This window comes from Megascapheus bottae, chromosome 6 (assembly GCF_031878675.1).
Source record: "Megascapheus bottae isolate mThoBot1 chromosome 6, mThoBot2.hap1, whole genome shotgun sequence".
Taxonomy (NCBI): domain Eukaryota; kingdom Metazoa; phylum Chordata; class Mammalia; order Rodentia; family Geomyidae; genus Megascapheus; species Megascapheus bottae.
This window is the reverse complement of record NC_143514.1, coordinates 25,846,123-25,906,404: the sequence shown is the minus strand read 5'-3', so window position 1 is coordinate 25,906,404 and position 60,282 is coordinate 25,846,123. Positions and strand designations below refer to the sequence as shown.

At 39.2% G+C, this 60,282-nt stretch overlaps 2 protein-coding genes and 1 pseudogene across 2 annotated transcripts; 2 read left to right on the top strand and 1 right to left on the bottom strand.

Moving 5' to 3' along the window:
• Window positions 1–8,436: 8,436 nt before the first annotated feature.
• Window positions 8,437–45,567, bottom strand: LOC150061582 (uricase). Its single transcript, XM_090333709.1, has 8 exons — window positions 45,507–45,567; window positions 32,520–32,738; window positions 29,298–29,414; window positions 29,125–29,203; window positions 13,625–13,811; window positions 12,099–12,222; window positions 9,724–9,807; window positions 8,437–8,618 (listed from the first exon to the last, which is right to left on the bottom strand). The coding sequence occupies exons 1-8, from the start codon at window positions 45,534–45,536 to the stop codon at window positions 8,544–8,546; spliced, it is 915 nt and encodes a 304-aa protein (XP_090189835.1). The 5' UTR covers window positions 45,537–45,567; the 3' UTR covers window positions 8,437–8,543.
• On the top strand, window positions 42,271–42,409 carry LOC150061583 (small nucleolar RNA SNORA51; annotated as a pseudogene).
• Window positions 45,568–46,520: 953 nt separating the features above from the next.
• Window positions 46,521–58,681, top strand: Dnase2b (deoxyribonuclease 2 beta). Its single transcript, XM_090333708.1, has 6 exons — window positions 46,521–46,633; window positions 50,042–50,210; window positions 52,181–52,262; window positions 55,286–55,447; window positions 57,013–57,210; window positions 58,003–58,681. Exons 1-6 carry the CDS (start codon window positions 46,521–46,523, stop codon window positions 58,341–58,343), a joined length of 1,065 nt encoding a protein of 354 aa, XP_090189834.1. The 3' UTR covers window positions 58,344–58,681.
• The last annotated feature ends 1,601 nt before the right edge of the window (window positions 58,682–60,282 follow it).

Genomic DNA, 60,282 nt, shown 5'->3' with positions numbered 1-60,282 from the left:
ATGGAGCCAGCTAACCACTGACTCAACCCTCTGAAATGGTGAGCCAAAATAAATCTAGGTTTTTTTTAACAGTTGTTTTCTTGGATATTTTGGTCACAGCTATGGAAAAACTAAAACAATAATGTGCCTCACAAACTATTTTTTAAAATGTATCTTTGAAAACCAACATGTATGTGTTGTATTTTATGTTTACTTTCAGCAAATTTGAGTTAGGAAATTGTAGCTCAGTTGTCTTTTTTAAGATTTGATTACAGTTGACAAGGAAAGTAACAGTAATTTACACAGATATAGTTTCCTGATTTAAGAAAGCACACCGAATGCAAGCAATCTCACACTGGTACCATTGCTACATAATACTTAGGTCCTAGTCATTACCTCACAAGTTGCTCCATTATCCTTAACACATATCTTCCAAGATGTGGCCCAAGAAGACTGCTTGGGCTTGAATCATCACCATTTTATTGCAGAAAAGAAGAGGAGGTAAAGAAAAGCACTTGTTATCAGAGTATAGTACCTCCATTGACATCTAACAGGACTTAGTCAGTGGGAAATACCTACCTGCAAGGATGATTGAGAACTGTTACCTGCCTGAAGGCAGTCAGGTATCCAGATAAAAACAGAAGGATGGGTACTATGGGAAATGCCAGTCTCCTGAGGTTGATGAGGAGTGGGAGGAAAGTGCATGGAATGGCTCACTGAAACACAAAATAGTAATAAACTATGCTTAGTGTAGTCATTGAATTAACAAATATAGGTGTGGCCCAGATATTGCATTTATTTTGATACTGCTTAAAGTAAAAGTATTACTTGTTGCTGGGCACTGGTGGCTCACACCTGTAATCCTAGCTACTCAGGAGGCTGAGATCTGAGGATCACAGTTCAAAGCCAGTCTGGATATGAAAGTCCGTGAGACACTTATCTCTGATTAACCACCAGAAAACCAGAAGTGGCACTGTATAGCAGTGGTCTTGAACTGAAGAGCTCAGGGACAGCACCCAGGACCAGAGTTCAAGCCCCACAACCAACCCACCCCCCCAAAAAAAACCCCAAACAACCAAAAAAAGCTATTACTTGCCTATATCCTTGGCTATTGGATAGTTTTAGATAGTTTAATTTCATAAGGCATGTAAACAAATAAGAAAACTTGTATTATCTAAGCTACTTGAAAACATTCATCATACTAAGTAAAGATGACATGCTGAGAAAAATACTTATGATTGTATTGGTCCCCAAAGACCTGGAGAAATTCATTTTAGGCATTAATTCTGTATGCATCCTGTCCATATTCAAAAATGAGCATTCAGTGGCATTTGAAATAGTTACGGGAGGCTAATGAAAGAGAAACTTGTGACGTTTTCCTGGTTTAATGAAGAAGAGTGTGGGTCAATAACAGCAAATAACAGTAGAAAGCAAAGTAAAATAAAAATCAGAGTGAGGCATTCATTAATTCAATCCAATTAGGTTGGCACCAGTCTGCTTAATTATCTATTTGGGTGAATTTCTATAATGAATTTTTGTGCTAAGGTGACCTTCTCCAGCCTCCAGAATGTGTGGAGGTTTTTCATCTGTATTTTATAAGGTTTGGGTGCAGAATGCAGAGTAAATTAACACAAGCTTATGCAACACAGTTACAAAGGACAGCTTTGGAGTTATGAACCTACTGTGGATGAGGAAGGAATACAGGTGTGGAAGAGATGAGAAGACCTGGATTCGGAAAGACTTGTGCAAATGTCTTACTGTCTCCTGCTTCCACTGATGCCCACCTACTGCAAGTAGAAATTTATTTCAGCCAGCAATTTCTATGATTTCCTAAGAATGCAATAATTTGAGCTATTGGTTGAATGATTTGAGCTATTCAGTTATCCACAACATCATTTCCCCCTCATGAATGTTCTAAGATTTTGCTCTGATTATAGTTCTCACTGTGCTGCAGTAGGAGCAGGTGTTTTTCTTGAGACTTCTCAAATTGGAAGATTATGTAAGCCTGCAGCTCTAAGTTTAAAGTACTCCCACTATGTCCCTCATGGAAGTGTCTTCTAGGGACAGGACCTTAGACTTGATGGGAATTGAGAAGCATACAGTTGCCAGGTCACTGAGAATGAGACCATTCCTGTTTCTTCCCTTTAGTTACCACACTCCTGTGTCTGTCCACTTGTGACATAGCCTCATAGAGTCAAGTAGGTAGAGAGAACATTGCTCCTGAGATGTCCCAGCACTCCATTCAGTTAGCAGCCTCGAGATGACTCAGTAGTGATAGGACAGATGGATGACATGTGTGCTTCCTCAGTTTGCCACGTCTTTTCTTTAAAGAAGGTTTGCGTTGTCTGAGTTATATTATATGGAATGCTGTTTGCGGTGCTGGCTGAGTCCCTGTGGGCAAGAATGGCAAACTCATACTCAGAATTTGCAGTCATTTTAGTCAAGATGAATCATTGTCCCTTTCAGAGAAAAAGGAATGCAAACCCTGTAGGAAGAGGTGACTCAAGTGACAGAAAACTTGCCTAGAAAGTGTGATGCCCTAAGTTCCGTCTCCTGGACTGAAAAAGTAGTAGGTGGGTTGGAGAGTGGAAGTGGCACTGTGGCTCAAAGTGGGTGTTAAAGCTAGGCTAGCCTTGAGCTCAGGGATAGTGCCTAAGCCCCTAATTCAAGTCCCACAATCAACAACAACAACAACAACAACAAACTGTAGTGAGGAGAGGCAAGACTTTCAGGTGAAAGCCATCTTTGTCACAAAATAAATACATTATAATAATATTCCCATGTATGGAACATGATTCTTCTACAACCTGAGTAATACTGCAAGGAATTGCATTTGAGAGACAATATTGTGTTCTTTATTTTGAAGGAGGTAACTGTAATGTTCTAGACCAGCAGTCAGAAAAGCTTTTTTTCCATTAAGAGCAGGAACATACATAGTTTACACTTTGTGAACCAAATAATCTCTGTTATAACTACTCAACTCTGACAACAGCAACCATAGACAGTATTTAAGGAGATAAACTAGAATGCATTTCCAAAACACCTTCTTTACAAAAACAGAAAAGATTTTGTCAACCCCTTTCTTAGATTATTGTTTTCCTAAAAGCTTCATTAATTGGGTGAATCATCTGTGGGTACAAGTGTCACTTCTTAGTCACCCAGGCCAATTCACACATTATTATGAATGTAACAGATCAATGTGATGGGATGTCAAGATGATGCCAGTCCTATACACAAAGGCCAAAAGGGTTGATGCATTTCTGGAACAAGACCATAAATGTATGCAATGGCCTCTCCCATGTGAACAGAAGAAATTGACTTCAAGAGCATCAATCAGGAGTCGGGCCTTAGTGTGAAATGCCTTTCTGGGTTGAGAATTTAACTTTCCTTGGTGCTCTGTTCTTCTGATAATTAAAGTCTGGTTCCAATCCTAAACCTTTTCTGACATGTAGACATAAGACCACTTTATATGCTTCCAAAGAGGCCCTCTTGCTTTCATGGTTTGCTTTAAAATGGTAATTAATCATCCTTAGCTTTTCATTGTCCTTTTACAAAAAAAGTACATTAGTAGTTCCCAGCAACATGCATCCAAATGTCATGGTCCTAAAATAGCTAATTCTCTTAGATCTCTCAAGTATTTGAGATATTGCCCTGCTAGCCTGTTTTATTTTTTTCTTTTCTGTTTCACATCCCAATTCTCCTCTAAAGAACATATTAACGATTAATTTCTATAGCATTCCAGGGGCTCATTTGTAAGCTTGCCAGGGATGATCTGGTTCTGAGAACCCATTTTAAAATCTCCTTTCTAGAACCAATTGTGGTATCACCAGTCAGCTTCTCAAAGAAAACTACAGTGAGCTTCTAAGATCTTTCACACAAGAAAGTTACCAAGAAACATTTTGTGAAGCACTGTGGGGAGTGAGAGAATGAGATTTGGCCAAGGGAGTAGCTGAACCATTGTGATAGGGCCCTTGATGAATCAGAAGTTCTTTAACTGGATTAGCCCTTCAGAGTCGTTCCAATGAAGGGAAGGAGGGCAAAACTGTTCGTCTCCCGCATTGATGAGACACTGTGAGCTTTTCTGGTGAGCAGCTATTAACTTGGGAGAGACAATTTTCTTCAGTTAAAGATAATTCCTGTACAGGGACTCAGGGGTTTCACTTGGAGGCCAACCCTTCAGTACAGGAGGGACTAAGTGCTCTGGGTCCCAAGAGTCAACAGAAATGTCCATGTCTTTTCTGCCAGAACCTGCAAATGTGACTTTGTGAGAAAAAAAGGCTACTTTTTTATTGCTTGCAGATGTCATTAAGTATCGAGATAAAAGATTCTGAGTATCCAAATGGACCCTCAAACTAATGGCAAGTGATCTTGTGACAGTCATATGAGAAGAGAAGGAAGAAATGTGGGCAAGGAAACAGAGATAAGGATGTTGCAGCCATGAGCCATACAGGACACCAGAACAAAATCTGCTCCATAGATCTTTGTAGGAAGCATGACCTACTGGCCTCCAGAACACATATTTCTATTGTTTTATGCCACCAAGTTTCTAATAATTGGTTACGGACGCCGACTAATACACCCAGGATTCTTCAGTTTTTGGTAGAAAGGAATTAAGTTTATTCAGGGGCTATGCTTTTATTATCTTTAAGTAGTTGTATAGTTATATAAAGGAGTTACCATTCTACAGATCCATTTATATAAGATTCTTCTTTTGTGTTTTAAAAATAATCATTTCTCTTTGTCATCACAGGTAAGCAGTGTACCTATAGTTGAAGCTTTACTGCATTTTTGCTGTGGTACATTTCCACTAAACTCCTGTAGACTTTAAGGATGAAGGATAAACGTGTTCTTCAGTAGAAGGTACAGGACCTGGACAGTCACAAATGTATACTTTCTGGGAAGAAGGTTCATAGCCATCTATTCTCAACAAAACCTTAATAGGCTTCAGAATCCTCCAAGAATTTTGAGCATAGGTTTGGACAAATGAGAGGCACAGGAGATCTGAGAGAAAAAGAGAACAAAGATGGAAACATACAAAGGGTTCGTTTCTAAGCTTTGGAAGCAAGAGTGTGTCAATTTAAGCCTGAAATATATGTTCTTGGAATGGAGGTTGGCATTCTCCCAAGTGCAGGTGAGGAGACAGAGACACACAAGGCTGCACAAAGGCTCCCACTAAGGCAGGCTCCACCCAGCACAATATGAAAACAGGAAATGCCTACCCAACCATCCAGAATCTAGGGCATACTAAATCCACTAGCACAACAATGTTCATTGCAGCATTATTCACCATAGCAAAGATATGGAACCAACCCAGATGTCCCTCAGTTGATGAGTGGATCAACAAGTTGTGGTATTTGTACACAATGGAATTCTATGCTGCTGTCAGAAAAAACGACATCGACCCATTTGTTAGGAAATGGAAAGACTTAGAAAAAATCCTATTAAGTGAAGTAAGCCAGACTCAAAGGAACTTAAGCTCAATGGTTCCCCTCATTCGTCGTCATCAGTAGAAACCTTGGGCTCTACTAGCAGAGATCTGCAATAGAGCAAAACCTTGATACGAAAGGCCATATAGTATGAAGCTAATTGAAAGGACCTCCAGGATATTGAAACAAAAGCCATATAATGAATGACTGTTGTCCTTAATGTACTATGTTATCTCTCATCTCCTTTGCTGTCCCTTGGGTATCTCATATTGGTATAGTATCTCACTTTGTTATCTGATATATTAAATTTATTTGTATTTGGTTATTTGAAATTTGATAGGGAAAGGGGAGTGGGGGGAGGGTAATGGGTACTAAGACATGTGAAAGGGTATCAAATATCACGTAACCCTTTTATTAATTACAATAAAAAATATTTTAAAAAAACACAAAAAAGAAAACAGGAAATGCTTTCTGGACAATGCATATTTTTTTCAAAAAAATTTAAAAAGTTAAAATTTCTGCAGGTGAAACACGAAGGTGAAGCAAGGCACCAATGGCCCATGCCTGTAATCCTAACTACACAGGAGGCTGAAATTGCAGGATTGCAGTTCAAAGCAAACCCAGGCAGAAAAACCCAACAGACTCTTATCGCTAACCAACTGTTAAAAAAAATAAGAAGAAAATTCAGCCAGCACTGGTGGCTCAGGCCTGTAATCCTCACTATTCAGGAGGCTGAGATTTGAGGATTGGGGTTCGAACCAGCAGAAAAGTCAGAGAAGTCCATGTAAGACTCATCTCCAAATTACTATCTAAAATCTGGAAGAGGCACTGGGGTTCAAGTAGTAGAGCACTACTCTTGAGCACAAAGAGGCTAGGAGACAGTGCCCAGGCCCTGAGTTCAAGCCCCACAACCACAAAATAATTAATAATAATAATAATAATAATAATAATAACCCAGAAGTGGAGCCATGGCTCCAGTAGTAGCTTAAGTGAAAAAGCTAAGGGACAGAATCCAGGTCCTGAGTTCAAGTCCTGGTACTAGAGTGTGTGTGTGTGTGTGTGTGTGCGTGTGTGGTGTGCGCGCACACACAGATAAATTCTCTCTGAAGTGACAAATACTGTCTCAGAATATTTATTTCTTTCATAAGGGGGAAGAAAAAAGTGCATAAAGTCAGTTTACAAAGACCAGAATGCAGCTGGGCACTGGTGGCTCATGCCTGTAATCCTAGCTACTCAGGAGGCTGAAATCTGAGGAAGTGAAGTTCAAAGCCAACCCAGGAAGGAAAGTTGGTGGGATTCTTATCTCCAATAAACTACTCAGAAAAAGCCAGAAGTGGTGTTGTGCCTCAAGTGGTAGAGTGATAGCCTTCAGTAAAAAGAAGTTCAGGGACAGAGCCCAGACTTTGAGTTCAGCTCCCAGAATACTGGCAGAGAAGAAGAAGAAGAAGAAGAAGAAGAAGAAGAAGAAGAAGAAAGAAGAAGAAGAAGAAGAAGAGAAGAAGAAGAAGAAGAAGAAGAAGAAGAGGAAGAGGAGGAGGAGGAGGAAGGAGGAGGAGTGAGGAGGAGGAGGAGGAGGAGGAGGAGGGAGGAGGAGGAGGAGGAGGAGGAGGAGGACGAGGAAGAAAGAGAAGGAGGAAGAAGAGGAAGAAGAAAGAGGGAGGAGGAGGAAATGGTATAGATACAAGTATGATATAGCTAAAGGAGCAAGGTATGTTTTCAGAATATATCTCTTGTTCTGCATGTGTGAGATGACAGATGGGGAGGGAAAGAGGGAGAGAAAATAATCATAGTAATTCTGCTTCCCCAGAAATTGGGAAAGAACAACCCCAATAGCCATCTAAAGCAAAGTTTCCAAGTGTCGGATACTAACAACTCACAGATGTTTATAGTTCAGGTGAGCCAGGATGTCAGAACCAAAAGAGAGGGTAAAACTCTAAGCCGGTCTTCAGTAGTTTATAATTCTAACTTAAGAGAGCTTCTCTTAAAGAACAGGAGTCTGGGGCTGGGAGTTTGGCCTAGTGGTAAAGTGCTTGCCAAGCATGCACGAATACCTGGTTGGATTCCTCTCAATACCACATACATAGAAAAAAGACAGAAGTGATTCTGTGGCTCAAGTGGTAAAGGTCTAACCTTGAGAAAGTCCAGAATCGATTAGCACAATGATGTTCACTGCAGGCACTATTTACCATAGCAAAGATATGGAACCAACCCAGATGCCCCTCAGTTGATGAGTGGATCAACTGATTATGAAAGCATTAAATGTTCAATATTTGAAAGATTCAGGAAAGTACATGGTAAAAAATAAAAATCAGTCATACTTCCCATCATCCAGAAGTTATTATTGCTGAAGTTTACATATATGTATGTGTATATTTGTCTATTCATTTAACATTGGTTCTGGGCACTGAAGAAATGCAGCATTTAAACAAAGACAATTTATACACATTTTAAATCCCAACATATACTGAATACTTTCAAAGGACTATGAAATTAATAAATCAATTCATAAGGATCATAGAAGGATATATATGCTATAGAATTTTTAAAAATTACAAATATCCACTCAATTGTGGCCAGAAATGATTTTACCATACTTTCCACATTTTTAGAAGCATCAGTAAAGGGAATAAAAACTTGATTCTGAAAACTGTGCTCCAAATTATGTGATATCTTCAGTAATCCATGATATTTTTTCTTAATGGATTGATTCTAAATCTCCTTTAAGACTGGAAGTCACAGGGCCACTGCTGAGAAATATTTATGATTGATTGATTTACTGTTGGAGGAATTTTGATAATATTTCCTCTCTGCTTGAAGATGACAATCCTGCAGCAGTATAGTGATGAAATACTTTAACGTTTTACCATGTGTCAGTAAAGAAATATCAACTTAAAATTGTTCATCATTCTTACTGTAAATTACGTCCACAAAAGCTGTTGTGGGGACCAATAAGGAAACCTCACATATGGTTTGCTGAACTAGGTGCAGAGAAATCAACTAGCTACTAAAGGTGGAATACGAACACTGCAGATCAGTACTCTAGGTTGAAATCCTCAAGGCTAACATATTCTGTCCTACACATCCCCAGTGCCAAGGAATTCTTCAGCTGAAGATACACTCCTGTTGGTGGCCACAATTTCACAGCCTTGAATTCATCTTCCTCTTGACTGTTCCAGTAATTTTGCCATATGGATTGTCTAATGGCAGCAAGACCTATAGCAAAATCACAGACATTAAAACAGCCTTCTTCTTTCTCTGAAACAATGAAGATAAAACTTGTTACACAGGAAAATGTGCAAAATTACTTCAAGCATGGGGAATGCCTTCTTTCCCTGTGATCATTGAAAGGGGAGTTGGTTTTTCAGAAAATTAGTCATTTAAAAACCTTTAATCATTGGGATATCAATGCTTTAGGAAGAATGCATTACATATCCCTGATTTTGAATAGTGCAGTGAATACAACTGAACCTTTTCTTGATGACTTGCTTTGTACATCAATCAGTGTCCAATGCTATAATCCAGCCATGCCTCAACAGGTTCACAGAGCCATTAAGACTATGCTAATGGCTCGGGACAGCTGTGCTTTAAGAATGTATCTACTTTCCCACCTCATTATTGTCACTTCCTACTTCTCATGCTGCCTTTACTTTGTCCATTCCCAAGTGATGGTCTCAATGTAGCTTGGGCCATCCTCAAGGTATTGGGACAATTAGATCACTCAGTCACCTTCATACAGTGCCTCTCTGACACCAGGCCTCCAGGTGAGATTTAGGAGTAGCCTGACTCTATTGAAGGGAGGACAACTGTGGCTTCAACTCATGGTTAAGCCCTGGAAGTGATCAGTGCAGGTCTGAGGCTCAGGGAGGCCCAAAGAGACCCTCCTGTCTGCCTGAGCCTTGAACTAAACTAAGCGCTACTCTAGTCATGACTCCTGACTCTTTCTCTGTTTGGGGACCACTTGCTTTGTCTGTGGTGGAGATCCCCCCGCCCTGCCCCCAATAAGAGAATAATAAATCTGATGCTTTGTGTGGCATTTTTCCAAGATCTCAAAGCTATTTTCTGGGCACACTCCTTCTTTGTCCTTCTCTGTTCTGCAACTTCCAACCTCCTCTATAATTGTTCATCTACTTCTGCAGGACTCCAGACTCAGGCATTGAAAGACCCTGAGTCTATGAGGGTCTTCAACCACTGACAACTATAAATTTTCCTCAACACAGTCATTATCAAGTTTGGGCAGTGATATTATCATTGCAAATTTACACGGAAGTAGAGGGAATAGGGCAGAAATATGCTTGGAATGTCTTTAAGGTTATCTTACCTCTTCCTTGTTAATCAGTCCCATTTTGGACAAGTCTACGGTAAAGTAGTGAATGTTTGGCAGGCTGATTTCCATATCTTCTATCTGAAATTCAAAATACTGTATATCATGGAAGGCACATGCGCAACTGTTTCTCTCACTCCACCCACTCTTCACCCCTTCTACCCACTTACCAAGCACTCCAGGTCCAGCTCTGTCTTTGGGACACCCTCTCATCTACCCCTAGTATTCAATACTGTGTTCTCTTGCAAATCCTGTTATTACATAGTAGCTCCCCCACCCTCCAACCCCCAATTTCCTCAGCATACAAAAGGCTCCTCCAGTCAAAACCCTGAAAGACTTCTGAGGCATTTCAACTGGGCTCCAAGAACTAAACACACTAAATTCCTCCTCATTCTGTTCCCTCCAAGCCTGAACTAGAAACATACATAACAGATGTGTGAAGATTGAAAAATTACAACAAAGCTAAACATTTTTATAGTAATAGAAATGCCATTCTTCCAACTTGACAGAATAGCTTTATAATAAGCTGTATGGTTTGCATTAAAAATTATCTGACTCAGCTGAGCATAGTAGCCCACACCTATAATCCTAGCTACTCAAGTGGAGGCTGAGATCTGAGGATCATATTTCAAAGCCAACTTGGGCAGGAAAGTCTGTGATACTTGTTTCTCCACGAACCACTCAGAAAAAAGCCAGAAGTGACATTGTAACTCAAGTGGTAGAGTTCTACCATTGAGCACAAAGAAGCTCAGGGACAGTGCCTAGGTCCTTAGTTCAAGTTCCAGGATCAACGATAAATAAATAAATAAATAAATAAATAAATAAATAAATAAATAAATAAATAAATAAATAAATGTCATCTCTTTGGAGTGCTGTGCCAAGCCATGTCATATGGGAGGAGCTGTCCCCAGCCCATGGTCCATCCCATCTCCTATCTTGGGCTCACATGAGTAGATACTCCAGCTTGCATGTCAATTCTCATCCACACCACACTGTCTGCAAAACCTTCTGCTATTCTGAGGCCAATGCTGTGCATACCAATTCAGATGACATTCCTTTTGGAGAATGTGTCGCCAGAAGCAGTTTGCCCAGTTTCTGGAAGTAGTTGTGGGCTATTTGGGCAGAAAATGCTGGAAAATTAGCCAACTTTTTTTTTTTTTTTGCTTTTTGCTGGCACTAGAGTTTGAACTGAGTGTCTCATGTTTTCTAGGCAGTTGCTCTTTTTTGAATCATACCTCCAACCCTTTTCCCTTTAGTTATTTTTCAAAGGGTCTCATGGATTTCTCAGGCCAACCTGGACCATGATCCTCCCATCTATTGCTCTCATGTACCGAAAACCACAGTCGAGTACCATCATGCTGACTCCTTATTTGAACTGGAGTGTCACTAATTTTTCCCAGGCTGGCCTAAAATTCTGATCTTCAATCTCTCTGCTTAAAGTACCTGGGATTTTTTAGATAAGAGCTACTGAAAAATAACTCTTCCACAAACTATGGGGTAGAGGGAGGCATGGCCAGAGAAGACCTGAAGAGGAGCTCCACAGTATGATGTGTAGGTAGAAGTCCCTTCTGTGTGCAGGGGCTTCTCTCCTTCCCCTGGATAGTCATGGCCAGATTTCTGCAGTCATGTCCCACAGATCTCCCTTTTTGCTCATCACACTACTTCCTAGGGAACAAATATGGCCATGCTGCCACCTGCCTAAGTCTCCCCATGGCTCCTAGCTCCTAATAGCTCTTAAGATAAAAATGCAAACACTAAGCTCCAAAGCAACTCTTGCCTGGTTGCTATCTCATGTGTAAGCCTCTAAACCTACCCAAAGTAGGTCTGTATTTTCTATAATAATGTATAATCTAGTGTATTGTCTACTTATTTATTTTCTTTCTTTGATTGACTCATGAGCCCTTTGAGAGCAAGGACCATGGCTAATTTATCTTTGTATCCCTTGGGCATTGCCAGAAAAATAAGAACCAATCACATCAAATAAATGATGGGGATATAAACAGATAAATGGAATAAATATGTATACATTTATCTTTCATTCTTTGGATCCCTTGAAATGTAGACCTTCCACCTAATTATAAATTGAGGCATTGAAGTGCCCAGAGACTGAGGCTTGAATCAGTGACAGGTTGAAGGGACTCAAAGAATTTTCAAGAAAGCTAAAAATTATAGCAGTGGCCTGTGATTTTAGGTTGAACAGATTTTTCCATTTTTTTTCTCTCTTCTCACTTGCTATAACAAGCTTTTGAACAACAACAGATGTCATTTCTCATGTGTCTTCCACTTTCTTATTTTAACTCTCAACTCCTTCTCGGAGCTGACAGAAGACACAAGTTTTCTTAGTCCTCACAATGGTAAGTGCCAAAACCTACCTCAGGCATCTGGCTCAGGGAGAGCACCTGTATGTCATAGAGAGTCTTCTGCACAGAAGGAGAGTATTCACCTTTGTCATAGGGGCCAGCAAATTTCTCTAGCACAATGTTCCGCACAATGTTCCTTTAACACACAGAAGGAAAGTGAACCCTTTCATGGAATGCCATTTTAGGAATACATTATAGAGCTAAGAAGTAGTGACATTTCTGTCCCCCAGAAAACAATTCTATGGTTGTAGAAATGATTATTATCTCATAATCCCAACCACCTCCTGTTTCCCCCTTACCCATAAACAAACAAAATTAGCTTCCCATTTCTTCCTCTTGACACACACACACACACACACACACACACACACACACACACACACACAAACATTGAATGGCACTAGGCTATTCTCTTAGACTGGTTCTAGGGCCAAATGCAATTCATTTCAGGGTAAACTTCCTACCATGAAGAGACATCCAACCCTGAATTCTGTCACAACTCATTGGCTGCTTCCTCACACTATTGCCAACCTCTGTGCTCTGCATTTTATGTGATTATGTCATTGAACTCGCAATGTAACTAGAACAGGTACTATTGTTATCTTCAGATTCAAGAGAATGAACCTGAGTTCAAAGGTTAAATCATCAACTCTAGTCCCTTTCTTTCCAGGAGAGGCACAGAGACTCTCCTGATGCTGTCATGTTAATCTCCTGCCGCCCAGAAAAACACCTAAAATAAAGGAATAGAGGACTGAGGAGAGGTTCTCTTTAAGCATTTAAAAGCCTATCACATAATAAAAAGAGCAGAGAAAAAAGTGGGAGGAAGCAATGTGAGAGAGGGGAGGAGAAGGGGGAACAGATTCCAGCTCATCACAGGGAAGAAATTTCTGGCAATTAAAGCTTCAGCAAAGAAATAAGATAACCTAGTCACAAAGCAAACTCTGGGAGTTCAGAAGCCTAATTATCCCTTGTCAAAAAGAGAATAAGCATCATACCTTTTGCATTTGTTGTTTACAAAGTATTTCTGTGAACACCATATCACTTTGAATTTAGCCTGGGGTGACAGATTTTCCCACTTTGCCAGGGACCAGGGGGTTTTCTGGGCCATGGGAATGTCCTTGGTAAAAACCACAGGTTGGCTACCCATTCAGCAATCTCCACATCACAATGAGGTTCAAAGGCTAGTTCGTCTTCGTTTGATACAGTGCTGCTTCAAGGATGCCCCCGAGTCCAGTGGCCTGAGCATCACCTGGAATTCATTATAACTGCAAATTCTCAGGGCTCTGGAGGTGGGTTCAGTGATCTTTAACAAGTCCTCAGGGACTTCCAATCTATATGAATTCTACACATTCTACCATTTGAGAACCACTGAAAAACAGTGGAACCACAAAGGAAAAACAGAGGGGATTTCTGACTGACAAAAGTGAGTCAACTGGCCTCTAGGATTCTCTTTTAGATTGAAGACTCCATAACTGTGGGCCCCTGGGAAAATGGCCACACTACCTGCCCAGGGGTCAGGTCCTAACACTCCTTCCTACCAAGTAGCTTCAAAGTCCACGTCTTTGTTCTGGTGATAGCGCCATTTGCAGTACACTTGCGTGGCAAAGCACCGGTCCTTCACTTCAGGGAGGGTAGTGAACTGGTCCTTGATGAATCCTTCAAATCCAGACTGGGTTGTTTTCAAGACCTTGAGGTCTTTGATTCCAGAATGAATGACTGGAGGTCCTGTTTCAAATAGAAGAGGGAGAGGCTCTATATAACAAAGCACTGAAATTCTGGTCATTTAAACAGGGCAGCTGGGTGCCAGAGGCTTACACCAGTAATCCTAGCTGCTTAGGAGGCTAAGATCCAAGGATCTCAATTCGAAGCCAGACTGTGCTAAAAAGTCCATGAGACTTGTCTCCGATAAACTACAAACACACACACACACAGAGAGAGAGAGAGAGAGAGAGAGAGAGAGAGAGAGAGAGAGAGAGAGAGAGAGAGAGAGAGGGGCAGAAGTGGAGCTATGGCTCAAGTAGTGGTGCTTGTCTTGAGTAAAAGAAGCTCAGGACAAGGACTAGCCCAACCCACCACCACCTCCCTTATCACACACATAGATGCATAGTACACTATGCTTTCACAGAAAATTATGCATCTGTATTTCCTGACCTCCTGTGTACTCTGAACTCAGTGATGGGGATGCTGTGCCTTCCTACCTAAAGTCCATGACTCCCTCCTCTCTCCAGACTTAAGGAAACTGAAAGTCTAAGAATAAATTCCCATAGGATGCTGAGAGATACAGAAATTAGTTAAGTTTCTCTCAGTCAAACGCACCATGTCTTCTCAGTTAGCTACCTTACATATTTTCATATTTTTCACATTCAAGCTGTAATCATGCTGAAATGTGTACGTCAGCTCTTCATGAGTAATTCTCCTCTCTCCTGTGAGTCTTCTGCTGGGGGTAGGCGCAGTCACCACCAGACGCCAATGACAGCTCAGTGTCCTTGAGGTTCTGAGCTCAGACAACCTCATGAATGATTAGCAGCATGGGCCTGGCAGAGCCTAAAAAAGACTTTGGAGATGAAACCATTGACTCAGAGGCCCGCATATACCACCACTAATTTCCATCAAGGCTTGTGTTACAGCTGAAGAAGACTTTGCATTGGGGGTGAAGTTGCTTTGGACTAAAACAAAATGGGGAGTTCAAAGGCATGAAGAGATGATATGGCTCTGGTTCTTCTTAAGGTGTCTTCTCATAAAGTAACAGTACTACATGGCAGGCAGTAGGTGGAATAATCTAAAGAAGCTGCTTATTATCAGGTGCTGGTAGCTCACATTTGGAATCTTAGCTACTCAGGAGACTGATATTTGAGAATCCTGGTTCAAAGCCAGCTCAGGCAAGAAAATCTATGAGACCGTTATTTCTAATTAACCATCTGAAAACTGGAAATGGAGCTGTGGCTCAAAGTGGTAGAATATTACTCTTGAAGAAGTAAAAGCTCAGGAACAGCAACCCAGGCTCTGAGTTAAAACCCTATAATAGGAAAGAGAAAGAGGAGGAGGAGGAGGAGGAGGAGCAGGAGGAGCAGGAGGAGCAGGAGGAGGAAGTAGAGGAGGAAGAGGAGGAGACTACTGCTTATTTGTGTGCAAAATGGTGCCTACTCAGGGTACAACTAACAGATGAATTTAGGGAGAGAGAATCCTTCCCTCCCTAACTTTACTTCTCTGTGAAGTAGACTATTCTGTAGCTCTGGCAGTTTAGTAGAACCTGAAGCAAACTTGGCACCTGATAGTACACCAGGAAACCCCAGGTATTCTGCAGGTAGGCAGATACTACAGGTAGGCAGAGCCATGGCACAGCGGTTGTTCTCAGTGGGTGCACACTCTTTCCTGAGTATGTGAAAGTCAGCCCCTTAAGGCTGTCCGAGTTTGGTTAGGCAAGTCAGAAGTTTCATAATAAGAAAATCACAGACCCCAGAAACTGGAAAATGAACACCACTTGAACTGAGTTTTATGCCCAAGTTAGTGGGGACAGGGAACATTCAGAGAACACTTGGCAAGGCCCAATAGTGAAAGTCATGGCAGGATTATCAAGGCCATCTAGCTGTAGTTTCTAAGTTGGTTCTGACAAATTCCTATCCTTCTTGGCCTGCTTAGCCTAAAAGTTAAGGATAAGGAACATTAGGCATCACTACATCCATGTTTTACAGAATAAGAATGCAACACATAACCCTCAACTAAAACCCAAGGGAGATCTTTAAAATTCAATGGTTAACACCACCTATGCGGTTTCAATTGCTGAGGTTAATTTAGGAGCTATAGAGCTCCAGCAAGGTAAATAATGACTATATGTTGGTATTTTCAATGCTACATGCAGGTACCCTCCAGAGAAAGCAAGAGCCAGGGGTTAGTGGTAGATCTTCCGATAAAATATGCACTGATTAAATCAAGTGTTCTGTGCGGAGTATTCCAGGGCAATGTGGTAAAACAGAAAATTGGAATCGTTTAAGTTTCTGAAATTCTCCTGGGAAGCTACATCTGAAGAACAATCAAAAGAAGGGTACTAGCAACGACTTCAGTAAGACATGCTTATCAGATTCTAAATATCTAAATAATAAAATAAAACAAGGGGCCGGGAGTTTGGCCTAGTGGTTAAAGTGCTTGCCTAGCATGCATGAAGACCCGGGTTCGATTCCTCGGTACCACATACATAGAAAAAAGCTGGAAGTGGTGCTGAGGCTCAAGTGGTAGAGCTCTGGCCTTGAGAAAGTCCAAGGACAGTGCTCAGGCCCTGAGCTCAAGCCCAGGACTGGCAAAAAAATAAAAAATAAATAAAAAAATAAATCCATATTTTAATTTAAGAAGTCCAAGTCTTAAACTCAAGAGAAGTACAGGAGCCATCAAGAGGTATTTGTGAAATGAATAATTGAGCAAGATTGACTCATGCCAACCATGAAGAACCTCACCACTAAGTCTCCTTGCCATCTCAACAGTCCATCTCCATCACTTTCTACAGTCTCTATCGGATCGCTCTTCTACACACACAATGTAACCAACCAAGGGAAAGAGCACCGAACATTGGTTGAGAGCCTTCTCTCTGAAGGCAGGCCTTTGGTTGTTGCTTTGTGCAGTGTTTACATTATTCAGTCCTCAGAAGTCTGTAGAGTAGGCATTATTCATCCACTCATAATCATAGGGCTGGAAGCTAACAGAGGTAGAGTTGAAACTCATCACCACATTACTGGATTCCTGACTTTTCTTTTTTTTCATATATTTTTTATTGTAATTAATAGAAGGGTTACATTATATTTGCCAGACAGAAGGTGCATTCATTCACATACATTGATACCCTTTCTCATGTCTTGGTCCCCATTTTCCTCCCCCCACCCCCACCCCTCATCTTGTTTTCCCCCCTTCCCTACCCAATTTCAAATAACCAAATACAAATATATCCAATATATCAGATATCTCATATTGTAACAATATGAGATAACCAAGGGACAGCAAAAGAGATGAGAGATAATATAGTATATTAAGAACAACAATCACTCATTATATGGCTTTTGTTTCTATATCCTAGAGGTCCTTTCATTTAGTGTCATACTATATGGCCTTATGTATATGGTTCTGCTCTATTGCAAATCTCTGCTAGGAGACCCCAAAGTTTCTACTGATTATGACAAATGAGGAAAACCATTGAGCCTATCTTCCTTTGAGTCTGGCTTACTTCACTTAATATGATTTTTTCCTAAGTCTTTCCATTTCCTAACAAATTGGGCGATGTCATTCTTTTGACAGCCGCATAGAATTCCATTATGTACAAATACCACATCTTTTTGAGCCACTCATCAACCGAGGGACATCTGGGTTGGTTCCATATCTTTGCTATGGTAAATAGTGCTGCAATGAACTGCACTGAACTGCAGAGCTTTTGTATGGCAAAGGACATAGCTAGTAAATTAATTAGGAAGCCTACAGAGTGGGAGAAGATCTTCACCAACCATACAATGGACAAAGGCCTCATATCTAAAATATATCAACAGCTCAAAAAATTGAATCATTCCAAAACTAATCTCCAAAGTAACAACCATCCCATTAAAAGATGGGCCAAAAACTTAAAGAGAGTCTTCTCTAAAGAAGAAACAAAAATGGCCTATAGAGACATGAAGAAATGCTCAACATCTCTGGTCATAAAAGAAATGCAAATCAAAATGACTCTAAGATTCCACCTTACTCCAGTTAGAATGGCCAGGATCAAGAAAACTAATAACAACAGATGCTGGAGGGGATGTGGCCAGGAGGGATCACTACTACACTGTTGGTGGGAGTGCAAACTCGTTCAACCACTATGGAAAGTAGTATGGCAGTTCCTCAAAAGACTAAACATAGAGCTCCCCTATGAGCCAACAATTCCACTACTAGGCATTAACCCAGTGGTCCAGAAACAAGGACATACTAAATCCACTAGCACAACGATGTTCATTGCAGCACTATTTACCATAGCAAAGATATGGAACAAACCCAGATGTCCTTCAGTTGATGAGTGGATCAACAACATGTGGTATAGATTCCTGACTTTTCTACCCCCTTTTAGATCTCCAAATAGGCAGTTCTTTCTCCTTCCTTTGACTCCCTTTCCTCATTTCTGTGCCATAAGAGGCTTTTGAAATGAGGTTGCCACTTCCAATACCACAGTATGTTTTGAGGGCCTCAGAGAGAGGCCTTCCTTGGGCTGAAGTAGATATGGAGGCATCATTCCTATCTATCTTGGAAACTTTTTGTTCTTTAAGTTTTTCATATTAAAAGAAGTGTCCCCAGTCTTTGTGAGCTAAAAACCTCTACCAATACCCCATCTAGAAAAAGAATGCTGTTGAAGTGAAGCATGAATTTGCAAGTAATATTGGACTCAAAACAAGGAGTGAAAAGATGAAAGAGAATGTAAATAAAAACAAAAACTAAAGCAAAAAGGGCTGGTAGCATGCTCTATTGGTAGAATACCTGCCTGACAAGTGCAAAGGAAGGAAGAAAGGAAGGAAGGGAGGGAGGGAAGAAGGGAGGGGGGAGGGAGGAAGGAAGGAAGGAAGGAAGGAAGGAAGGAAGGAAGGAAGGAAGGAAGGAAGGGAGGGAAGAGGGGAAGGAAGTTCCAGAATACAAACCTAAATGATGGCTTCATTTGGACACTTAAATTCCCCTAAATTTAAACCCCAGTCTTTCCTTTTATGAGCACTATACACTAAAGAAAATTACCTGGTTTTTCCTCCTTTGATGTTCTCATTTATAAAACAGAAACAGTAATCATACTTGTTTTCTGGAGTTTGATGCCTGTCTAATATAACACAAATGACGGATAACAAGGCTGCCATATCAGAAATGCAATATGAAAGTCATAATGAAGATTTTGGTCACATTTGGCTTTTTGTCATCAGCTTCAACCACCTAGAAATTTCCCTCCTGTTTTTCAAAGGCTCATTGGGATTTTAAAAAATGAAAAACCACTCTGTGCTATCCTAATGACCATTGGCCCTAGGATGAGGCTTATTGACCTCAGGGCAGTGTTAGTTCTGCTAGACCATATGGAAATAATTTACTTCCTCTCTAAAATCTACAAATGGAGAAAGTGCAAAACACATTTTCAATGTGTTTTGGCATCAGTTTCCCACAGAATAAAGGTCCCATGTTCCCAAAGACAGTTAACTACTGTCACAATGTTGGAAGAGCACACACGCCATCTATGCAAGTGCCTTCACCATGTCTATGAACAGCAGCCGCAAAAACTATTCTCTTTAAATGTTAAGCATAATTTTTCCCTTGGCACATAATAGACACACTGGATAAAAATAAGAGAGTTTTTCTGTCTCTCTATATTGGCAGTGTTCCAACTTTCTGATCACTAGTAAGGACCCCAAGCTTTCAAATTCATAGGACTATAAACTAAAACTGATGCTAACCACACTCTAAAAAAAAAAACAAAACAAAAACTAATCTTGTTTAAAAACAAGAAGTAGGGGCCGGGAGTTTGGCCTAGTGGTTAAAGTGCTTGCCTAGCATGCATGAAGACCCGGGTTCGATTCCTCGGTACCACATACATAGAAAAAAAAAAGCCGGAAGTGGTGCTGAGGCTCAAGTGGTAGAGCTCTAGCCTTGAGAAAGTCCAAGGACAGTGCTCAGGCCCTGAGCTCAAGCCCAGGACTGGCAAAAAAAAAAAAAAAAAAAAAAAAAAAACAAGAAGTAATTCAAGAGGGGCACTGGTAGCTCACATCTGTAATCCTGTCTACTGAGAAGGCTGAGAACTGAGGATCACCGTTTGCAGCCAGCCTGGAAAGATCAATCTATGAGACTTTTATTTCAATTAACCAGCAAAAAGCTGCAAATGGAGCTTTGTCTCAAGTGATAGAGCACCACCATTGAGAGAAAAAGCCAAAAGAAACTAGAAGGCTCTAGATTCAAGACCCAATACTGGTATACACACAAACACACACACACACACACACACACACACGCGCGCGCGCGCGCATGCATGCACACGTCAGTCAATATGAAAGTTTGTCCTTTCATAGGTTACTTCCCATGAAACCATTTCATCAGCTTTTTCTCCCATGCCATAGCTATTGAGTTATGCAAAAGGAAGATTTTTCACATTTTACTTTGCTAGAACATAATCCTTTCTGGCTGTTAGTGTCCTCCTACACACTTAACAGATTGTGGTTTATCTCACTGAGAAGCATACATCTACCCTTGAGCTCTTTAAAGGAAAGAAACTCACTGTGAATTAATAGAAAATAAGCCCAGATCCTTACCTACGCATCAGGTGTCACAAAGCACAAAGCTTTAGTAAGCCAAGAAAAAAAAATTTGTCATGAAGAGGATAATTGCTTCCACATTTAACACCTCCAAAAAGGACACAAATAGCTAAAAGGAAGATATTTTAAAACTATATTAAATCATTCTACTAGAAAATCTCAAACTTGTGAAGTGCTAGAAAAAAAGTGAAATCAATTAACTATCACTTGTCTCTGTGGAGTCCATTTAGCTTACACAGTGAGCAGCACAGCCACCTCTGTGCAGTTCTGGATGGGGAAAGATGACATCACCCAAACAGCAGGTGCTTATTGGCCTTTGGTTCAACTAGAGGATGATCCAGAAGACTTTCCAAAGCCTCACGTCTGTCCAGATCTTTCCTCATGGAGGACCCTGACAGCTTTAGCCTCCATATCAAAGAACATGAACAGTCTTTTCCCTTGCACCCATCTCTGCCTGCGGTCTCCCACTCACTTTTCACAATCTTCCTAGTGTGTCACTTCTTAAATCTAGTCTCTTGGACTAGATTTAGATTTGGTTTTTTGAAGGGAGGGGGGTACCCATCCTGGAGCGTGAACTCAAGGCCTGGGGCCTGTCCCTGAGCTTTTTCTTTTGCTTAAGGCTAGCACTCTACCATTTGAGCCTACAGCTCCACTTCTGGCTCATTTCATAGTTAACTAGAGATAAGAGTAGCACTGACTTTCCTGCTCCCGCTACCTTCCAAAGATGATCCTCCCATCTCGGCATTCTGACTAGGATTACAGATGTGAGCCAGCAATCAACTTCTCTGGAACTTTGAATTTTATCCATCCCTTTCCGCTGTTTACCACCCTCCTCCCCCCACACACTAGGTTTCAACGTCAATAAATGTGTGGGTGTTGTTTTTCACAACCATAAGGAAGCTTCTCTTTTTAAAGATCTTTCCTTCATCTCCCATTTCTCTATTTAGCTCTGCTTTAGCTGGGTTTCTATAATTAGTGTCAGAACGCAAGAAATTTGATGCTTAAAGGGTTGCAGTTTTTAATTCAAATACTGCAGAGGTTTAGGAGCATATTTAATTTGAATTAGTGACTCAACTATTCCAGTGACATAAAGACTTTCTGCAGCTTGTAGTTTGACAGGGACATTGGGAAAGAGTTCAAGAGATACAGGTCGTATATGACACCTAAACCAGCGACCTGAACCTGCATCATATATGCAGAACCTAGCTCTGCTCAGGGTGTGGAAATGCACACATGTCACAGCCACTCAGTCCTTCAGGTGAATACATTACTTTCTTTTTTCCACATTCACTCAAAGAACCAGTCAACTTTGAAAAGCTGTACATCCTTGTGGGTGCAAAGATGTATAGCTCAAAAATGTAGCTTTAAAGGCAGAAACAGCAGAGTAAGTTCTAGAGTAATTTCTAGCCCTAAAAGAGTATGTGAGATTTAGCTAGTTTACCATAATTGTTCAGTTCAAAAATAGAAGTGAATCCAGTTCACAAGAAATCTGGTTACATATCCTGCTGGGGAGAGCTTTGATAGTAGCTGTGAATGTGTGATTAAGTACCCGTGTATAGGGAGGGGCAGAAATGTCACCATTATAATGAAACCCAACAAAGGCACTACTCAGGAATTTGTAGCAACAGCCTTGAATATGTGCCTTTGTGTGTGTGTGTGTGTGTGTGTGTGTGTGTGTGTGTGTGTGTGGTTATTTTCATTATCTATATCCATATAAGGACACTTCCTATGATAATGATTGTTAACAGTGACTCATGTCACAATCCTCCATTTTAACCTCTTAATAAGCAAATTAAGAATTTAACATTGCTACCAAAGCAGCAGCAGGTAGTCTTACTCTCCAAAGAGGAAGAGAATGCAAATACCGCTTTTGTATACACTGCCCTGGCAGATGCACATATTCATAATGCACACAGACACCTGCATGCACTTAAGGAAACAGATGTCTCTGTTCCTGCCCTGATGCTTGCCAGCCTGCCTCGCATGCTGTCGGAGTGGGGCTGAGCCCTATATGAGTCAACCTGGCGCTTCTGGGATCACCGCCGCAATGATACCAGTACCCTTGAAGCTTTCTGGCTTACTGCAGAAAGGAAAGAGAAAAAAAAAGTTTTAATCTGATTATGCTGGCTAGGCTTTCCTCTCTCCAGCAGCCAGGTGATTAGAATTGAAGCTGCTACCAACTTCTGGCAATTCTTGGAAAGATCAGCAGAGCTTTGAACTTGGCCACCTTACTTCCACCTTTGTGGCTCTGCTGAAAGTCACCAATCATGCCTGCTAGCTATGCAGTTTCTCTCGTCTTCATTTAACTCAAAGTTCCTAATATGCCTGTGGCAGAAACTAAATCTATCCCCCTCTTCTCATGTAACCAGGTAAGACTACACTGAGCTACCACACCTGCAGTCAGGAGCCGCTGATTTTCTCTAGAGGGGCAACATGCCATTTTCAGCACTGACACTCATGAGTGAGGATTTTCCTTTTATCTTTTTGTCCTCCAATCCCTTCACTTCTCCTTAGTTGGCTGTCTTGGAAATCGTGCAAGATGATCACCAAAAGTACAGGTGAGAAATATATAGTTGAAGCTGGGCGCCAGTGGCTCACACCTGTAATCCTAGCTACTTGAGAGGATCATGGATCTAAGCCAGCCAGGACAGGATAGTTTGTGAGACTCTTAATGCCAATCAAGCACCAAAAAGCTGGAAGTAGAGCTGTGACTCAAGTAGTAGAACACTAGCCTTGAGCAGAAAGTATTCAAGGACCATGCCTAAGCCCTGAATTCAAGTCCTAGGACCAGCAGATATGTATGTGTCTGTGTATACCCTTTTTACTTTTTGTCCTAGTACATATTACCTTCTAAATTCACATGGAGATTTTCATAAAATATATGATTGCTGGGTATGCATAACTTTATAGAGCAGAAGAATAACCCTCATTCCTGTTATCCTCAACACACACAAAAACATTTCACTGGACTTTTATAAAAAGAACAAACTTCAAGGCAGGTGGCAGTGGCTCACACCTATAATCCTACCTATTTAGCAGGCTGAGATCTGAGAATCATACTTTGAAGCAAGCGTGGACAGGAAAGTTATGTGAAGGTCTTGTCTCTAATAAATGACCCTCATAAAAAGCCAGAAGTAGAGCTGTGGTTCAAGTAGTAGGTAGTAGAGTACTAGCCTTTAGGAAAAATAAATACATTTCAGGAGAGCATCCAGGCTCTGGAACAAAAAGAAAAGAAAAGAAAAAATGAGAGGAGGAAGCAAGGAAGGAAAGAAGGGAGGGGGGAGAGAGGGAGGGAGGGAGGGAGGGAAGGAATGAACATCTGGTATAGCCTTTACATATGAACCCTTTTGTTATGGCTCCTGTTGCTTCAGTAACTAACCCTGAGTTTTCAAAACATGTTTTCCTTCTGTTTCCATGACACCACTGTCTCCAGCCCTCCTTCTATGTTTCTGACCAGTCTGTGTTATTCTTTAAATAGCCCAACCAAAGAGTTAGAAATGAGATTCTTATTGTGTCCTGCATTCTTTCTATTTTTTTCTTTCTGTTTACGTTTTCTGAATCCTTTACCTTGTATATAAATTTGTTTGATCCATGGAAGGAAAGGGAATCAGAAACAGAAGGACGAAGGATGAATGAATGCAACAACCATACTCACTAGCTACTAAGTTGGAAGTGAACTTTACAACTTGGGAGTGGTAATTGGGCAAAAACTAGGGAGGAGGTAACAGTGTCTACAAAGAAATGTACTTGTTTCCCTACTTATATAATGGTAACCCCCTCCCTCATTCATCACTTTTACAATTAAAGAAAGAAAGAAAAAAAAGAAAATACAAAAGCCCAACCCACAGAGAAGGAATTTTCCCAGGGCCATTCTCCGTTTTATGTGTTCTCCTGGAATCACCTTCCCTATGATTTCCTTTACTGTAAGCCTGTTTGTGGTTCCCAAATCCATCTCTATCCATATTCCAAAGCTCACTAGCCTCCCCCCACTTTTATGTATACATTCTCTCCAGTAAGCTCCCCACTCCTCTCACTTCAGAGCCAACTTTAACCTCTCCTTTCTTCTGAACTTCTATCCCTACTCAGCCTCTATAACCTCCAGATCACAATTCCCAAATGCCCTCCGTGGATGAAGATCTACCACTGTCTCTCTCTGGCAAGTCTTCAGCTGGCTCAATGCTACTTGCTGCTCAAGCTTGTTTGCCCCGGTTGGATCTGAATTGCTGAACAAAAGCAAATACACACCCTCACTCACCTGAGCACTGAGGACTTGCTCTGTTGTCATACTAAACAATAATCACAGCCTCTTTCATGGAGTCCTTCCTGTTTATAGACCAAGCACTGAGCTCAATGCTTTAATAAAATGAACATGTAGCCCCTATATTTCTCTGGACACCTGTAGCAGTGAGCCTTGGCATCCTCACAAAACCCAAATTTAGCAGTGTGCAATTCACAGGTGACCCATTCCGTTATTAGGAGTAGAATTCATATCCAAATACCATGCTTTCTTACCCCCAGGCCTTTAGGTTTAACCTGTGCAAAACTTCCTTTAAATTTCACAAAACGTTTTTGGGCAACATATGAAACCCTTCAGAGGACTAAGAGGAATTGGACTCACTGAGCGTGTCCCCATTCAGCAAATGTTTCGCCTTTTCAACAATTAGCCAAAACTTGCCTTTAATAGGATTGAGTATAAGGCAGGTGCTAAAATATTTTCTTTCACTTCTCCGACTCCTTTATGTGTCCTCCATCTTCTTCCAGAAGTCCCCCTTCCACTTCCATGTACAGACTATTTTGAATCCTTTATCAAGATCCAATTAGAAGGTCAGATACCTGTGGCTCTTGCCTTTATTCCTAGCTACTTAGGAGGCTGAGGACCTCGGAGTTCAAAATTTGAAGCTAGCATGAGCATGAAACTCATCTCCCAATTAACTAAAACTTGTTCTTAAGCTATGGCGCAAATGGAGTGTCGGCCGAGCAATACTCTTGTGTGCAAGGCCCTTGGTTCAAACCACCAAAAAGAAAGTTGGAACATTTCCTCCTCCCTAGTAAAGTATTCCAGATGGCCTTGGGAAGTTAGACTTTGATACTACTTTGTTCCCTTTGCATGTCTTTACTCTCTTCATTGTGACTTGAACCTCTCATATTGCAATAAGTCTCCTTAGAGGCCTGTCTCCTACAATTTGTCTACAGTGAATTCATTATAGTCCTAGAAAGTTTATATATAAGTTCTCAAAATCAAATGGTTAAATGAGTAGCATATGAATGAATGACATGTTATTTCCATAAGCGCTTTTCCTTGTAATCAGCTTTCACAAAGTCTAATTCTAGCCCTTGCTGCTACTTGACATAATTAAAAGAGATGTGAAGGATGTGCTAAGTGACCTTCAAAATAGTTGATTACACAGTAGCCACTAGCCATATGTGACTATTAGACACCTGAAATATGACTAGATGGTCTTAGCATGGGACTTAGGATTTCAAAGGCTTAAATTTTTAAAGACTGTGGTGTAGTCAATTAATGTTGGTATTTTATAACTGAATTTTAGATACATTAGATTAAATTAAATATGTTATTAAACTTAGTTTTCCTAAGTTCCTTATTTTTTCAATGTAACTAGTAGAAAAATATTGGAAAATATGTGTAGCTTGCATTGTATAGCTTTGTATATGTGTAGCTTGCACAGTGCTAATGTGATTTAAGAAAACATTGTCCACCAAAGAATTAAGGATTTAATTTCCTTTTCCTCCAAAGTTACATGCTGGAAGAGGGAAATAAAAAAAGAAAAGGAGAGAGGGAAGGAGAAAAGAAGTGTGGGAGGAAGGCAGGAAATAAGGAGGGAGGAGGAAAAGGAGGACAGTGAGAACAAGGAGGAGATAAAGAGAACAGATGGAAGTGAAAGAGAATGATTAAAGAGGTGACGTTGATCAACATTAAGTTGAAACCTCTTTTTACAACAATTTGAAGATATAATAAAAGAAAAAATAGTTCTTAAAAGATGAAAGGCAGGGAAGGAAAAGGGAAAACATGAAAAAAGTGTAATTTTAACTAACATCTCAACCAAAGAGTTTCATGACTGAGGATTGGAAAACCATCTCCAATCTGAGGGCATGGCTCACACCTGTAGTCCTCAGGAGACTGAGGTCTGAGGATTGCTGTTCCAAGTCAGCCCACACAGGACAATCCATGAGACTGTTATCTCCAATGAACCACCAAAAAGTGGAGCCGTGGCTCAAGTGATAGAGCCTAAGCCCTAAGCACAAAATCTCAAAGACAGTGCCCAGGCTACTGGCACACATATGAATACACACGCACATATGTGAGTACACACACACACACACACACACACACACACACAATCTTTTCTAACTGAAAACATCCACAGTCCATTCTCTTTTATACAGCAATAATTTGATAACTGTTAATCAAGCACTGATGAGGTCCTGCCTATCTCTAGACTCAATACAGAGAGTTCAAAACATTAATGGATGACTTGTATACTGGTACTTTCTAGGGAGGGGTTTATCAAATGAACCTTGGAATGAAAAGTGACCATTTATCTTATTGAACTGTAGCATTACTGATGGCTTCTGCCACCTCAAAGTCTTCCTGAACAGGGCTAAAGAAAAAGGTGAAAGGAAGAGCAATAAAGGCAAAATAAAAAGGGGATGGAAAGGAAAATAGATAAAGGAAAAAGCAAAGATCTGAGTTAATATTCTCAGAGTCAACATTAAAGCTTATTTTGAAACAAAAGCCATATAACGAATGATTGTTGTCCTTAATGTACTATGTTGCCTCTCATCTCCTTTGCTGTCCCTTGGGTATCTCATATTGTTACAGTATCTCACTTTGTTATCTGATATATTGAATTTATTTGTATTTGGTTATTTGAAATTTGATAGGGAAGGGGGGAAAACCAAGACGGGTGAGGGGGTAGAGGGGAGGGTGATGGGTACCAAGACATGTGAAAGGGTATCAATGTATGTGAATTAATGCACCTTCTATCTGGCAAATATCATGTAACCCTTTTATTAATTACAATAAAAAAATTAAAAGAAAAAATAATAAAGCTTATTTTGTTTTTGTTGAATTTAAAAGATTTCTTCCAAAGCCAGATGCAGTGGCTCATGCCTGCACTCAGGAGGCTGAGATTTGAGGATCAAAGTTTAAAGCCAGCCTGCGCACCAAAGGACCTGAGACTCTTATCTCCAATTAACCTCCAGAAAATGGGAAGTGAGGCTTGATTCAGGTGTAGGGCGATAGCCTTGAGCTGAAGAACTCAGGGACAACATTCAGGCCTAGAGTTAGGGCTGTAGCATTAAGCTGAAGAGCTCAGGGACAGTGCCCAGGCTGAGTTCAAGACCCAAGATCCCCCCACCCCCTACACAAAAAGATTTTTCTATCTTTGACTCCAAGGTTTTTAAAAGGCACTGGTCTGAGTGATGTATAAAACTGTGCTCTGACAATCTCAATGAATTAGTACAATACAAGCTTTGGAATTTTAATATTTGCTCACTTTAATTATCAGTACTGATAAAATCTATAATATAGTGATGTTACATGGTTAATTTTTAAATGGCTTGCTAAATAAAATCATATAATTACCATTTCCATTTAAAATGAGTTTTGTTTTCTTGAAGTTATATTACTATTATGATTTATTTATCATACAAACAAAATGTTAGAAAAAACTTGTTATTTAGTAAATATTTCCTATAAAATATTATAATTATAGCATGATACAGTTTTAAAAAACCTGATATTGGTCAGAAATTTGTGTTCTTTTTATCTGTTCACTAAGGCCCTCACTTCTGCTTCACCCTTACCTAACATCTATATTTTGCTCCAAGATGAGTTTTTACTTTGTGGGAACAGGCAATCCTTTAATGTAATCCACAATCAAATGATTCATTCCTATCACAGATTTAAAAGTCTTTAAGTAATCTTTAGTTTCTAGCATACCCACTCTGGAAAGCAGTTTGGAGGTTCCTCAAAAAACTAAAAACAGAAAAAAAACAACTAAAAACAGACCTTCCCTACTACCCAGCCATAGCACTGCTGGGCATCTACCCTGAGCATCAGAACCCAGGACATGATAAGGACACCTGCACAGTCATGTTCATCTCTGCACTATTCACAATAGCCAAATGATGGAAACCCAGATGTCCCACTACTGATGAATGGATACAAAAATGTGGTACAAATATAAAGTGGAATTCTACATAGCCACCAGACAAGATAAAATAAGGGCATTTACTGGGAAGCAGATGAAACTAGAGCAAATCATATTGGGTGGGATAAGTGAAGACCAAAGGAACAAAAGGCTCATGGTCTCCTTGATATGTGGATATTAGATCCAGACAGTACAAGAGTGATGACTCAATACTCAGGTACTCAAGGTCATTGACATGATCTTGGAGCTATAACTACATAGACACAAAAAGCTTTGATGGGATATATACCCTATAGACATACGTTATATAGATCAATATGTATCTATGACATACAAACTCTCAGCTTAATTTTAATTTTGTTCTTAAATTTATCTGCCAGTGATTGCATATAGAGATCCCATTCTTGAATACTTCTTAAACTTGACATTTGAAATATGATGTAAAAAAAATCAATGTTAATAAAATCTTTTTTAAAAACGTGTTTCTTTTTTTTCCCATGGCAGTATTTAGGAGAGATGTTGGAGGGAGGGTTCCTCTGAAATCCCAATTGCAAATTCAAAACATGAAAAATAGTTTCTTACTGTTCCTCATTTGTTCAACCTCACAGAAGTGGCTTCCGGTGGGTGTGTGAATAAACGCGTGGACGTGCTTGACACCATTCTGAAAGCCAAGGGGGACATTATTTCCAGTAAAATGTCAACATCATCACAGCACCCATTTCTTTCATTCAACTGGGAACATAAAGAGAAACAACCTTCTTGAAACGCCTCCATGGGACTTCTTCCACATAGACATGAGCTCGAGTGACATGGTTGAAAGAAGAAAGAAAATGCTCACAGATGTTCACAGCAAAGTCTTCTATGCATTTTATCTGTAACAATTAGAAACAAAATGTTAGTGGTCAGAGATACTTGCTCACCCCATTTGAAGTGTTTTGTTGGTTGGTTGGTTGTTATTTTTGTTTGTTTTGACACAGTTCTTTCTATGTAGCCTAGGCTGGTTTCAAATCTGTGAGCTTCCTTCAGAGAACTGGGATTACTGGCATGTGCCACCACTGCCAGTTCAAAGTTAAGTTTTAAGACTAAGAGAATTCCCTTTCCTGATCAGTAGCTCTTTAGACTGAGAGGAGATCTGAATCTCAGGCACGCTATCAGTCTTCATCCCAATTTTGCACTTGATGAGACTCTACCAAGTGAAACTCTACCCTGTTTTGAAAAGGTTCCTGTGATATGGTAGAAAATTTACCAAAAAGAAGTGGTGCTGTGGCTCAGTGGCAGAGTGCTAGCTTTGAGCTGAAAAGCTCAAGGACAGCACCCAGGCCCAGAGTTCAAGCCCCACAACAACAACAACAAAAACCCTTACCAGAAGCAAAAAATGAACAACCTTCAGACTCTTCTCTAGATGAGCTTAGTTGGCCACAGATTACTGCAAAACATCCTAGGCTCTGCGGGATTTGTGAGTGGTTCCCAAGTTTCCAAGAGAAATATATCCACAAGGGGTAGTCTCATATTCCTTGCTTTCCACGTGAGCCTTCTATGGATTCCTTCCAGGTCTTCTCACAAATTCTCCATGTTAATTTCTAGGCAGTATTTTGTGGTCCTAGCCCAGTTTGTGAATTATCAATGACTTTACCTAAAACTTTTGGTGTCTTATTAGTTCAGGTTTCCTAGTCTAATTCTGGTATACCTATTATTCTAGAATGGATAAATCCTATTTCCTCAGAAGTGGCCTGGCACCATTTCAGATAGCGCTTTGTTTTTTTGACAAAAGTAATTAGGAGTACATTGTTAAGATCTGTCTTCCCATTCTGACCTGCTCATGGGGTGAATGTCGAGTTTGAATGCTTGCATACCCACTTTTGGGGGAAAGTTAGCTGTTGAGAACCAGGTGTCCATTCTGATGATTAAATTTAATTTTAAAAATTCCAAAATTGTATCTACCATGTAGTAATCTTAAAATGTTATAATTTTTACTTTTTAAACCACTAAGTCTCTGATTTTTAACATAACACTATTTTTTGCTAGAGCCAAACATACATGAATGTTTCAATTTTATATAATTTGTTCACGTTTATATATATAATAAAAACTCAATAATCCACCAAACAATAGCGCTGGCCAGGATAAGGAAATATGTGGTCATTCTATTAGAAATTAATTTAAGTTGGTTTTAACATACATTATTTCACTTTTATTCAACCTCTCACACAGGAAAAAAAAAAAACGTGAGAAATTTTGATACCTTTATCCTCTTTCCTATCATAGTACAGGCCTATTTGAAACTGTGTTTTTCAGAGTAAGGGAAGGGAAATGGGGACAAAAACATGAGAAGAGATATCAGTGTTTAGGAAGTAATGCTCCTATCACCTGACAAATATAACTATAACCCCTCTATACATTATCCCAACAATAAAAAAAGAAAAAAAGGAAAAGTGTTTTTATTTTGTTTTCTTTTTTTATAGGTAACTTATTTTTTTAATTTTTTGTTGTAATTAATAAAAGGGTTACATGATATTTGCCAGATAGAAGGTGCATTAATTCACATACATTGATACCCTTTCACATGTCTTGGTACCCATTACCCTCCTCCCCACCTCCCCACCCATCTTGGTTTTCCCCCCTTCCCTATCCAATTTCAAATAATCGAATACAAATAAATTCAATATATCAGTTAACAAAGTGAGATACTGTAACAATATGAGATACCCAAGGGACAGCAAAGGAGATGAGAGACAACATAGTACATTAAGGACAACAATCATTCTTTATATGACTTTTGTTTCAATATCCTGAAGGTCCTTTCAATTAGCTTCTTATTTTATTTTGTTTTCTTTAAGACAGCTATTTTTCCATAGATATAGTTACTGGGTCATTCTGATGAACAAGAGAAAAGTTCAGAGCAGAAACAGGCCTTGCAGAAATTACCCTGCAATTAGTTTATTTATTGGTGTGTAATGAATATGGATTTCATGCAAAGATACAAAAGTATAACCTTTCCAGTCTGTATTTCTTGTCAGTTGAGACTTCTTAGAAAATAAGAAGTTACTTTGAATTGCCCAGAAACATGCAAGTGGCCCTGTGTAGATTCATGCATACTAGAAGACCCTATAGCTAAAGTATTTGGTGACTTCAGGTCTAGGTCACTCTTAGAGACCACGGTTAACCACCATGTTACAGGTAATAATTGGTAATGGAACTGGGAAGAATAGGAGGGCATTCCAGTTTGGACAAATAGATTTTGGTAATAAAAAGCACATGTCTTACACTCAAGATTTACTTCTGTAGTAATAAAAAGAAGAGAAATGGTTTTTTTTCTACTATAAATGCCCACTACTCTCACAGAAAAAAAGACCTGATAAGACTCAAAGAAATACAGGACAGTGGTGAGTGCTAGTGGTTCATGCTTATAATCCTAGCTACTCAGGAGGCTGAGATCTGAGAATTACAGTTTGAAGCCAGCCTGGGTTAAAAAAAAAAAGTCCATGGGAATCTTATCTCTAACAATCAAAAAGCCAGGAGTGGAGGTATAGATCAAGTGGTAAAGCTCTTGTGCTTGAAAGCTAAAGGATAGTGTGTAGGCCCTGAGTTCAAGTCCCAATACTGGTACAAATAAGCAGAAAACAAAATCAATCAATAAATAATAGACATGTTAAAGTTTATTCTGAACTCCTCCTAAGACACTACTTTCCTATGGTCCTAATTTGAAATGACATGCTAAATTGTCTAGTAACATTCTCTCCTAAAATATTAAAGAAAAAATAAAGATACAAAGATGTTTTTAAAGGCAAAAACAAACTTTTCAGCATGGCTAAGAATTTTAATAGAGAATTTTAGAGTAGAAAGGAGATTTTTAAAGTAGTATAAATGTAAAAATACGCTAAACGGAAGTGAGAACGTAAAGATAGGTAGTACCACCCCCATGTTATCTTGTAGCGAATTCTACACTAAGATAGGCCTTATCTAAGAATGGTACATACTCCCTTGAATTTTGCCAAGACATGAACTGTGTTCTTGATGGTATCTGTAGGGATGATATCTGAGTTATCACCATGCACATAATCTTTCTTGGACCGCAGAGTCAGTTGCACTGAAGTTGTCACCTCTTTAATGCTGTGATATTTTCCATCTCGTTGAATATGGAGAACTTTTACGTTATCTTTCCCATAACCAGTTCGGACAAACTCCACTTCATCATTCTATAAGGAAAACATACTTATTTTACTGCAGAACATTAGATGAAGGAAGAAGGCCAACTGAAATTTCCTTAAGCATTAAAGATCAAGAACATTTGTGAAAACAATACCATGGGAATTTGCAAGTCAGGCATGGTGGCACACACCTGTAATGCTAGTTACAAGTTACTCTGAGGGGATTTTTAAAAACTAGCCAACATCAGGTACAGATGAGAAGACAGAAGAGGTTCAAGGCCAACTCAGAGCAAAGTAAGCAAGACCCTATCTCAAGAAAGTAAGCGAAATGGTTCATGGATAATCTCAGCCAAGTGGAAGGGTAATGCTAATTCAAGTATAGTTAGGGGTGGGAGAGGTGGAGGAAGTGCTTTATTTTATATGAAAAACAAACTACAGCAAACAAAATTGAGGGTGTGGCTGAAGTAGACTGCTTGCCTAGTAGACACAGATCTTGAGTTCAAAACCTCAGTAACATACACAAAGAATGGTATTGGAAAGAAAGGAAAGTGAAAATATGATTTCCCTAAAGACAGACAGGTGCTACAATGAACATCATTGTGCTAGTGGATTTAGTATGTCCTTGTTTCTGGACAATTGGGTAAATGCCAAGTAGTGGAATTGCTGGGTCATAGGGGAGCTCTATGTTTAGTCTTTTGAGGAACTGCCATACTGCTTTCCATAGTGGTCGAATGAGTTTGTACTCCCACCAACAGTGTAGTAGTGATCCCTCCTGACAACAACATCCCAGATAGCGAATTTAAAAAATAGTAACAAAAGAACTTCTAGGTAAAAACTATGTTAATTTGCTGTGCTTTATTTAATCTCTGCCAATCTCATCCTTATAACAGCTCTGAAACTGCCATCCTCATTTATCCAAAAGGATAAATCAAGGTGCCCAGAGGTGAAGTCAACTTGTTCTAGTTCCCACAGCTGGTCAAGGGCTCTCATGGCTGTCCAAATTGTAGAATGACCACTATGTAAGTTACTTTTCTTCTATAAAATTTCCTGACTCTATTAACTGGAAGTAATTACATGCTCTTTTCTTGTTCCTCTAGAGAGTGATATTGTGGAGAAAATTTTCTGAGATGAACTCAAAGTCTGGACATTGCCTTGTCTATTTACTGCTGGAAAGGGAAAACGTAATCAGTGACAAGGCCTAAATGACCTTTGGAATTGCAGAGCCAAAGCCATCTGGCTAACAGGAGACCTATGCATTTCTCCAGGAGCTACCTAATTGGGCCTGATGAGTTATTCACTAGAATCTTTGTCTGAGGCCAGAGCCTTAGCTAGTAAGCTTGTCTGTGAGCGGAGAGGCAGGAAAGGAGAGGGTCAAAAGATCTATCCCATGTGATATGGAAATTGGACATCAAAATAGCAATTAAAGAAGGTGTCAAAGTGAAAATGAATTCCAACCAGAATACAGTAAAAGTCTAAGCAGAGAGACAGGGGACCTCACCTGCATATAGTAGCTATCATGAGGGAAGAGATGACATTGTTCAAAACGACATGTACTCTTTATCTGACTTATAAAACTGTATCCCCTTTGTACATCACCTATACAATAAGAATTACAAATGCATTAAAAATAACATACTCTGGGCTTTGAAGTGTCTAAAATCCTCAGTAGGATGTTGAGGGAAAAGTTGGAAAGCTACCTCAGAAGCCTCTCATCCAACTTCTGGGAAGGTCATCTTTAAGAAAAGGGTGACCTCTTAGGTAATTTATCCAAAAGATTACGAGTGAGGTTACAGTAAAGATACTTGTACACCCCTTCACTAGTTACCATAACCAAGATGGATATAGAAACAGCCCAGATGCCCTTCAGTGAACAAATTAATTTTATGTAGTGGATTTTATTCATTTGGCAGAAAGAATGATATCACATCATTTTCAGGGAAATAGATGAACCTGGAAAATTTTATGTTAAGTGAAGTAAAGCCTGGCTCAGAGAGATAAAGGACCCATGTTTTTCTTCATATGTGAAAGTTAGATCTAAATTGTACATAACAATCTAAATTTGCATATATCCACAAATATGTTAGCTAAACTATGCAGGAGAGGATTCCAGTAGTATAACTCTATTGAATAACAGACTTGCAGTGTAGCAAAGTAAATGCCAGAAAATTGGACCATGTGTTGTGAGGGGTGAGGCCAAGAAGGGGTTAAGATTCAATGTACATGTGTGAACATGGAACTGGAAAACTGAGGGGATGGTTGGGGTTGGAAGAGATGGAAGAGAGAGAGATGGAGAGGGAGATGGAGGAAGTGATATCAACCAACATGCACTGTATTCTCAAACTTCCTTGTTGAATTGAAACCCCTTTGTACGACTACTTAAAGAATTCGAAGAAAAGAAAAGGGTAAATAAGAAACTGGGCAGAGTAGATCTGAGAAATCCTTAGTAAGAAATGCAGCATTGATGGGGAGAGGGGCACTGTTGTGTGGTCGTAGTGGTTTTGGAATCAGTCCATGCCCACATTCTGCCTTGCTACTCACAGTTTTGTGACTTGAGACAAGTGATTTAACATCTCTGAGCCTCAGTCTCTCCATCTGTACCAGTGGAAATATCACCTTTAGTTTGTAAGGGTGCTGGTGAGTTGGAAAGGCCTGGTTTCACACCAAGTAGCAACAGTAACTAATTCAGGCCTGGCTGTGGAATGGCAGCAACAGAGGTATCAAAGGAAAAATGATTAAGGACATCAGTCTGGGGAAAAGAGCACTAGGGAGGCAGCAGGAAGAAGTCTTGACATGTCTGGGACACAAGGGATTCTACCCAGGACTATGGCCCCTGAATGGCATGGACTAGGATGCAGAACCAGAGGTCCTGACATCATTTTCTATCATCTCCAGCTGACAACTGGATTCACTACAGCACTCTCATACTCCTCATGTTCCTCAGCTCCATTCTCTGTCGCTAAGCATCCATGCTGCAATTGTTCGGCTTCTGAAAGCAAATGGCATCAGCCTGGCACAGAGGAGCTGACATGAGAGCCGGCCTTCACATCTTCAACCCTCTCACCTCCTCAGCTTCATGTCTGGTCAGCTTTGCTTTAAAATCCGCTTCAAGTCTCTTGAGCTAATGGTGGCTGCTCAGGCTCTGCATGCTTTCTCGGCCTGTAGGCCTTTGAGTTTTCCATAATTTTCTTTTCCACCCTTTCTTCTCTTTGTCATCCAACCACCAACCTCTTCTAGTCATCCTTCCACTCTGCAATATCAGTTCCTCCAGGTCCTCTGCCCCAGCCCTTCAGGAATAGAGCAGATGCCCTTATATGTGCTGTCAACCTGCTTCTTACTGCCATAGGATCTTTATCAAATTGTACTGTCCCTGCAGCCTCATGTGCCTGGTTAATTCGGAAGCAGTCAACTGAAAGCAGGAACAAGTTCTGTCTTGGTCACCATGGCAACCCCAGCACTCAGCACAGTGCCTGGAACATAAATAGACCCTAAGCAATGTGTCATGAATGAGCGGATGGTGTACAGACCACCCCCAGTGCTGTGTGATGACACAGAATAGTCAATGAAAACATACAAAAGACTTCAATACAGGAAGAGCCAATTTAGCTTGGACTCCAAACAGGAACTTCTACTTCCTGGGAAAGTGAGGAATAAGAACTTGTACATTTTGATCACCACAGCACACAATAGTCTCTCTCTCATTCTCTCTCCCTCTATTTATATATATATATGTATATATCATAATAGTCAATATATGTCTGTATGTGTGTGTCATATTGGAACTAGGTACATTGAGAGGATGGGTGGAAAATGGAGAGATGAGGAAGAATGATAACTTTGACTAAGATGCATTGTTCTCACAAACTGACAAGATGAATCAGAACCCGTTTGTATAGCTACTTAAGGATTAAAATAAACAAATGAAAGATAATAGGCACAGCTAACTGAAGAACAGAAACCGGGAAGAACAAAATTGAATATAGAATCTGTTAGGCAGTGTTTGCAATGCTCATCAGACAGCTCTCCAGTACAGTATAACCATCTAAACCAGAGATTATTTAAGACACCCAAGAGAGAGGTCAGCCTTCCGCAGCAAACTTCTGGTACACTTAAACAAAACTAGTCAGACACCTAAACCAGACATGCTGGTTAAGACATATAATCCCAGCACTTGAGTGGTTAATGTGAAAGGATTGAAAGGTCAAGGCTAGCCTAGTATATATTGTGAGACTTTCTAAAAAAACAAAAAACAAAAAACAAATCCCATGTACCCCTGAACAAATCTTGAGCAAAAATTTACTGAAAAATAAGCCAGAATATAATGGATTTAGCTATCTGAGCCTGGAGCAAGGTACAGCAAAATCAGATGACCTGAGAGTCTCTTGGCAGAATATGGCCCAGCAGATAATGGCCCAACAAGAAATGGTCTTGTTATCCCCAAATTTTGTAGTCAGACAAAGCAGAAGTGTTAGAACCCCACTGTGTATAATGCAGACAACGGTGGCAGATCTATGGCACAAGCACCTGCACACTGGCTTGTCTCAGCCCTAGGTTGTGTGGGCAGGTGCTGAGACCATGGTCTTTGACTCTAATGTCAGGCAGCCCAGGTAGAATCTTTTACACCCATTAGCTAAGAATAAAGGTACATTTCTCCTGGTATAAAATGAGAGCAAATTTTGTGTCAGTCTCTCAGGATTTAAAAACACAAAGCATTAAAATAGTACCTGCTCAATAAATGCTACTTACAATGATCACTGGTAAATAATTTTTATATATCAAATGTTGTAGTAAATGATCAGTTCAGTTACTGATATGGACAAGTATTGACAGTATACTACAAATAAGAGATTAGATAGGTAAAATCAAGAGGCTGCTGCTCTAGTAGGGCCCAATTTTGTTTTGTTTTGTTTTGTTTTCTTGGTACTAGAGTTTGAACTTGTTGAGGTACTGAGTCTGGCACTTGCTAGGCAGGCAGGCACTCTCTCACTAGCCCAATGCCTTTCTGCTTTTACTTTTTTCAGTAGGATCTCACCTTCATGCCTAAGCCACCACTGTTTATAACTCCTAAACAGGCTTATACCATTATGCCCAGTTTATACTGCTTGCTAATAGTTTGTCTAAGATAACTTCAAACTGCTATCCTTCTGTTCTTTGCCTCTTGAATAACTAAAATTACAGGCAGGAGGCACTGTGCTTGGTTGATATAGACTACTTCTGCTTATCTACTCTCATTGGTCTTGTTTTAAATTGCCTGATTTATACATACCTTTGGTTGTTGCTCCTCAAGCTTGTATGGCCTGAGGAAACAAACTTATAAAAGCAGTCTCAATTTCCTCAAATATGTCTCTGAGCATAATATCAGTGGTAATAAATATTTTCCTAGCTCTATGCACAAGAAAAAAACTCCCCTCTACTACATGCAATTTGAAATGTAACAGGATAGAAAGTGACGGAATATTGATGGAAAGAACTCAGAGCTCAATACTTACAAGAGCAGACACCTTTTCCCACTTTCTAGATAAGAACTAAGGCAAAAAAAAATTTGACTTCTACCATGTCTGGGATCTTAACTTCTAATCCAAACCTTTTCCCTCTGCCTAGAATACCTTATCTCCCTATGCCTAACCTCCTCATAAAGCTCAGCTCTTGCCTTCGAATTTTCATTGCAGGAAATAGCCTCCAATAGACAAGAGGGTATTTTCTTCTTTCTTTATGTTTATTTGTGGACATGTCTTTTATTTTATTTGTGTGGGGGGGCGGAGTCATGAGGCTTGATCTTGGCCTGGGTACTCTCCCTGAGCTCTTCAGTACAAGGCTACCACCCTACTCTTGAGCCAAGTTCCACTTCCCATTTTCTAGAGGCTAGAGATAAGAGTCTCAGGTTCGTTTGTGCGGGGCTGGCTTTGAACCTTGATCCTCAGATCTCAGCCTCCTGAGTAGCTAGGATTACAGGCGTGAGCCACCATGCCTGGCTAGACATGTCTTAATATTAATGTCCTGAAAGCCTCCCAGGTTTGGCATAAAGCAGCAATTCTCTACAGATCCTTCATAGTGCTCAGCAGTGCTTTGTCTATTGTCATAAATTTATCCAAGATAAATGTAATAAGGAAAACATTGTTTTTAGCCTCAAGTCACTGCAGAAATTCAGTTTCATGTTCAAATTTTTAGGTTGTAAGATGAAAGGAAAGGATAGAAATAGAGCCTACTATCTCCGTCTGTTTTTCTTATAAAAACTTTTACAGGGTGGAGGATGAAACAGAACAAGAGAAAAGATCTCTTGTGAAGCCAGCATTAGCCTCTCTATTCAATGATGAATTGTAGCAGAAGTAGTAATATTGCAGCACTTAAGCCTCTACTACATGTTCTCATTCCAGTATGCCATACTTCAGTCACTGGCTTTCCTATTTCTGCTGGTACAAGAAAATGAATAAATCCTACCTGCTCAGACAAACCTTTACTTAAAGACAAATCTTTACATAAAGCCAACTCTTTCCACTTAGACACAGTGCTTTCTGGCACCTGTGCCTTTATCCGTGCTTCCTTTCAATACCAGTGTTTGCATACTGGTACACACAAGTTCAGGTTATTGTTTTTAGCTCTTTCTTTCTTCCTTTCTTTCTTTTTTCTTTTGTCATTCATGAGACTTGAACACTGGGTCTGGGCGCTCCCCCTGAGCTCTTCAGCTCAAGGCTACCACCCTACCTCTTGAGCCACAGCACCACTTCTGGTTTCTTGGTGATTAATTGGAGATAAGAGTCTCACGGACTTTTTAGTGTCCGGGCTGCCTTTGAACCCTGATTCTCAGATCTCAATCTCCTGAGTAGCTAGGATTATAGGTGTAAGCCACCACACCCAGCTTGTTTTTAGCCTTTTCTAATTCTTATTAATGTATGTGTGTGTGTGTGAGTGTGTGTGTGTGTGTGTGTGTGTGTGTGTGTGTGTGTGTGTGTGTGATTAATTGGACTTTTCTGCCTGAGCTGGCTTTGATCTTCAATTCTCTTAGCTCAGCCTCCTGAATTGCTAATATTGCAGGCTTGAGCCACCTGTGCTCAGCTCTTTAAACTTTTGATCTGGGTGTCCATGCATTCATCAGACATGGCCTAATAAAAGTAGGTTTTACTCAGAGAAAAAGCCATTAGGAAAAGTCTGAGATAAGATTAGGATGAAATTTTCTTATAAATGTAAAATAACTAGAGATTTCTCTGAAGTCTCAGAAGGGTTTCCATAAGGGTCCGCTCTATCCTCCATAAGAAAGAAAAAAAATTTAAAAAGTAGCTATTTCGGAACTGTCATACATATTTATATCACATTCATGATATAAATATCACGATTCAGTTGCAGAGTTCTGAGATAGAGGGAATTGTGCATAAAGACAGCCTTTCTGTCCTTCCAATGTGCAGAGAAAATTCTTCCAATAGTCAGTGTCTCCTTCATCTGGCTATTTTCTTGGGCATTTGTAAACAGAAAGATTTCAGAGAACATGCCAAACTAATCTGATAAAAAAGAGCACTCATATGAACAATCTAGGTATCACTCTAGCGGATTTAAACAATAGATAAGAATGCTAAGAATAACAATAGTACTCATTTTAAAGGCAGATGGATTTGGGGGAGGGGGAATGGGTTGCCTGGGATCTATTAAATGTTAGATGTGTCTCCTTCCAGACCATATTGATCTCCAGTAGAAAATGGCATGTCGCTTTAACTTGTGTATGGCTTGTTTCTATCAAAGGGGACATGCCTTATGTTCAAAGTTGACTCTGAAGAGAATTTGTCAAGCAGATGTTTCAAGAGCAATATAAAAACTAATCTGCATAATTATGGTAGAAAGAAAGGGTAACCTGTTACCTAATGAGGATTCCAATTATAAGTACTCAGTTATTTTCAATCTTCACCTATTACCAAGGAAGAGAAACTCATCACTAAGTGCCAAAGTCTAATATTCTTGTCAGGCTTTCCAAAGCATTAACAGTTTCAGGAACAAGGTTTCCTAGAATTGAAGCAAAAAGAAAGAAAGAAAAAGAAAAAAACAAATAAAAATAAAGAAATGGTAGAGACATCTGACTGTGGTTTAAGAAATTTTTATTGAAATACACAGAAAATGGTTTTGGACTTTGCAGGCTCATGTCTGCAATCTTAGCTACTCAGGAGGCTGGGTATCTAAGGATTGAGGTTCAAAGCTGGTCCTCGCAGAAAAGTTCATTAGCTTCTTATCTCCAGATAACCACCAAAAAGCTGGGAGTGTTAGCTCTCAGGTGGTAGAGTACTAGCCTTGAGCAAAAAAAGCTCAAGGACATGGCCGGGCTCTGAGTTCAAGCATACACACACACACACACACACACACACACACACACACACACACACACGCATGCACACACCCTTTGGTCAACTCAACAAGTCTCATTAGAGATAGAGAGCACTGATCCCAAAAGAAATGAACAGGCCATACTACAGACACTTGGAGACATCTACACTGTCTTAACTATGCATCACAACAGCACTCTGAGTTGGCAGAAAGAATTCCTAGTCTAAAATAAACTAGTTTTAAAAGGGTATTAAGGCTCAAGAAATAAGGTACCCACTACCTGACAAATGTAACTGTAACCCCTCTACACATTATCCCAACAATAAAATACAATAAAAAAAGAAAAAGTCTTTACAAAAATAAACGTATTTCTCCTTGTCAAAATTAACAAAAATTAAAAAATAAAATAAACTAGTTTTAAAATCACACAGAGAATAGAGAGACTGGAGTAGTAGAGAGAGAGTTGGTGACACTGAGGTACTATCAGGTAGAAATTTACCCCCATGGGCGGGGGTGGGGAGAGGGAAATGGAGACCAAGACATGAGAAAGGATATCAATGTTTGTGAAGTAATGCATCTTCTATCTGGTGAATATAAGATATATATAATTATAAGAAAAAAATAAATGGAAAAAAAAGAAATTTACCCCTGCACAAACATGTGCCCCTGCATAAACGACTACCACAACACCAACAAAAAACACAACTAGTAAGAGGCAAGCATAAGCACCGAACCAGATCTGCCTGGTTCTTTTCACTATGGCTAACTCCCTGACTTATCTACATTACAATAAAATTCTTTATGAGGCTTTGTTTACTAATTACCCACTTTTATTTCTCTGTTTAGATTTAGTTCTTCTGAATTCCATATAACTCCAACTAGAAGTCTGTGAAATCATGTATTCACACAGCTATACTAACATAGCTTCATCTAGGTGACAAGTACTATTAGGCCTGAAGATACAACAAACAGCAAACAAGGCAGATACTATTCTATCCTCAGAGTGATTATATTTTAGAACGGCCTTCTGTGAAAAATTGCATGGTTAATATTTTAAGTGTTCCATATAGTAGGGTCACTGTTTCAACAACTCAACGCTGTCATTACAACATAAAAGAAGCTGAATATAATAAAGAAATTCTGACTGTGTGCTAATGAAACTTTATTTATGAAAGCAAACTGTGGGCCAGATTTGGCATCCAGGTCTACAGAAAGACACAGAAAACTAGTCAAGTGATTAGTAACACATTGTTGTCAATTATTCTAATAGAAAAATCCAGGCCTCCTGATCTTACCACAGGCTGTGTTCTTACACTGACTGTATGGAAAGAGGAGGCAGAGTAAACCCACATCCTGGTCACCTCTACATATCAGCCCTAGCCCTGTGTCAGGTCTGTATTGAGAATGGGAAGGCATGGAATGGGCTGGGGGTAGGAGGGACTACACTGAGTTCTAGAAATATATTTCAGAGAAATTTAAGCCAGTTTTGGAAAGATCAAGAATTGTTCCAGCTGACCATTAGCATCTCTGTCATATCTATAATCCTAGATACTCAGGAGAAGCTGACATTTAAGAGGTGCAGTTCAAAGCCAGCTGGGTCAGAAAAGTCTGTGGGACACTTATCTCCAAAAAAAAAAAAAAAGGAGTCAGAAGTAAAGCTGTGGTTCAAGTGGTAGAGCAGCAGCCTTGAGAGGAGAAAAAAGTTTAGGGACAGTGCCCAGGCCTGGTAATAAAACCCTAAGGTGGGGGGAGGGAAGGAGGGAGGGAAAGAGGTAACAAAAGAAGAAAAGAAAGAAGGAAGGAAGGAAAAAGAGGGGAAAAGAGGGAGGGAGAGAGAGAAAAAAAGCAAGAGGAAAGAAAGAAGAACGGCTTACAGGAAGAAGTAATGCTCTCAAAGCAACTTGAAAGAGGAATAGGAATTAGTGCAACACATGTTTCCATTCTCTTCTGCTCATTTTAATCATACTTCCCTTTAACCCTATTTCTCTTTAGCAATTAATTCATTTTTCTAAGTTTGTCTTTCTTCTTTTCATCAAAATAAGTCAAGGCATTTCCCTTTCCTCCCAAAAATATATCCGTGTTTTCCTTCAGTATGTCTCATTTTAGATTTTACTCAGTCTATCAAAAGTATGAGAAAAAACTAAACTAAATTTTATGGTATGGAAGTCATATGACTAAAATATACCAAGAATATAAATAAAGCCAGCAGCCTGACTCTCAGGAATGCTGAAAGGATGAATGCATTTTGATGAAACCAACATAGACCAGAGTCTGGAAAAAACAACTTTATTTTAATCTCAAAAAACTCCTTGGGAAGGAAAGTGGGAGAAAAACATGAGGAGGTATAATAATGTTTGAAAAGAAATGAACTCACTACCTTGTGATTGTAACTGTAACCCCCTCTCTCTATATAACATTGAAAAATAATTAGAAAGAAAATATAAAATAATATTTAATGTGTAGTCAGGCATATAAGCAAGAAATAATTCCATAAACTTACCAAGTAAATCTGAAAAAACTACCGAACCTTCTAGAAATGTACTACTAAGTGGATTAAGAAGCAAATTAATGTGAAAGGGTATCAATGTATGTGAATTAATGCACCTTCTATCTGGCAAATATCATATAACCCTTTTACTAATTACAATAAAAAAAATAAATGAAAAAAATAAATAAAAAAAGAAACAAACAATTCAATAAAATAATTCATTATTTGGAAAAGATAGACTGAGCAACAGATTACTTCTCTACAGGGAATTTGAGAAATCAAAGTTCCAAATAAAGAATCAAGTACTCAGACTATATGAAAGAGGTATAAGATGTACTAGAAATATATAACAAAAGGAATGCTGAAATATTACTCAAGAACATCAAAACTGGGATCCATAATTACTGAGCGAATGCCAATGTTCATAAAAATCAGGAGCTCTTTTCCAAGTGAAAATTTCTTTCTTGTTCGGTCTACTTGGACAAGTTACAATGATGAAGTTATTTTTTCACTAATTAGTAAAGGAACCAGGATATTGTGTATCATTTTACTAGTTGAGTTTCAGGAGCCAGGAAACATTGTAAGAAAACATTCCTGCCCAGTTTTCAATTTCTTTGTCATAAATTTGCACATTACTTTTCCTAAAATTATTTTGCCACTTGTAGTAAAAACCAGAACACACTGAAATCTAAACTTTAGGGTCATAATAGAAACCCCCAGAATCTAATACAGACAGTGTAGGACATGGTAATGGTTACATATAGGAGATTGTTGATATGGTGAGATCAACAACACCAGGAGTTAAGGAAGTTTGTTAAAAGTGACATCTGAAAGAAACCAACACGATAATGTTGTTCTATGCCTTGAAATAAGTGGATTTCACAGATGCCATTCTAATTCAGACATCTCAGATTTACAGTTTACAGAAACATCAGTAAACATGTTTTCAAACATCTGAGAAAAAAAAACAAGAATTATTTTTTTATCCTATTTGGCAAACAGGTTTCAATCTACATAATCACAGGCAAATTGCTTATGTTCTCTAAATACACCAATGAATCCTATACAAAGTATGTTCTGTTATAACAAGTATAATCTCAAAGAGTTTCAAAAGATAAAAAATGAAATGAATATTGTTTCACTTTAACATAAAGTGGATTGTTTGACGTTTTTAAAGTCCTCTGGCTGAGCACAGCAGAATATCCATGGGAAAATTGTAATAAAATAGTTCCTTGATTTATCCAGTTTTGTCTGTTTCCCCATTGAAGGATGTGGGTCTATCACATATCATGTAGCCTGAACCTCAAAACAAAAACAAAAACAAAAACCACAGTGCTGGCTGGGTGCCAGAGTCTCATGCATTTGTAATCCTAGCTACTCAAAAAGTTGAAATTTGAGGATCATGGATTCAAAGCCAGCTGGGAAAGGAAAATCTGTGAGACTCTTATCTACAATTAACCCGCAAAACAGTTGAAAGTGGAAATGTGGCAACATGGCTCAAGTGCCAGGGCACCATCCTTGTGCAAAACAACATAGCGAGAGTGCAATTGGCCAAATACTGGCGAAATGAGGCAAAACAAAGTAAAAAACAAGGTGCTGCAACCTCAACAATGAACTCATTAAATACACAGATTCCTGATTGCTGAATTCAACCGGAATGATTCTGATTTGATAACTTTGAAGAAAAGCCCACAAATATGCAGGTATGAGTATGTCAGTGAAGGCGGACAGGTAGCCCAGACTCTTCCTCATAACACTGTCTTAGGAGTAGACTCATGAGCTTCCCATTTCCCACAAGATTCTAGCACAGAAGTGATTTGAAACGCTTTGATCTAATCTAAGTCCTCTAAAAGACTTGAATCTGTACCCATAATCAGAAGGATAGATTAAAGTCATCATGACTTCCAGATAGAAAGTTAACTGTTATTTCTTTTGAGAGTTATTGATTTAAGAGCACCATGAATTTAAACAAATTCTGTTCAGATATCTGCTCCTTCCTTCTTCCCCAAAGAATGAAGGCATCTTACCATCTTACAGTTGTTATGGTCATGAGCCATTTTCCCTTGGCTTTTGACTTCAGATTCACTTTCAAGAATGAGAAAGAAGAGGGCAGAAAAGCAAATGCCTGTCAGCTTTGTTTTTACCTGACTTGAAGAGAAGGTGGTCAATTTACTTATTTACCTGGTTGCACAATAGCCAATAAAACAGACCCAAGGTCTTTTTACATCGAAGCTCTATACTGACTGGCCAAAATCAGGGAGGTGGAGAAGATATGTCAGCATTTTTTAATAAAATATGGTTTAGTTTGCTCTTACTTTGAAACATTCCTTTATAACATTGTTTAGCAATTATGTCCTTAACAGATCGTTATATATGACCAGCCCTGACAATTACTAAGGCATACAGTTTGTTATTTCTACTTAATGTACAAACCACATGCATTTGCTCTCTCTAAGAAGACAAAAACATACGACATGTTTAATTCAACATCTGTTAGTCAACGGCATGTCTCTTCTTACTAAACTTCACATTAATCACTCCAAAGTACAGAGTTTAATTTATACATATTTATATGCATTTATATAGTATATTTTTGTTATATATTATAGCATATTTAGTATACTATATGCTATACATTTGTTATATACATAACATATAGTATGTAGTATTGCAGTACACTGTATCCTATACTATAATATATGCAGTAAACTACTATATTATATACAAAGTACACTAAAATATGTTGTTTATATATATAGTGCATGTATTATTTCTCCATTTTTCCTCTCCAGAACTTTTTGATGATTTTTGCAAACTAGCCAACAATTGAGCACAAAGGCATTGGAGTCACGCTGGGTGTTGTGACACAATCACATGTTTACATGGGATTCATCTATTCTGAAAGTGCCAAAGCAGGGAACAGCAGAGGTGAATAGAATCAAATGCTGGAGCCAGCCCAGCCTGAGTGAGATTTAAAGCTTAGACTCCACAACCTCTGGGGAAAGTTCCTTGCTGTGACATGGAATGAGGGTAACCAAAAAATGACCACAGGACGTGTAAAAACAACCCTGGTTCTGCTCTTTCTTAGCCTTTTTGGGATCCTGGAGGCATCAACAATAGCCTGCAGAAATGAAGAGGGTGAAGCTGTGGATTGGTAGGTAAATGAAATGTAAAGATTGAGACATGCAAATTGAAAGCCAGTGTGTGAGAGGCAATCTGGCATGATGTCCCTAAGGAAAACTTGCCTGTCACTTCCTGATTTTAGAAAGAAAGAACCCTGAGGTGTAACAGTGGGCAGACCGGATCAGCTTCTGTTGTCACTGAGAAAGCACTGAGCATGTATCTGTGGCTTGGCTGTTCTCTGCAGGGCAAAGCTGTGGGCTCAGGGTGAGACCAAACTGACAACTTCTGACAGCTGGCAATTTCTTTTATTTACTTGTGGCTTTTCCTAACATTAGCCTTTCAACATCCTTTCTGAGATTGGCAAAGAAGCGAAGGTGGATGACTTTCCTTCTGAACTGGAAGCATGCTTCTCTCCTTATGAGGACAAGAAGGCAGGCATGATTACACAGGGAGCTGTTTAGTTAACTTTGGTTTATTCGTCAATACAGGCAAGCTAGTTGTTGGAGTGGCTGGGAGATCACTGGCAGCTAATAACATAGCGAAGGGACTAATCACAGAGTTGTGTTATACCCATGGTCACTTTTCTGCTCTTTAATTAGGACGCTTAGGATTGACATTATGGCTGGCACCAAAGTCTGTGTGAACTTCCAGCTGGAGAACACAGATTCATTCACTCAGTCTGTCAACACTCATCAGCTCCTTCCAGGGCCTGTGCTGAGTTTGAAAGACATAAAAGATAGTTTTTACCCTAAAGGATCACACAGCTATATCTGAAAGGCATAGATAGAGAATTGTGGGGGGGGGGGGGGGGAGGGCATATAATGGCTTCTCTGAGGAAGTAGTTTTTGAGCTAAGTTTTAAGAACAGTTATGAAGTCATTAGAAAAAAGACAAAGAAGATATAAAACCATCCCAAACTAATAAAAGAGCAAAAAGGTAGTACAGAGGCAAAAAGGCAAAGTGGGAGCTGCTAGAACTTGAGGAAATCGGGTCAGAATTAACAGGAGGTAAGCTTAAAAAGGAAGGTCAGAGTCAAAGACTTACTCATCTGTCAGGGAGACTGATACTTTGTTACTTGCATGGAAATGGATGAATCTAGAAAAAATTATGTTAAGTCAAGCTGGGAGATACAAAAGATGTATGTTTTCTCCCATAGTTGGAACTTAGATCTAAATTATGTATGTAAACATGTACAGGGTTATATGCATATCTACACAATTAACTCAGGTATAGTATATGCAGGAGAGGATTCCAAGGATGTAAGTTCTTTAAATAACTGATGTACATTTTAATAGTCAGAGGCAGCAATACGACTTTTCCAGCATTGCAGGGGAGACAGAATGGAAATGAGTGGTCGTGAAGCTGCAGGTGTTTTACCAGGTGGTTAACTAGGAAGCTGGGAGAGGCGTTGGGGAAAGGTATTATAGTCTGGGAGAATGGGGTAGACCCATTGAGAAATAAAGGTTTGGCGAAGACTGTCCTAATATTCAATGGAAATATGTGAAAATGTAACTAGGTAAATGGAGGGGATGGGCGAGGTTGGAAGAGGTGGGGAGAATGATGAAAGGGATGACATGCGTGATGAGGCATTATATTCAAAAACTGACACGTTGAATAGAAATTCATTTGTACAATTACATAGCAATAATTTAAAACTAAATTAATCGCAAAAATATGTTCAAATTAAAAGAAGGTCTAGATGGTAAAGAAATTCCTGGGCTGAGCTTTGGAGTTTGAACTTACATGAGTGGGGCACTAATGAAAGGTTGTGAATGAGGGCTGCCATCTTGTCAGATGCACACTTTGGGATGCCCTTTGGTGGCACTATGAATGGTAGACAGAAGGGAATCAGTCTCGAGTTAGACAGCAATAGGACTTTCATAGCATCACAGGTTAAGACATTGTGTAGACTTGAGTTAAAGTGGTGGTGAAAACACAAAGAAAAAGGCATTCTGGTGAGATAAGTTCGGGGATGCACAGATTGAGTGGAGAAATAAAGACCTGTAAGAAAGACTTATGTTTCTGGCTTCTATGACTATGTAGATACTTCTCTGATAGAATGGGATGAACAGATTTGTAGTAAAATGTTGCAAACTTGACTCTAAAATGTGGAATTGGATGTTTCTGGAACATATTTTTGCTTGAGTTTATCTGGACCTCGACATAAAAGTCAAGACTAGAAAGAGATAGCATATAATTGAAGATAATCACCTTCAAAAAATGTTTAAGAATACTGGTCATAGAACATTAACAGTCCCCCAATACTTCAGTAGTAGGCCACCAAACGTGATTCATGAAAGCCATCTGTTTATTTTGTTTCCTTGAGACAAGGCCTTACACTATAGCCCAGAACTCACAACCCTTCTACCTCTAGCTCCTAACTGCTGTGTACACCACCTATATTTTTGCTACAATTGAATATACACATTCATTCTTCACATATATGTAAGAGACTATAAGCAACTTGATATTTAGCTGCTACAAATTACTAAGATAGTTGAAGTGCAGAGGCCATCATATTAGTACCAGAGAATAATTGTCTGTTGCCTGCCTGCTACATGCAAGGGCCTGGGTCTGTGACTGAAAAAATAAATAAAAATAAATAAATAAATAAACAAATAAGGAGGGAACAAGTGTGCTCAAATAGAAGCATATGAATGAAGAGAATCAAGTAACTAGTGCAAAGCTCTTAGGGATAGACAGTTTTAATAGTATGTGTTTTATAATGTTTAGCTTATTGTAAGTTTAGGAGTTAGCTGTAGGTTCATGTTAGTAGAAAATGTCTGGCAAGATCAGTGATTCACAAATTAGGTCTGTTTTGCCCTTGGGGTATATTCAATTGTCATAATTTGGACTATCAGTGTCTAGCGTGAATAGCTAAGATCATATAGTACACAGGAAAGAATGATCTGGACGGGTGCAGTGGCTCATGCCTGCAATTCTAGCTACTCAGGAAACTGAGATACCAGCATTGAGATTCTAAGACCTCTTGGGCAGGAAAGTCTGTGAGACTCTTATTAACAATGAAGTGCCAAAAAGCCAGAAATAGAGCTATGGTTCAGCTGGACAGCTACAAAGATGTGAAACATCAAGTTATTATGGTAGAAGAGATTGCAAGATGAATTCTCTAAGCCCTTACCTTTCTCCCATCTGCAACCACTAAGACAAGAAGAACAATAGAGTAAGTCACTCTCAATGTGTATGGACTTCTACTTCAATCATTCGAACTTCCAAGCAAAGGATGTCTTAGAACATATCCCATTCAGACTCATATCTCTAGTAAGGAGGAAAGGAAAAGCAGAGGAAGAGGCCTTGAGCAGGTCCCTTTCTTTGGCTTCCTTCTGTGAAACATGAGCAGGAGATGACAAGTGTTCAACACTTAAAATAATCCTGCTACTGGTCAGTAAGTGACCAGTCAGTAATTTGTGACTTTTTTTTAGGTTTATCTTTTATAAGTTACCTAAAGGACAAGGTGGAGAAACTGGGCTAGAATACTTGTACCTAGACTCGACAATTAGAAGATGGAGAAGGAGTGAGCAGCTAATGAATACCATCAGAAGTGCTTTGGGAAGGACCTTACAACCACTGTATGACACATATGGCTCCAAGGTATGTTACTGTCATCATTTATTTGAATCGTATAAAGTAGATTAAACAGAATCTACAAGTCCTTCCTTTTTTGGAAGATTTTTCTTTTTACTCACTCGCCCTAATCCAATCCCAGTAACTTGAAGAAAACGAACTTCAAATTAGCCCAGTATAACTACCAAAATCAACCTCAGAGATAAAGAAACATGCCATCATAAACTAAAGTAATGCCAAATTATTGGCTCACTTGGCACCTGTTCCAGTATTATCACTGGGCCTATATTCTCATCTGTGAGCATTTTCATTTATCAATAACTTTTCCCCTGAGCATGAAGTCTGAACTCTTTCAACCTTAGTTGATTATTAATTATATTCTTGGTTAGAACAATAAATATACTTCTTGTATTATAAGACAAAACGTTCTTGACCAGACCTTCCCAGAATCCTTCCACATTGCATCCAAAGGTACATACATGATCTCTTATCACAGTCAGGGGCTGCTTCTTGGACAATTATCGTGTCTTCAAGAAACATGGTACAAATGTCATTCTGTAGCCATGACTGATTATTGGAAAACAAGGGTAAGAAAATAGCTTCTTTTACTGGCTATGCCGAAATACAGTAGCCATCGTGCACATCCATAACATGCATTTAAGTTCTGTCAAATAATTAATTGCAAAAGAGCCATTCTTAACTTTTTTTCTGAGATAACAGAAAGGGATTTTTTTTTAAGACATTGGTTATCCTTTCCTGTTTTTATTTAGCTTTTGATAAGAGTCACTGACTGAATCATGACACAAATGGAATGGAACTACCCAGAACAAATACAAACACGTTTCCAAAACATGACATAAAGAGGTACTCAAAATAATAACCTTATTGTGCATTAGGGATTTAGTTGTTGGGAGAATTGACTTCCATTTTGCCTTATCAGAGGAAATCCAATGTTACACATTAATTTTTGTTACCTTTTCTAAGGGAAATAGCAAGTTAGAAAAGTAGTGGCGCTTTAAGAAATGGATTAAGGGCCGGGAGTTTGGCCTAGTGGCAGAGTGCTTGCCTAGCATGCATGAAGACCCGGGTTTGATTCCTCGGTACCACATACATAGAAAAAAAGCCAGAAATGGTGCTGAGGCTCAAGTGGTAGAGCTCTAACCTTGAGAAAGTCCAAGGAGACAGTGCTCAGGCCCTGAGCTCAAGCCCATGACTGGCAAAAAAAAAAAAAAAAAAAAAAAAAGAAATGGATTAAAACAAGAACTCCGATATCAGAGAGGAAGAGGAGCAGATAACAAGTGCTCTGACTAATTACAAGCTATACTAATTCAGAGAAGCACAAAATAGACATTAGAAATCTGATCCTCATTACTCTATGCCGTGCCTATAATATTAATGGAAACAAACTTCAAGTGCAATTCTTGATTACTTGTTCCTTCATTTCCTGAACAAATAATTCAGTACTCCAGTTGCTTCATCTGAAACCCCAAACAACCAAGAAAAATGGCAATATTGCCCTCACCTACAGATCATAATGCACATCCTCTGCCACTTGAGTCAAAAGCAAGCATGTCTGGGCATAGACAACCCTCCTCTTTAATCGCGCAGGTTGTAGAATTCGTAGTGATGGGCAAGCCCTCAGTAGGAGAGTGATTTACTTCTCATGAGTATTAATGAAAGTTCTATATGGATGGCTGGGTTACTGTGGTGACTTCAAGTAGAAGTTGTTTTTTTTTTTGTTTTTTTTTTTTTTTTTTTTTTTGCCAGTCCTGGGCTTGAGCTCAGGGCCTGAGCACCGTCCTTGGACTTTCTCAAGGCTAGAGCTCTACCACTTGAGCCTCAGTACCACTTCCGGCTTTTTTTTTCTGTGTATGTGGTACCGAGGAATCGAACCCGGGTCTTCATGCATGCTAGGCAAACACTTTAACCACTAGGCCAAACTCCCGGCCCCTCAAGTAGATGTTTTATGCTACTATAATCCTAATATTTTCCTACAGACTAACAACACAGCCTATTTTATATACAATGATGGAGTCCCCAAATCTATGAATTACAGCAGAAAATATGGACACACCAAAGGTATGACTATGGTTCTTGGTTTCTTTTGCTTATGAGCAATTAACATTTATTTATAAGTGGAACATTTTGTTATAAGCAGAAATATAGCTTTTGTCTTTAAAAGATTTTTGGCTTATTAAAATGGATAATTTCTATATAGAAAGTTGTGAGTAATTATATCATTTGACTTGAAACTAAATGCCCCTTTCAAAATCCTATTTTATTTCTTAATATGCTTTTGAGCAAAATCCTGTGTGCTAACTACTTGAATACCAACTAATATTAATTTATATGTAGATACATACAGTTACATATATATGTGTGTGTGTATGTGTGTGCACAGACACCAACAAATCTATAGTACATGTGTGTATTCATGTATGTGTGTATGTGTTTAATGTATACATTCATCATCAGTTAGGCCTTTTGAGTTATATTCTACATTTAATAAAAATTCGTTCTTCATTATGTGCTGCTCCATTTGAAGTAAACATTTTTGAAAAAGTATTTTTTTAGTTTTCTTTCTTTGCCAGTCCTGGGCCTTGAACTCAGGGCCTGGGCACTGTTCCTGGGCTTTCTCAAGGCTAGAGCTCTACCACTTGAGCCACAGCACCACTTCCGGCTTTTTTCTTTATATGTGGTACCAAGGAATTGAACCCCGGTCTTCATGCATGCTAGGCAAGCACTCTTACCACTAGGCCAAATTCCCAGCCCTATTTTTAGTTTTGAAGTAAAAGAAATTCTGTTGCAAATTATTAAATATAGTAACCTTTATTAAAGTAATCTTTGTCATTTTCTCTTTACAAATTGTGCCTATATAAATGTGCATAATATAAAATAAAATTTCAAAATACTACAGAAATATGTTTAAATATTTTCCTATGAGCCAGCAATTCCACTACTTGGCATTTACCCAATGGTCCAGAAACAAGGACATACTAAATCCACTAGCACAACAATGTTCGTTGCAGCACTATTTACCATAGTAAAGATATAGAACCAACCCAGATGTCCTTCAGTTGATGAGTGGATCAACAAGATGTGGTATTTGTACACAATGGAATTCTATGCTGCTGTCAGAAAGAATGACATCGCCCCATTTGTTAGGAAATGGAAAGACCTAGAAAAAATACTATTAAGTGAAGTAAGCCAGACTCAAAGGAACATAGGCTCAATGGTTTCCCTCATTTGTCATAATCAGTAGAAACCTTGGACTCTCCTAGCAGAGACTTGCAATAGAGCAAAACCTAGATACATAAGGCCATATAGCATGACGCTAAATGAAAGGATATAGAAACAAAAGCCATATAATGAGTGATTGCTGTCCTTAATGTACTATGTTATCTTCATCTCTTATGCTGTCCCTTGGTTATCTCATATTGTTACAGTATCTCACTTTGTTATCTGATATATTGCATATATGCGTATTTGGTTATTTGAAATTGGATAGGGAAGGGGGGAAAAAGATGAGGGGTGAGGTTGGGGGGAGGGAAATGGGGACTAAGACATGAGAAAGAGTACCAATGTATGTGAATTAATGCACCTTCTATCTGGCAAATATCACGTAACCCTTCTATTAATTACAATAAAAAATATATGAAAAAAGAACAAAAGCAACAACAAAAAACAACTTAGTATTACTATTTTTCAACTTCCTTTTCAAATTACTGTATCATGAATAACTATCTATGGCAATAAGTGGTCTTCATAAGGTTCTAAACTTAAATACCTTCAGGGAGCAAGCAGGTATTATGAGCAGATAGAGTGGGCTCAAGTAGCAGATAACTGGAAGGTTCATATGATGTGTAAAGGGAGAAGTTATTTCTTGCCTTGTCTTATCTGGATGCAGTTTTTCAGGAGATATTGAGAATTCCTTTATGGAAACTCACCCCAAGTTTTAAAGGTTGAGTTCAAAGTTTTAAAAATGTAATGCAGGCCTGATAAAACAGAACTGCACGCTACATTGGCCTGTAGACTGATAATATAGAATCTGTGATTAAGAATGTAATTTGTAATGGCTGTTTGGAAAAGAAAACAAGGTTTAATGGGAAGTGGGAAAGGCTCTTTTTACCAGTAGATACCCTAATGTCTATGGCATTCCTGCTGGGATTTGTGATTCCAGCTCAGAACACATTCATCGGGGACACTTGAAGGTTATCCAGCTCTGTTAGGCAACAGAACTTTCAAAACTTTCCCCTGTGACATAGGTATTGATCCTATTTCCCCCCAACCATAGGCGTTTTGTGGCATTCCCCTTTGAAAAAGAAATAATTAGCAGACATTTGGCTTTCACTCTGACAGTGAAGCAAACATGAATGGATTTTAGGTGTATATGTTATATGCGAACTGGGAAGACTAGTTACCATACCAAACTTATCCTGACATGCGATGATGAAAGCCTTTCTGTTTTCTTCCTTTCTGGCTTTCATTTTAATAAGCTCTAAAATGTTTTGCTAAACATGATTAACAAGATGGGTTTAGTCTCTTTCTCGTGCTCCCTTTCTCCCCCCCCCCCCCCCCCCCCCCCCCCCGTCTCTCACATGCTCTTTTATCTTATCTGTTGAATCAGGTAACTTGCCTTAAATAAGTGACATCTGTTTCTCAAAACACAATGCTGCAAGAATAATTTTTCATCTGATATTCTCTCTTTTACTTCTGCTTTTAAGAAGGCCCTTGAAAATACCTTCTGTGCTTCTCAGTGAGGACACTATCTGACGCTTGCTAGGTGACTGTATAGGTCAATTCCCTTTAGCAAATTTGCTTCCTGCCAAAACAAATTTTCCTTGTAGTTTCAACATGCAGTTCATCTTAACTCTTCCCAGGATAGGTTCTACCGCTTCCCTTCCATGGTAGCTTATTATCAGTAATGGAGCATTCTACTAAGTGCCTGATTTGTTTTTGAAGTCTTTGAAAATTGAGTGTGATCCTGTTATTATTAGCCTAGTAAAACAGTTGCCTAAAGCATAAACAGGTCTAAATGTTGCAGTTTTAAAATGAGCTTTTTTCCCCTTCTAATATATCTACATTAAATGTATCTTTGGTAGGTTTGCTGCTGTGGAACAGAATCCAGGGGTTCTGGCTGATTCATTCTATTCCAGGGTTTCCTCCAGTTCCTGAAGAGGGCTATGATTACCCATCCTCAGGAAGACGAAATGGACAAAGTGGCATGTGCATAACTTTCAAGTACAGCCAGTATGAAGCAATAGGTAACACAGGAGTGTGTGAAAACAAGATGGCGATGTTGCAGCAAGAACTGAGAAGTACATTAATAAATGTGTCATCTTGTCTATTCATAGACCCTGATACATAGATTCCAAATATTGGCTCTGCTATAGTGAAACACTATAGCAGAAGAGGCTCATTACTGGTTCTCAGTTCCGTTGTATCGAGTCTGAACAACAGTATAGGCCTATTGATTACAGACTTCTGTATTTTTCATAATGGACCAGAATACCCCAAATCACCAAAGTGTATTTGTGTGTTACAGAGAAATACTGTGTTTAAAATATGGATTTGGGGTGGGGAATTTGGCCTAGTGGTAAGTGTGCTCGCCTAGCATGTACGAAGACCCGGGTTCAATTCCTTCGTACCACATACATAGAAAAATCTGGAAGTGGTGATGTGGCTCAAGTGGTAGAGCTCTAGCCTTGAGAAAGTCCAAGGACAGTGCTCGGGCTCTGAGTCCAAGCCTTAGGACTAGCAAAAAAAAAAAAAAAGTATGAATTTCATCTGTGTTTTTTAAATTTTGTGGATCAAATGTTTTCTCTATATTACCAACATCACACCTCTTAATCAGAAAACTTCTTTTAAGATCTAAGTGCAGCAGTCCAAACTACTTGTATCTGGTAAACTATGGTATGGGAAGAAGAAATATAGGAACATCATTAATGAGGAAGTTGCTTAATAGCAGTAAAGAGTGACTTGCCTCTAGATAGAGGAGGTTGAGAAAATATTTCTCATTAAATCCCCATCTTATGACAAAAGTCGCTGAGCCTTCATCTAAATCAAGCTCTAGTCTATTTGAATTCTTATACTAGTTAGTTATGTACCATCTAGATAAAGCTTGTATTCGTATTAAGTTGACTTTTATTGAACTTAAATAATTAGTAGAGAGGCTGGGAACGTGGCTTAGTGATAAAATGCTTGCCTAGCATGAATGAAGCCCTGGGTTCGATTCCTCAGCACCAAATAAACAGAAAAGGCCAGAGTGGTGCTGTGGCTCAAGAGGTAGAGCACTAGTCTTGAGCACAGAGAAACTCAGGGACAGAACCCAGGCCCTGAGTTCAAGCCTCAGGACTGGAAAAAAAATTGTATAAGAAGTCCTGTACTTTTATATGTGTGTATATGTATATATATATATGTATCTTATATAGAATAGATATGAAAGCATATAGCCTCTGAGGCCAGATTATCTGAGTCTAAATATTAACTCCATCAATTACAAGTTTTATAGGCATATTACATGAAGTCTTAGTTAATTTATCTATTAAATGAGGATAGTGACAATAATAGAACCTACCTAAGAATGAGATTTAAATGAGAAAAAAATGTAAAACTTATACTATTACATATGGACAATAGGAGATGCCCAATAAGTGTTAATCCCCATAATAAAAACCACTTGGAGGCCACTACTTAAGGGGAAAAGAAAGGAATGCTGAGTATTTATAGGGGTTATTTTATAATCTACAGTAAAAGCTATAATAACAGTAGATATTTCCATTTATGCCTGAATTCACTACTTTTATTTACTGTTGTTGTTTTCATTCAGATTCTCAGCTCTTGGTCTGCAACCCAAACATCTATAGCTGCTCCATCCCAACCATCTTTCACCAGGAGCTCATCCATATGCCTCAGCTGTGTGCTGGGTCCAGCTCAGCAAAGACCCCTGGCCAGCAACTCATCAAACTCCAGTCAGCCCAAGGACAAAACTTTCTCCATTTTGCGAAATCGGATTCTTTTCTTGATGGTAAGAAGCTCATCATCAAATGCTATGTTTTATAACTCTGCTATTGGACTCACATTTATCCTTTCCAAACTCTCTGCCACCAGTATAGTACATATTTATGTTTGTCTCAGTTATTGTGAATAGCTGGCATTTTTCCCTACTTCCAGTCCTGGACTTTGAACTCAGGGCCTGAGCACTATCCTTGGGCTTTCTCAAGGCTAGCACTCTACCACTTGAGGCACAGCACTACTTCCAGCATTCTTCTATGTATGTGGTATCAAGGAATCAAACCCAGGTCTTTGTGCATGCTAGGCAAGCATTCTTACCACTAGACCAAACTCCCTGCTCTCCCTAATTCCTTTCTAACTTACTTTCCCAATTCGTTGTGCACACTGCCTCTCAACTGATACTTAGGGAACTAAATCAGTTTCTATTAATTCTTCACAAACATTTCATTAAAATTCCCCATTGATTTCAGGAAAATACAAATATTTAAGCACAGATTTATAAAGATCCTAAAATTGACCTTACCCATCTCCAAAGCTCTTTTTAGGGCAAAAAGGCATATTTTTCTATTGATCTGTGGAAAAGTGACATTTGCGAATATCATCATTATCAACGTCATGATGACAGAATCTTTTATTTGTACATTTCTTTAGGATTGAGGAACTGTTGTTCTATATATTACCTTAATTATATTATTATTGTTTGTGACTTCAGGGCTGAATGAAGAGTTCTATTCCCGAGGATATTTTCAATGACTTAACGAAGTGTAAATACCAACCTCGCTATTTCTCTCTTTCTGAACCCTAGACATCTTTGCAGCCTGGATGGCTCAGCAGTTGAAGACACACTTGCTAACAGAAACCTGGCAAAGGAAAAAACAAGAACTTCCTTCAAACTGTTCCTTTCCTTATCACGTCTACAATATCAAAGCCATTAAGCTTTCTCGACAATCTCATTTCAGTTCTTCCCAAGATCATGCCAAATGGTGTATTTCTCAGAGGGGCACTAAAAACCGTTGGACATGTATTGGAGACCTAAATCGGAGCCCATACCAAGCTTCCAGAAGTGGAGGGTTCATTTGTACCCAAAACCAGTATATTTACCAAGCATTTCAAAGACTAGTTTTTTATTATGAAGACTGTGATTGAGTGCTGTGATGTAGCAGAGGACTGGTGGGTCATGCCTATAATCCTAGCTACTCAGGAGGCTGAGATCTGAGGATTATAGTTTGCAGGAAGGAAAAATTTGAGAGACTATTATCTCCAATTAACAACAAAAATCTGAAAGTGGAACTGTGGCTCAAGTAGCAGAGCACTATCTTTGAGCTCCCAAGCCCTGAGTTCAAGATCCAGTACTGAATCAACAGCAACAAAAATACTGTAACTACATTTGTTGTAAGGACATATGCACTCACTGGAAACATTGATAATAGAATTTCTTGCACTACAACCATTCTTTATATATTAAACGCTTCTAGATACACTCACATACCATCAATTAAAATAATTTTTCACATGTTTAACATTGAGTCTTCTACTTGGTTGAAACTTAACTACTTTGTATTTATGGTAGCATGGATAAAAACAATGATATATAGCTAAATAATAGGAATAATAAAAGGAAAGTTACGGTTTTTAGATTGCTCAACTCTACTTGTCCATAGATGGATTAATTTTCATTTTCTGTACAGACTCTTGCAACTCTTCTCCCTATCCCATTTTGAAGGAACATAGCTATCTTTCCATACTTTCAAATTATTTGATCATATTCCTCCTGAAGCTCTTTCCCATTGGGCTTATAGTTTGTTTTTGTTGGTTATTCTTTCAGGCGGTATTACTAATTCTATGATCTTGGGCCATTCACTTTAATTTTTTGAACCTTGTTATTTCAGTCTATGAAAGGAAGAAAAACATCTTGGTAAGTTCAAGCACCCAACATAATACCTGACACATAGTTGATATTCAAAAATGGGACCAGGTCACAGTGTCAGCTCCCGAGTCTGCACTGAGTTCCTGGCCGGTCAGTTCACCATCTACTTCCCCAATAAATCCACCTTTTTATATGAGACTGTCTCTGTGTGGTGGACTCTGGTGGGACGTGGAATCCCCACCTGGAGGGATGTGGAATCCCCTCCTCTTGACCCCATAACATTTTTGGTGCATTGGCCGGGAAAAGTCCTTAACCACAGGGTGACGCATGGGTTCAAGTCCCACCGGTGGATGTGGAATCCCATCGATAGTGTCAGACCCAAGAGAGTCTCTGATTATCCTCCAGGAATTCTTAATCATCTTTTTGGGGGAAGTCACCTGGGTGAAAAGTAAAGGCCTCTGGAGGTAAGTAGAAGTCGGTCAACCGCTCTGTGTTTCTGTACGTATATCTGGAAAGTGCACTGTGGCCTAAAACAGAGAGGAAAAAGCTGGACGCAGCAAGCACTCTAAGGCCGGGGTGGTCAAGGGACGCGGAATCCCCTCCCTGGAATTAGGTCCCATGCGGGAGGGATGTGGAATCCCCTCTGAGTCTTACCAGAAACAAAAAACTCTTGCCCCCTGATAGCAGTTTTTGCAGGTAGGATGGCCTTGGCCAGCCGGCTGCCAGAGAAAAGAAGTCTTCATGGGGAGGCACCCCTGAGAGTTTTCAGGGCCCCAGGTGTCTTCCTCACTCTGGCTGCTGCCAGGGATGCCATCAAAATTTGGGGGTACTTAAAGGTCTCTGCTTCTGTCTTGTTTTGTGAGGTGTTTTTTTGTGTTGTCTGGTTTTGTTTTCAAAATTGGTACCAGTCCTAAATATGGATCCTTGTGATTTTTGTGAGTGTATGTCTTTGTTGTTTACTTAAACATTTCTGGGTCTCAGGCCTAGTATGACAGCTCCTGCATGACTGCAGTTGTAACAAGCCCTGGAAAAATAAATTCCTTGTAAAAAGTTTTGTTTTGAACCTGGTTCCCACCTGCAAGAGTAAAATTGGCAAAGCTCTCTTGACACAAACTTCAGAAAATGTACGGCCAATATTAATTTTGTGTGCTTTAAGATCTTTGAGTATAAATGTATGTGAAGGATGTGAGTGAACATGTTCAAGGTTAAATTGTCAGC

Coding starts and splice junctions, on each gene's coding strand:
- LOC150061582 (XM_090333709.1), bottom strand. CDS start 45,536: ATGGCTCATGACCATAACAACTGTAAGATG. Junction 9,808..12,098: donor CCCTGAGCCAGATGCCTGAG/GTAGGTTTTGGC, acceptor TTTGAATTTCAG/ATAGAAGATATGGAAATCAG. Junction 8,619..9,723: donor GACTGATTAACAAGGAAGAG/GTAAGATAACCT, acceptor ATTTTGCTATAG/GTCTTGCTGCCATTAGACAA.
- Dnase2b (XM_090333708.1), top strand. CDS start 46,521: ATGACCACAGGACGTGTAAAAACAACCCTGGTTCTGCTCTTTCTTAGC. Junction 46,634..50,041: donor GAGGGTGAAGCTGTGGATTG/GTAGGTAAATGA, acceptor ACTTTTTTTTAG/GTTTATCTTTTATAAGTTAC. Junction 55,448..57,012: donor CAGCCAGTATGAAGCAATAG/GTAACACAGGAG, acceptor GTTTTCATTCAG/ATTCTCAGCTCTTGGTCTGC.